Source organism: Boleophthalmus pectinirostris, unplaced genomic scaffold (assembly GCF_026225935.1).
Source record: "Boleophthalmus pectinirostris isolate CB_2022bp ecotype Guang Dong unplaced genomic scaffold, ASM2622593v1 HiC_scaffold_8, whole genome shotgun sequence".
NCBI classification, from domain to species: Eukaryota; Metazoa; Chordata; class Actinopteri; order Gobiiformes; family Gobiidae; genus Boleophthalmus; species Boleophthalmus pectinirostris.
This window is the reverse complement of record NW_026571515.1, coordinates 16,435,541-16,487,577: the sequence shown is the minus strand read 5'-3', so window position 1 is coordinate 16,487,577 and position 52,037 is coordinate 16,435,541. Positions and strand designations below refer to the sequence as shown.

The 52,037-nt window shown below is 38.9% G+C and overlaps 1 protein-coding gene across 1 annotated transcript; it reads right to left on the bottom strand.

Moving 5' to 3' along the window:
- Positions 1-374: 374 nt before the first annotated feature.
- On the bottom strand, positions 375-51,620 carry kcnd1 (potassium voltage-gated channel, Shal-related subfamily, member 1). The gene is made up of 10 exons (XM_055166127.1): positions 51,465-51,620; positions 50,842-51,087; positions 49,748-50,023; positions 45,693-45,938; positions 44,048-44,238; positions 9,586-9,748; positions 8,163-8,246; positions 4,938-5,033; positions 3,514-3,761; positions 375-582 (listed from the first exon to the last, which is right to left on the bottom strand). Exons 1-10 carry the CDS (start codon positions 51,618-51,620, stop codon positions 375-377), a joined length of 1,914 nt encoding a protein of 637 aa, XP_055022102.1.
- Positions 51,621-52,037: the final 417 nt, after the last annotated feature.

The following is a 52,037-nucleotide window of genomic DNA, read 5'->3' as shown; positions in this document are numbered from 1 at the left end:
AATGTAAAAATATTTTTTAAAAAGGTGTAATTCAAAATAAAAATTTCCCATGGGTCATTTTCAGAAAGACATGCTTCTTTTGGGGCTTTAAATACAACATTTTAATTGAATTTACTTTAAATCTATCTTTTTTTTTTTCTTTTCATGTACACCTAAGTTTGATTAGTGTATGATTTATCCAAAATCACTTCCACAAACCAATCTTCTCTGTGTTTGTCTTTTCTTCTTCTTCCACCTTTCTGATTTCCTGACCTGAAGCGTTCTGTCCCGTCTGACCTGCACTCAGACCTCCGTCTCCTCCTCAGTCTTGTGCCTCTTTTTTGCCTGTTTTTGTGCGACTAAAGGCCGGTCCAAAGGCAGGAGAGGGGGAGGCGTTATAAGGAGGAGATCTTGAAGGTGTCGTAGGTGCATGCAGTGGCCCTGGTGTTTCGGAGGATCCCGGGGATGGGGGCGGGGGACGGGGGCAGGCTCTCGTCCGGGGTGTTGGCGGGAGGGGTGGGGATGCTAATGATGGCGGCCGTGAAGTCCTGCTCCTCACAATTCAGCTTCAGGTCTGTGGGCTGAGCGTTCAGACTCGAGCGACTGAGAGAGGAAGGAGAGAGGAATGAGGAGAGAGGGAGGAGGAGAAAGAGGAGAGAGGGACAAGGAGAGACGGGAAGGAGAGAAAGAGGAGAGAGGGTAGAAAGGAAGGAGAGAGGAACAAGGAGAGAGGGAAGAGGAGAAAGAGGAGAGAGGGAGGAAGAGAAAGAGGAGAGAGGGATGAGGAGAGAGGGAAACAGGAGTAAGAGGAGAGAGCAAGAGGAGAGAAGGATGAGGAGAAAGAGGAGAGAGTGGAGAAGGAGAGAGCAAGAGGAGAGAGGGACCAGGAGAAAGAGGAGAGAGGGGAGAAAGGAAGGAGAGAGGAACAAGGAGAGAGGGGAAGAGGAGTAAGACGGGAGAGCAGGATGAGAGAGCAGGAGGAGGGAAGGACAGAGGTGAGAGGGGAGGAGGAGAGAGGAGAGAGGATAGAGGGGAAGAGGAGTAGGATAGGGAGGAGGAGAGAGCAAGGAGAGATGGGAGGAAAGAGGGGAAAAGGAAAAAGAGGAGAGAGCAGGAGGAGAGAGGGTAGAAGATAGAGGGGAAGAGGAGTAAAAGGAGAGAAGGGAGGAGGAGGAAGATAGGAGGAGAGAGGGAAGGAGAAAAGGGAGAAGAGAGGGGAGAGGAGAACAGAGTGAAGGGGAAGAGAGAGGGAGAAGAGTAAGGATGAGAAACTTTTGTGATTGACAGCAAACATTCTTACACAGTTTAACTCAGGTGGTGAAGTTTTTCAGTTCAAACTCCATCCCCATATTAAGTGCATATTATTTTTGTGTCCTTCAGCAATACACTTTTCCCTTCTTGCCTGTCCTATCTGTTATTCTGGAGTATAGATGTGCAGTATGTGTAGTGGGCATGTGGTCTCTCAGAGTCTATTAGTGGTTTCTCAGGGTCATGGTGAGTGCCCAGCGGATGTAGAAAAACCATCTAATTGACATTTAACTTAATATATGAGAAGAAATGTTATTGTTAGTGAGTGTTTTATTAAAGACTCTACATAAATCTAAATAATTCTGATATTGATGCTGGTCCATAATTCTTTCTACTACTACACCTACTTGAGAACTATTTAAAGTGGGTAATATGTCATAATTTTTATTTAATCAGGCAGAATTCATGCTTTCTTAGTGTCTTCTACACCATCTTTAGGAGGAAACTAAAGCTATCTGTTGTCTCTAAAGGTTTGCCCTTCTCTGTGATCGGTTAAATCCACCTGTCACTCACTCTGAACAAGATGGAGGCTAAAAAATAGGAGGAGTGGGTGGGGCAAAGTGAAAAACTGAAATACCCTGCAACTCTCTTCTTCTCTTAAATGTAATTGTACCTTTAATTTGTTTTCTGTTTTACAAGAAATCAACAATCTGTGTATCATTCGTTCATTTGTTTTTCAAAATAAAACCAAAAATAAGAAAATGAAAAAACTACATTTTTTTTTCATTATTTGTCTCCAAACCAAAATGAAAAAAAAAAAAAAAAACAGATAATGATTAGTTTTTTCAGTTTTCGATTTTGTGTTTAAATGAAATAATGGAAAAAACGGATAATGGTTTCTGTTACGGCCCCAGGCCTTGGTTCCAAATTGTTTGTGTGATTTTTGCCAAATTCTCCTAATTCCTGCTGCAGGAGCCCTGGTCCTGTGATTGGTGGGGCAGGTCGACGCCCACCTCACCTGCAGCCACCGCCCCCTATTTAAGGAGATTGCCAGCACCTGTTCGGGGCTGCTGGCCTTGGTGGCCAGTCTGCCATTTTGTGTTTGTTTGTGTGCTTAGTTTAGTTTAGTTCTGTTTTGTGCCTTTTTGATTTGGTCACTCGATTCTGTTTGTGGGTTTATGTGGTTTAATTTGGGGAACTTGTGTTTTTTGTGACACAAAACTGTTTATTCTGTTGTTCTGTTTCTTAGTTTAGGTTGCTTTCTGTATATTTTTAGTGTTTTGTTAATTCACCTTTACATTCCTGTTAATTAAACATTATTTATTATTTATTCCATTTTACATCTTGGTTTTATTTTTGTTACTTCCCTCACCCCAAACGAGCTGGGTGTCTTAAAATGCAATACCAGACTTTTGCGCCACATACGGTCTGAACCAGAACTAAACCAGGACTGAACCAGGACTGAACCAGGACTGAACCAGGATTGAAGGGTGTTTACAACTGAGACCGGTGCCAGACTGGGACTGAGACCAGGACTGAGACTGGTTCAGTCCTGATTCAGTCTTGGTTCAGTCCTGGTTTAGTCCTGGTTCAGTCTTGGTTCAGTCTTGGTTTAGACCTGGTTTAGACCTGGTTTAGTCCTGGTTCAGTCCTGCTTTAGTCCTGGTTTAGTCCTGGTTTAATCCTGGTTCAGTCCATATGCGGTGCAGAAGTCCGGCATTGCAGTTTAAGTCACGGAAATGGGAAACGCCCATTATCCGTTTTTTCCATTATTTATTTAAACACAGAATCGAAAACTGAAAAAATTAATCGTTATCCCTGGTTATCGTTACAAATATTGAAGAAAATAGTTGTTTTTCATTTTCTTATTTTTGGCTTTTATTTTGAAAAACGAATGAACGAATGATACACGGATTATCAACCCCCAGTTTTCTTTCTGTTGACATTTTGTACTTGCCAAATGTTATCATTTCTTGAGTTAAAAAAGTATCTTCTTATGGCATGTACAAATTATATTTCATTTAATTTCTTACGTTAATTATATGATGACTCCTTTTGTTGAAACAAAAAAAGCAGGGAATCATGATATGTCGATTTTACCACCACAGCAGATTCTCACAAGATTGAGATCACAATTAGATTTTTGTCTCCAGATTGCCCGCACCTATGAGTATTACTGGGCAGTTTGACTAGTCAGGATATTCAGGTCCTTTAAACTGATGTGATGTATTTGTTTCGCGTGTTGTAGTAGCCGTGAGTGCCCCCTGCTGGCTTCAGGCCTCTTACGTTTGTGGCGTGATGGTGGTGGTCTTTGAGTGCAGAGTGTCTAACTCCTGGATGCTGCCTCGGCTCACAGACACAGTGGAGTTGGCCAGTCTCATGGCAGCTCTCCTTCTGGCCCTGCGCGGACAGCAGCCTGTGGAGTTGTTGTGCGCCCCCTGCTGGCTGGACAGGGAGGTGCTGCGGCTGGTCCTGAAGGCAGACTCCGTCATGCACAGCTCACTGTAGGTCATCTCATCTGTGAACTCGTGATTCTGTGGAAAACACGACACATGAGGGATGAGGAGGAACAGTGAATGCAAAATCTACTTTCTGGAGCTTTCTGCCATGTTATAACATTGTTCCCTCATTAAAAACACCCCTGAAGAAGTTTTATATGTCATCCACCATGCATGTCTGAGTAATCTAGTGATCTCTCGCGGGCCCCATTCAAACACTTTCTACAGTAAACAGAATAATCCTTTTCTAGCTCCTTAAAGTGCGTATGACAAGTTCAGATGATTCTCAAATTTTAATTTAATTTGGTAGAATAATACCTGTTGTAAATATAAACTCTAGTTTTACACCAACCAAGAAGCAATTTGTGAAAAAAAAGTTGAAAAACATGCTGAAAATTACAGGAAGTAGAGAGTTCTATTTTAGAGATATTCCATATTTAAGACATTACCCGAGGGAGAATTATGTCCAAACGTTCGGCATAATTTATACTTTAATACACTTTTTTACTTTTAAACTTTATTTCAACTAAATAAAGGTGTTTTCTTATATTTTTATTTGTCACATAATAATAGAGGAGGTTTGGCCAAGTGTACAATATTGTTGCTAGTTTACAGTTATGAAAAATTCCCTAATAGTGTGTAATATCATGATTTTCAACCAGGAAGTCAAATTTTCAACCTAAAAAATGGCCAAATTGGAAAAATAAAAATAAAATCTTTAGTAAAATCTTAAACATAATGATCTTAACTGTGTTATAGTGAAATTTATTGTCCAACCTGTTATAGGCAATTTATTTATTTTTCAACAACAAATTTAGATTTTATTTGGCAACCACTACTTGCCTTGATTTTTATTTTTTTCATAAAATGTTTTGCCTATATACAAACAAATCATTTTAAACATACATAAATATGTTTTTCCAATGTGGCGTTTAAATACAAATGGCAAATAAATTAAAGTTAAAAAAAAACAAAACTTTACACTACAACATCCCAAACCTGAATTTTGTGAAGTTGTTATGAGTTAATATTTAATATCGCCTCTTTAAGTTAATGCTGCAAAAAACATGAGACCTAGAGGAGGAAGACTTGAAATATGAAGGAAGATGCACAGAAAAAGGGATGTTTAGCAGTCTGTAGTACTATTGTTTGTAGTACTTAGTGTGGTTTTACAGTTTGTAGTATCTAGTAGTACTTAGTCAGAGTACTTACAGTAGTTTTTTCGAGGCAGTGCAGCAGGTGGTGGTGTTGATGCTCAAATGCAGATCTGTTCTTCACACACATAGTTGTACTGTCATTGTCACGGTCCTAAAACACACAAGTACAGAAGAATAGTACATTATCCAAACACTTTAATACACTGGTGTCGCTTATTCAGGCCGAAAATAGTCAACCTTACGTCACTTATATCAGTATTGTGATATTGTATTGTCAAATTTCTCACAATAATATCATGGACCATCATAATATATCGAATTGCAAGTCTCTTTGCTTAAATTAAGAGCTATGGTGCAGCAAGAGCTAAAAAGACAGAGAACTACATAGACCAGGATCCTTTGCTCCATTTCAGTGCAGAGTACAAGAAGAAATAACAGTTCTAAACACTTTTAAGTCTTAGTTCTTTGGATTAAGTCTTGTCAAGGCATTTTAAGAGGAAAAAGTCGCATATTCACAGTTTTGTTAGTAAGCCTCCACAAAATATCGCAATAAATATCGTACCGTGAGATGTATATCCTGAAAATATTGAGAAATTTGGATAGTATTTGGATAGTGAGCTTTCCCATGATATCGCAATAAATATCGTGCCGTGAGGTTCACACCGTGACAATATTGTATCGTGAGACTTGGATATCGTTACACCTCTATCATGTGGTAAAGAAGTGCTCCACTGTGTTTTTAAACTCCATACACATTCACTAGAAACATTTGGATACTTTCAGACCTGGAACTGCCCATCTCTACTGAACAAAAGGTAAAAATGTGGTTGTTAACTTGAAAACTATAGAGCATTTTGATCTTTCGTGACTACTGTGATAATAAAGGATTGTTCAGACATGTGTGAATGAAACAAAACACAACTCCAGGTAATTTTTGGAGGAGGTAGCAACATTTTAACATGACTAAAAGCTCACAAGAGTCAATTTTGTGTAATACAGGACCTTTAAACATAATATTTGTAAGTGTAAATACTGTATGAGTCTATATTTCTGAATAAACAAAAACACCGCCCAGTCACTCATTCACTCTCACATCCTCTGTAGTGAGAATACTGAAGCTATATTAAAGTCCTAAGTGATGTAGGTCCTATCTTGTATTACCAATCTCTCCTCTCCTCCTTCTTTCCTCCTCTCTTCTCTCCTCTGTAGCGTGCAGATTGAAGGTAGTCTAAATTAAAGTCCTAAGTGCTGTGATGTTCGCTCTGGTTCAGTTCCAGAAGCTGACTCAGCCTCTCTCCATCTTTGTCTCTCATCTGGGCCATAGACTGGAGTTTGGACAATCCATAACGATAACACTTACAACATAATACGCAATTATCGTGTGGTTCTAGCAGAAAGAATCTACAGAAAAACACACATGATTTTACTCAAGAATTAAATTCATTTTCGTTTCATTCGCACATGTTTGAGTAATCCTTTATTATTAGTCTGTCTAGATCTCCAAAGATAAAAATGCCTAAATATGACTTGGTTTGTGTGTTAAACGTGTGAATATAACAAAAAAAAACAACTCCAGATTTGTCTGTGATGAGGAAACATACGTAGAACAACGTAGATCAGAAAACAGTGTAATATCTTCATAATATAATTAAAAATTGTATATAATGTGGCAGTAATGTGAATTTTAGATTTCTGGTCCCCAAGTTAATAGAAACATTTACTTAACTCATCCACTAGAGGGCGATTTATAGTTACAAAATCACTTACATGTTCAAGCACTTTCCTTTCATCCAGTCTAGGTTGAAATAATTGACCTAATTAAGTAAATATTAAATAAACTAGTCAGAACATTTTTTGTGGGGGCTATAAACTGCTCTCTGACACACACCTCAGTAGCATTCATAATATTTGTGTCCTTAAAAGGAGGTCTCTTAAGGGTGAAATATGTGTATCACTCTTGAACTGGACAGCGGCCCACTTGAGCGCATCCATAACCTGAGTGCGTCTTGGCAAAAAGAAGGGGTTATTTTTACTGTTTAAAGGGCACAGATCCATGTTATAATGTTGTTTCCTCATCAAAAACAGACCTGGAGTTGTGTTTTGTTTCATTCACACATGTTTAACACACAAAGCCTGCACATTTAGGCTGAGCTTTTCTCTCAAAATTAAAACACTGTGACTGTGTTTTTCAACTCAACACACCTTCACTAGAATCATTTGGATAATTTCAGAAGTAGAATTGCCAATCTCTACTGAACAAAAGGTAAAAGAAGCTGTTAACTTAAAGGGAAAGTTTGGAATTTTGGACATAGGACCTCCTTTCTTAGTGAGCCAGTGTTGGAGACGTGTGGAGACACTTTTTAAAATATTCCATCCAGTCCTTGTATTTGCAGAGGTTGCTGGTTCTAGGCTAGTGCATGTCAATGGCCATAGTTAGCCTGACACTAAAAACAGTCTTACCCACTCCACAAAACACCCGAAGCAAAACTATTATTACACCAGACTGTTGGTGTAAATGTCTGTGTTGATAGAATAATGTTTGAAATAAAACTAACCTTGCATCGCATGAATCGTCACATGTTGAGGGACTATTTTCTCATATATCAGTCCGCTGCTGCCGAGCTTTCTATCAGGAAGTACAACTCACTGCTGCTGCTCAGACATAAATTCTTCAAATGCAAAGTTGGTTTTACTTCTAAAATTATTCTGTCTAGTGTAATAATAGTTTTGCTTCAGGTGTGTTCTGGAGTGGGTAAGACTGTTTATAGTGGCAGGATAACTTTGGCCATTGAAGTAGTAGTAGTAGTTGATGTAGCAGTAGCAGTAGTAGTAGCTGTATTAGTAGCAGTATTAGTAGTAGTAGCAGCAGTAGTAGCAGTAGTAGTAGTAGTACTAGTAACAGTAGTAGTAGCAGTAGTAGTAACAGTAGTAGTAGCAGTAGTAGTAGTAATAGTAATAACAGTAGTAGCAGTAGTAGTAGTAGTAGTAGTAGCAGTAGTAGTTGTAGTAGCATTAGTAGTTGTAGTAACAGTAGTAGTAGCAGTAGTAGTTGTAGTAACAGTAGTAGTAGCAGTAGTAGTAGTAGTTTGTAGTAGTTGTAATAGTAGTAGCAGTAGTAATAGTAATAGTAGTAGTAGTAGTAGTAGTAGTAGTAGCAACAGTAGTAGCAGCAGTAGTTGTAGTAGTTGTAATAGTAGTAGTAGTAGTAGTAGTAGTAGTAGTAGCAGTTGCAGTAGTAGTCGTAGTAGTTGTAGTTGTAGTAGAAGTAGCGGTGTTGTACCCCTATTCCTCGATCTTCCTTGTACTGCAGGAAGGCGTTGGCTGTTCCTTTCTTTGCCATCCGGATCCGGGCCAGACGCACTTTCTACAAAACAAAAACACAATAAACGTAATTTAACAATTTATTTATTTATTTTTACTTTGAAGAGAAACAGAAAAGGCATTGCTCCATATGACTTATATTTTGAGGCCTTTAATTCTAGTATCAGACTTCGAGATGGAACAGATGAGACAATTTTACAATGTAAAGTCAATAGATGCATCACGAATTTTGGACTTCCGGTCATTGCGCAATGTATACTGGGAAGGATTTTCCGAAAAAGTGAGCATCAAACCGCCATGTGTTTTCCCAGTGGGATGTGTCTGTTGACAAAGCCAGTCTTTTCTAGTCTTTTGAATCATATTGTCTTTGTTTCTGGTTCTGATATTGTCATATTTTAGTTTTGGGATTCAGACATCGTAATTCTGTGGTTGTTGGATGGCCTAACACTCTCGAGAAATGGGCTTCGGACGTTTGCGAACTTCATAAATGCAAAAGGGAATCAGATCTGTGTGAATCTATATGAAACCTCTGTTCAAACTGTTTTCATTCCCAATGGAATTGAAAAATAATGAAAGGCGAATACGATGAGCAGAATAGATACACAGGAAGGACGAAAAAGGAAACCTTTGGCTGCCTAAATCACCCCAAGTTTGGGACTGAGCTGCACTTTCTTGTTCTTGTGGTTTTACAGCAACATCACGTCTTGGTCTCTTTGCAGTGGAAGATGTTTCTTGGTGAACAGCTGGTGCTTTTCGCTTTGGTGTTGACTTTTTAAATTCGTAACCAAGGTGGAGGGCTCCACATACAAAAAAAATGTTCACTGCAATCTCGGGATGATTTCTTAAACAGCCAAAGGTTTCCTTTTTGGTCCTTCCTGTGGATCAATCCAGCCCATCGCTTTCTCCTTTCACTAATTTTCAATTCCGCTGAGAAGGGAAACAGTTTGAACAGTTCTGGTTTGCAATCACACAGATCTGATTCCCTTTTGCAGGTATGGAGTTCGCAAACTTTCCGAAGCACATCTCTCGAGCCGTTTTCCACTGTTAGGACATCCAACATCCACACAATTACAATGTCCAAATCCCAAAACTAAAATATGACAATATCAGAACCAGAAACAAAAGACTAGAAAAGCTCGGCTTTGTCAACAGACACATCCCACTGGGAAAACAAACATGTCGGTTTGATGCTCACTTTTTCAGAATATCCTTCCCAGTATGCATTGCGCAATGACCAGAAGTCCGAAATTCGTGATGCATCTATTGGAAACAGCAGAGATGGAGCCGGAAGTGGCCCCATGATCACTTCCTATTTGGAACACGGCGACTCGCGGGTTAGATATGTTAGACATTGATATAAACAGTGTGTCTGTATGACCGACCTGCTGGGCCCTCATCTTGTCGGCTCTCTGGTTCTGGTGGTAGATTCGGCTGAAGTTTGACACGATGACGGGGACGGGCAGAGCTATGACCAGGACTCCACTCAGAGAACAGATGGAACCAAAGATCTTCCCAGCGATGGTGTTCGGAACCATGTCTCCATATCTGTACCAGAGAGAGAGGAGGGATGGAGAGAGGGAGGGGGGAAAGAGAGAGTGGAGACAGAGAAGAGAGAAAAAGAGAGAGAGACAGAAACAGAGAGAGAGAGAGAGAGAGAGAGAGAGAGAGAGAGAGAGAGAGAGAGAAGAAGAGAGAGAGAGAGAGAGAGAGAGAGAGAGAGAGAGTGGAGACAGGGATAAAGAGAAAGACAGAGGAGAGAGAGAGGGAAAGAGAGCGAGAGAGAGTGGAGACAGGGAGAGAGAGAAAGGCAGAAAGGAGAGAGAGGAGGAGAGAGAAGGAGAGAAAGAGAGAGAGAGATAAGAGAGAGAGAAAGGGAAAGACAATAGAGACAGGGAGAGAAAGAAAGACAGAGAGGAGAGCGAGAGGGAGAAAGAGAAAAAGAGAGAAAGAGAGAGGGAAAGAGAGAGTGGAGACAAGGAGAAAGAGAAAGACATAGAGGAGAGAGAGGGAAAGAGAGAGAAAGGCAGAGAGGAGAGAGAGAAGGAGAGAGAGATAAGAGAGAAAGAGAAAGAGAGTAGAGACAGGGACAGAAAGAAAGACAGAGAGGAGCGAGAAAGAGGGAAAGAGAGAAACAGAGAGAGAGAGAGAGGAGAGAGAGGGAGAGAGGAGAGGGAGAGAGAGAGAGAGAGAGAGGGGAGAGAGAAAGGAGAGAGAGGAAGAGAGAGAGAGAGGAAGAGAGAGGAGAAGGGAGAGAGAGAGAAGAGAAGAGGGAGGAGAGAGAGGGAGAAAGAGAGAGGATGAAGAGAGAGAGAGAGAGAGAGAGAGGAGAGAAGAGGGGAGAGAGAAGAAGAGAGAGAGAGAAGACAAGAGAGAGGAGAAGAGAGAGAGAGAGAGAGGAGAGAGGAGAGAAGAGAGAGAAGAAGAGAAGAGAGAGAGAGAGAGAAGAGAAAGGAGAGAGAGAGAGAGACAGAGAGAGAGAGAGTAGTGACAGGGAGAAAGAGAAAGAGAGAGGAGAGAGAGGAAAAGAGAGAGTGGTGACAGGGAAAAAGAGAAAAACAGAGAGGAGATAGAGAGTGAGAGAGAGTGAGAGAGAGAAAGAGAGGTAGAGAGATAAAGAGAAGGGGGGGCAGACAGACAGAAAAACAGAGAGGAGAAAGAGAAAGAGGAGAGTGGAGAGAGACAGACAGAGAGAGAGAGAAAGAGAGACCATGAAGAGACACAGACAGGGAGAGAAAGAGTGAACAGAGAGAGAGGGAGGGAGAAAGAGAAAGAGAAACAGACAGACAGAGAGAGAGAGAAGAGACAGACAGAGAGGAAAGAGAGAGGTCAGTTACGCAAAACATCTGTGAGAGTGACAAGATGAGTTAAATTGACACAAAAATAAAAAAAAAGTATTGATGGAGGGTCGGCCACATTCTAGTTTCTATGGAGACGTAATTACTTTGTGTGGAATGTTCCAGAGTATGGCATTAGACTCATCTGTCCTCTTTGAGAAAAGCAGGAGACGCCACCAAGTCAAGCCATTTAAAAGTGAAGAAAATGCACAGCACACTCAGATGGCTGATGTCCAAAACTTTTTTTATTTTTATTTTTAGAAAAAGTTTGGGCAAAAAGCCTTCGTCAGATCATTTCTTTTGCTTTGAACCACAAACTCTAAACTGTTTAAGTGGCAAGAAGAGATAAAAGAAGAAGTTGCTGTTCTTGCATTTGTATCTATAGAAGAACTTTGACGTGCATTTTCTGTTTCATTTGGACAAAGTTAAGTCAGATTTGTGGGGAGGCAACTAAGGGCACAGTAAGAATGTATGTTTTTCACGGTACTTCTACGGGAATAACAACACTTGTGATTAAATACATTTACTGGCAGATCCTTCACAAGAAAAGTTAAATAGTGCACCTTAAACTTTGGTTGTTTCTTTCATTCATAATTAGCCTCCAGAAAAACATTTCATAACCACATTTTGAAAAGAAAATAAGAAAACGAAGATGATATGATGATATTTGACCCTCACGTCTGCACACACCTCTGCCTGTGGACTCAAAAACAGGACAGTCATGTTTGAAATGTTGCTTAACTGTGAACTTTATGTTGAAGTTTAAAAGATTCAGGTCCAAAGTCATTAATCACTCACAACAAGTCCCCCTCAGACCCACTTAGCTGTTCTACTTCTACAACCACTTGCTACTGCGATCGCTGTACTACTACCAGTGGTGGAAGAAGTACTCCTTTTGTTAAAAACACAACTTTGTTTAAAAATGTACTTAAATTTTCAAACCTGTCACAAATTAGCTGCTAACATGTAGTCGAACATCTGCGTCACACCTGTGAGAAACACCAAACTTTTTTCTACACACTTTACAGAATGCTTTCATTTCTTCGCTTTGGGTTTTGGCAATCCACGGGTGCTTCCACACCCACTCCTCCCAGTACCTGCACTGACGCTTTTGCTTTTTAGCGGCGTCTTGGGGTTCTGGTACATCACCCACGTTGAATGAATGAGAATTAGCTTATCGTCAGTGCATAATTGTAGAACGTCAAAAAGGAAACAAAATAGATTGTTGCCAGGGCTGCATGCAACCACTTAGAAGCTGTCAGGGGCTGTGTGCAGTCTACTCAACCTCTCTATGGACAGTTTTTAATGTTAATCAGAAAATAACTACTCAGTATTCTGTTTGAGTGTAATTTTGGGGACACTAGGGCCAGATTCGGGATTTGGGACAATAGTTTTGAGTTTGGGACCCTAGTACTAGTAATAGTAGCAGTAGTAATAGTAGTAATGTTGCAGCAGTGGAGGGCCGTCAGGGCCTGCAAGGCCTTCTCTGCTGGCCTAAAAAAATATCTGAATCGCAGACTGATGTTAATTATATCATTATTAAATAATTCCAAATGGTCTGTCTGCTTCCTTTCAGAGTGTTTCCGATGGTTGTGCTGCTTCCAGACATGGATTTTCATATTAAAGCATTTAACCAATCACATTTCAGCCATCATTTGTTGCCAGGCAGAGTCAAAGTCAAAGAAGTCTGTGGCCTTCCATTCTGCAGGCCCTCAAACACAAAATAAATGTCCATGAAACTGTTGCTTCAACCAATTAGATTTTGAGTTGGCGTCACCAGGGCAGGCGTATGGCAACATCACCGGATTCAGACCCACTGATTGGACAGTCAGAGAGCAAACCAGCCAAAGCAGCAAACCAGGACTAAACCAGGTCTAAACCAGGACTACACCAGGTCTAAACCGGGTCTAAATCAGGACTAAACCAGGACTAATCTTGAACTTGAGAGAGAGCAAGAGAGTGAGAGAGAGAACCCCGTGCCCGCGGACCAGGGTGTCCGCAAAGTGCGATTGGATGACAGCTGCACTGAGCCCTGTGTGGTCCTGTGCAGTGCGGAGCCCCGGCACGGTCCTTTCGTCTGCGGCCACCCGACAGTCTAGGCGGCGCATCTTCAGGCCAGTCCTGACAAACAGTCCTGGTTTAGTCCTAGTTTAGCACCCCAGCGCTCCTCACTTCTTCTCAGTGCACCGCGCGCCCCCCTCTCCTCACTTCTACGTACACAGAATTTCCACGGCTCTTTATACTGTGTTTCTGTAGAATAAGATGCTTTTATAACCATAAAATAGTTAGTGAGGAATGGATTTTTTCAGACGGAGCACTATTGAAGGCCTAAGTGTGAAATGCACGGTCCGCCACTGTGTTGCAGTAGTATTATTAATAGTAGTATTATTAGTATTAATAGTAGTAGTAGTAGTAGTAGCAGCTAGAATAAGAATAAATAATAGTAGTCTGAGAGTTGAAGAGGCATGACACTGGAGTTCTCACATAAGAGAAATGTATTTACAGGACCCAGAGACACTGTTATTACTGGTATTATTGGTATTACTGGTATCGGTGCTGATCCACTATATGAAACTATTTACGAGCTGTAGACCTAGAACATGTAATAATATTTGAACTTTAATTCATACCAAGGGTATAAATACCATACTGCTACTACCACCGCCTGAACAGAGCATTTTGAGCTTGGATTACTTAAACGTGTGTGGAACAAAACACAACTTCAGGTATGTTTTTGAGTTAACAACATTATAACATGACTTAAAGCTCATAAGAGTCAATTTAGTGTAATATAGGACCTTTAAATTAAAGACCAAAAGATTATGATAGCATAATCTATTTCTGAAATGTATAAACAAAACATTTATAAATACATCTAGCCATATTTTACCATTTCAATTTAGTTTGGTCCTCCATTGTCAATATTATCTTGATATAGTCACAGTTACCATATATTTATATTTGATTTGAGTTGAATGGAAATTGTACTTTCACAGTTGCTCTATGAACAGAACAATAGAACTATAACTGTCTCAATGTAAATAAGTTTAATGCGTGTCTATCTCTCTCCCATCAGCACCTCCTCTAATGCACTGCTCATATATCTGTCCAACACAGCATTACTAACGCGATTACTGCATCACTGAAGTACAGCTCAGTACAGTACAAGGCACGGCACGGGCCTAATGTAAGTATAGACCAGACAGTTTAGATCCGGTTCAATGGACATCACGCCTCGGCTTCAAAACAACTGAAAATATAATGTAACAAGTGATAAGAAAGAACTGTTTTCATCTATTTTAATAAGAAAGGAAGGGCTGGAGAGAATAGGTACCGGGGTCATGTTGTGAGGGTTAAGAAGGTTTTGTTTTATATTAAGAATGGGACAATTGAACAGTGTGTTTTTTGTTTATTTTTGATATTAAACAAATGTATTTTAACTTTTTTCTCTCAAATTTTCTGAATGTAATTTTCCCCCAATTTTTCAAAAATATAATTTTATAAACTCAGCCACACTCCTCCCCTCTCTTCACACCCCAAATACTCACAAAAGTACGGACAGACACAAAAATAATCACCTAAAGTCCAATCTTGTCCAATCTTGTTTGAAGTATTTTCCCTAAATCTTAACCATCTTTTCTTTTCCAGGACAACGCGCACAGCCCACTCACAGTTTCCATTCATTTAATAGATTTTTTTTTTTTTGCACGTTCTACCACTCTAAAGTCCATTAAGTTACACATGAACACTACAACAATAGTGCTATTGTGTAACTTTAATGTATTTAAATAATAAGAAACAGACCTGGAGTTGTGTTTTGTTTCATTCACACATGTTTAACACACAAACTCTGCATACCTAGAATCATTTGGATCATTTCTACCCTCAAATTGCCAGTCTCTACTGAACAAAATGTAAAAGGAGCTCTTAACTTGAAAACTACCACTACATGACATCTCAAGGTGGAACAAAGCATTTTGAGCTTGGGAGATGTAAGCTATGTTTACACATAGCCGGGTATGTTGAGAAATTAATATTTCCCTCCCTCCATTTTCCAAAATAACATTGTGCACATAACAGCGCCATCATAATGACGCCAAACCTCTGGACGGCAGTAGATTCAAAACTGTAGCATTTATTTCATTACAGTTGTAAGTATTACTCAAAAATACCTTGACCATTACTGAGCGGGTTCGCCTCTCCACAGATCTGTTAAAGAAATGTCAAAGTCACTGACCTCTGAGCCTCATTCGACTCTGGTCATGGATATGGTACATCAGCTGTGTGTGCAAATGCAAACACATGAAAAGTGTTTGCACCAGAAGAAATGTGACTGCTCCTCTGAATGCTCCATGATCATCATCAGAGCAAAAGGGAAACACGTTGGCACGTCATCTGCAGAAAACTCAGTTTATCTCACTTTACATGCAAATGCAAAACCGTAGTTTTCCAGAATCGCCACTCTAGCTGGAGTTTTTAGAAGTGAATTCACTGTTTGCATGTTAAAGATGAGTACAAACGAAGGGAAAAGTCTCCATTTAAAAAAAAAAAACATGTACATGTAAACGGGACCGTAGACCGACTAATAATGCAGGATTACATGTGGGAATGAAACAAAACACAACTCCAGGTTTGTGTTTGATGAGGTAACAACATTATAACATGTCTAAAAGTTCACACAGTTGTTGAGTCAGTTGTTCTGTGTAAGAAAGCACCTTTAAGTAATACATTTAATACACTTCTGTTGGATTAATATTATTATCTGTATTACATAATCGCCTGAACCATTATCAAAATACTGCTAAAGGAAGATCAAGATACTCATTTTGTCAATATGGCCCACCCCAGTCCCGTTCTGTATATCTTACAAAGTGTCTAATACAATAGACTGTTCCCTTGCGTTACATAAGCCTTTACTCTAATCTGAATGACTTCCATAGAGACGTTATATCTGCCCTATATTTCCATGTGCACAGAGCCAGGGGCCACAGAGATGGGTGAAGTTGAACCATCATTAGAGAGAGAGCTTTGCCTTTGAGCCTTGGGGGCTTCCATACATCCATTTGACCTCTGACCTGTGTTTACGCTCTGGCTGCCATTTTAGAAAGTACAATAAAAGAAATCTATATTTAACTGTGAAGAATAAAAGAAGTGATGGAACTCGGAGGAAATATGACTACGCTAAAAAAAAGGTTGTTACAGATCTAAAGCTGGATGGACTTTACTTGGAGGGATCTAACCCACAACCTCGCAACTGAGAGGCAGGAAATAAGATAACAACTTTAACTTCAACTTCAACTCCTTTATTACAAGTTTACAGCCAATAAAACATTGCTTTCCAAAGACCAAGAGATTTTTTTGGGTTGCCTTGTCACGATCTGCATGTAGGTCTGCAATATACTGTTCTGACACATGAGATTTTCGTGCTCAGAAAAATTAAGACAAAGCACAGAAACAGACTGAATGTTGTGCCTGTTATGCGTGTCGTTCTCCTCCTGCACCCGAACTGGAAAGCGCTACAAAAACTCAAACAGGCCCACCTATCTGATTAGAAAATTTGAAATGTTTTGCATAATTTCTAATCTTTAGCAGATTAGATTACTTTATTGACTATTTTGATTCAGTATTGCTGGTTCAATTGAAAGTTGAAAAGAAAAAGAAATGGGCTGCATTTAATGTCCAAATAGGCGACTTATGGATCCCGTTTTTTGCTGATTCAATTATTGTTTTTCATTGTTTAAACTTGAGCAATACTTCTTGTTCAGAGAGACACGATCACTCAGTCAACAATAAAATATCCTCATTAATGTTCAATAATGGTTAAATCCATCTTTATTTTGTGATTTACGAATGTCTATTGGCATGGGTCACGAAGGTTTGTTACTTTTAAAATATGGGTCCCCAGAAAAAAAGTTTGGGAAACACTGCAGTAAAACATGTCAAGAATCATTTCTATCCAAACTAGGATTGTCAAAATGATCAAAAATCAGATATAAATCAATACTAAAACTATTATCCAAACTAGATAATCATTTGAGCAGGTATCGATACTGAAAAAGTCACATTCACAGGACAGAAATGAACCTTTCCTGAATAGTTTTAGAATGATCTTGAGATGTATCAGAAGAAATATAAGAGCACACAGACTAGTATACGCCCACGGACCACTGAGGGATTGCACAGATATAAGGATTTAATGTTGAAAATCACATTCTATTGTCTAAATAAAGATTGTTTTTATACTCATTTAGGTATCGGTATTGAGTATCGAGTCTATTCCTGAGTATCGCAATCAAGTTTGACATTTTAGTATCATGACAACACTAATTCAAAGAAAAAATCACTCCCATTTCACAAAAGTAAGATTAAGAGAGTAAGAGAGGAAATAGTGATATTTCAGGTTCATAAATCAGCTTATGCTAATCAGACGTGTGATCATGTGACCCCCTCGTTTGCATACAGGACGGGAAGACTTCAGATCCGACCAATCACAGAGCAGGATCCAGGATTAAGACACATCCTAATCAGGCTTAATAGACCTCAGTATTACTTTTACTAAATTTAGATGCTCGTAAATCCATTATTAACAAATGTAAGCATGTGCAAATGTATTATATTTTAAACATATATTGAAACTGTACTTTTAAATTAAGATTCAGAGCACAGAGCACATTATATTTCTATTAATTAAAAAAAAAAATTGCAATAAGTGAAATTGTGATTCTTTTTGCCACTTCATAATCAACTTATTTTTTTTTTTATCTTTCTATCATGTTATAACGTAATGCCCTCATCAAAAACATGCCTGAAGGTTTTAGGTCTTAGATGTCATCCATGCATGTTTGAGTAATTTAGTGATCTCTCCAGGGCTCTTTTCAAACCTTTCTTATGGTTAGCTGTAAGATTATGTGCAATTCTCCGCCCACAAGCCTGTGTTACCCATCCTCCCACATGACAATTCTCCACAAATATACAAAAACAGGATACAAAACTGTACACAACAACTTAACAAACATGATACAATGTGCAGTAGTTTAATAAGCTGTACATATGCTGAATGTAATATAATGTGATAGTGCTCTGAAGGGGGAGTGACTTAACTCAGGGAGCTCAAAATAACTCAAAATAAAAAGGAAACATATAAAACATGTTAATATATTGTTTTCATATATAAATACTGTCAGACCAGACTTTGTTTGACCATTTACTTCGTTTTTTTTGCAGTTGGTTGTAATTATTATTAATTATTATTATTTTCTTTTTAATTAATTCATCCTTCATAAGCATCAAAGACACACCCACATGCTGTATTATATTTGTCTTTTTCATACCACTTTAAAAAAAAAAGTAAAAGAAAGAATTACAAAAAATATATATATTGTTTTCAGCAAATATAGCATTTTCAAAACAATAAAATTTAACATGGTGATCAAAGTAAAGTAAGTAAAATACCTCTGCTTTAAGTTCAATGATCAGCACTTTGGTTAACTGTGGTTGCTTTTTTGTATATTTATTATTATTATTATTGTTTTTTTTTATTATTATTTTAACATTTAACAAAACAAACAAAATAAAAATGAGAGATGAATTAAGATAAAACTCTCTCATATCCCACCCCTCGCTCCACACGCTCACTGTGGTTGCTTTTACAAATGCTATGCAAATTTGACTTGACACGAAAGGTTTTACCTTTATATTTATCTGTTTTTACACCAGATGCCCTTCCGTTTAGAACAAGCCGCATACTAAGACTGCAGGGGCACTGGTGAAGGAGTTTTCAAATGGAGTAGTATTTCTGATTCTGTCTCATTTCAGAGGCCATTATTATCTCATCACTTCTTCCAGAGCCGGACAGGAGAAAGACAGGAACAAGAGGAGGAGGACAAGAACTGAAACTGAGCCAAAAAAGCAGAGGATGAACAGACGAGAGACAGGAAGTGGAGGAGAGAAGGGAGAGGAGTGAGTCTGCAAAAAAATAGATAACATGAGATCTAAACCAGAGCTGGACAAAAACACTGAAATCAATAAAAACAAAATTAGTCATAAAAATGCGTTGAAATCAGGATAGAAATGAACTGTAGCCAACTGTGTTTTTGTGTAAAGAACCGCTGCACTGAACTGTACTCTGAATATTATTATCATATATATATATATTTAATTTTTCTCTGTGCTATCCAAGTTGTTGTTTGCTGACAGCTGTATTCTTGGCATTGGCATTTGGAAACAGGGTTAGGCATTCATAAGTGATTTCAGACTAAACCTATTTGGTTATAGTTTTATGTGAAATGTTTGTAACAGTCTATTAAGTATCATTTAATGTGATGATACAGTATCGGTATCGTGGGCTGCTGTATCGATATATCACCAAGAGTATTATTTTGTCACGGCGCTACATTTTTTTTTGATGATTTTGATGAGTAAAATGTTTGTGTTTCATATGAACTTTGCACAAGAAGTGATTTAACAAAGATTTTTGGTATCACATCCATGATTTAGCCTTTATTTTTTATTAAACTGTATCGAATCGATTTGAAATATATCGTATCAAATCGAAAGTGCACTGTATCGAGGTATGTATCGTATCGGCAACTTCTTAATGATACCCAGCCCTAATGATTAAGTACATGACTGAAGATAATAAACTACTACTACTAAATGAGTAACTAGCTATGCTATTTTAAAGGTGCATTGTGTAACTTTTCTGATGGAGGGTCCATTACCTGCTTATTTCTATGGATATGTCATTGATCTGACTGGAATGCTCCGCAGTATGACATTAAACAGTTCTACCTTACATTTATTAAATTACAGGTGGTTTTATAGCTCAGAAATACCTATATAAAAACAGGCATTCTGACTGTGAGCAGGGTAACTTAGTCTGATTTAGTCTCCATGGAGATAGAAAGGTTTAATACCATACTGTGAAACATTCAAGACAAAGCAATAACATCTCCATGAAGAAAAGCATTTGGTGTGGACCAGAACACACAGAACTTCCAGAAAAGTTACACAATGCACCTTTAAACTGATGTAAGAATAACCCAGGATTAATTAGAAGTAAAAATTGCCACAACTAGGATGAAACAGTTCTAAACCTACACTATTACCAGTGATGGAACAAAGTAAAAGTAGTTAAGTACTGTACTTAAAGGTGCACTTCATAACGTTTCTGGTGGAGTGTTCAAAGTATGGTATTAAACATTTCTATCATCATGGAGACCAAACCAGAGCAAGTGACAGGTCAGGGGCCTCATTTGTAAAGCTCGCTTACGCACAAATCCTTGCGTATGCACTCTTTACGCCAACCGCAGGATTTATGAAACTTGTCCTATGCATGACGTTTTGCTTATTTCTACGCCAAATAGGGACCTCCTGTAAGCTCTACACAAAGTCTGGAGACACAGGGAAAAGGCGACACTCGTGGAGAGAAGAAGAAGTGGAAAGTTTGATCAGGAATTCATCAGAAAATCCACGTATATAAAAGAATTACCATCAGATTTGTGCATTTTAAGTGTTTGGTTAGCCAAAACACGGAGAAGGGCTGTTTATTCCACTCATTATTCTCAACAATATTATTATATACATTTGAAACTCATGCACGAGCGCGGCTATGTTCCCGGTGCAGTGCAGGGTCTCCCACAGTCAGCAACCATACACTTCATTTAGGGAAATCTCATTCACCAGTCACTTTACATGCTCCTTTTATGGTGAGGTGGAAGTGTGGAAAGGGCGTGCCGTGACGTGGGTTTACGTGCACAATTTCTAGCTGCAGCAAAGATTACGTGGTTTAGTGCAGGCGGTGGCCTTAGAAAGAAACAGGTGATGGAACCCAACCAGAAAGTTACACAGTGCACCTTTAAGTAACAAAACTGGGTACTTCTTCTGCCATTGACCAGTACTAAACCAGGACTAAACCAGGACTAAACCAGGACTAAACATGTCGAATCTCTGAGGGAAACTCCCGTCTGCGTGAGTTTAAATAAAGAACGGTCACATGACTCACATCGTCTTTATTAAATTTTCATGTGAACATTATGTCACTGCAGCAGCTCGAGGAGGACTCCACAAACTCCCCCAGTCCACTCACTTCTTATCTGTACAGTCCACATCACAACAGCAGAGGACTGAGATGGGACAAGATGAAGATAACCAGGAAAACTCAACAATTTAACAATGAAAGAAGCATGTGGACCAGCCCAGCTGTCCACTGCCCTGCTTTGAACCTGCCATGGGACAGATCAAATATACAACAAAGAGACAAAGGGAAATCCATAAAAAGGGCTGGTACCACTCAGTACTTTGTAGGCCTGTCACGATAACAAATTCTGAAACACGATATATCGCTAAAGATATACTGTGATAAAAGATACAGTAATATTGAAACTACTTTATGCCACTGATAAAATAATAATTAGGTCTGAGTATCATGCAAAAGTTGCTGATATGATACACAACTCGATACATAAGCCAAGATACAATACATACATATCTTGATAGAGTGATCTTAGGATTTGATACGATTCAATATTATATATTTCAAATCGATTCACTATGGTTCAATAAAAAATAAAGGCTAAATCATGGCTGTAATACTCAAAGTCTTTGTTAAACCAAAAGTCCATTCTAGGATGTCAAGAGTATCAAAAATCTGATTCTAATTGATACTAAAACTAGTATCAAAACTAGATACTGATTGGAGCATGTATCAATATTTAAAAAATTGAAATTGACTTTGACATTTTAGTATTTCTATCTAGTATATGGGAGGGTCCTAACCTGATTCATCAGCCAGTTTCACTTTGTGGAAACAGTCTGACCTCGCAGTGTTAGGATTCGTTCACTCGACGGTAGGCAGGTACTTTTTTTATTTAACCAATCACTGCTATTTGGTCATGACGTATGTAATGCACCAAATTCCGTAGAAAGAAGGGCAATAACGTTGTTTCCCTTGATAAAATTCACCAAACATTCTCTTTTTTCCGGCTTTAAATCCTCAAGCTCAGGAATCGTTGTCAACACAGAATGTATGGTTTCGTCTACGTCCATCTCGACTACTTTGTTTACTGTTGTGCTGTACCACAAAAGGGACACAGACAGGCGCTTGAGTTTGACGTCATGGCTTCACAGCTCTTCACTGATTGGCCGGTACGTGGTCTACAACCTCCAGGGTTCTTGCAAACTGTCGAGTGTATTCTGATTCCTGACCTAGTCGCTGGAGAGAACTGAAATTGAGTGGAGGCACTAGGTGACGCCAGCCGGGCTCGAAGGGTCCTTTTAGGACATTGGAACATTGAAATCTAGATCAAATACAAAGGAAAAAAACACCAAATGTCAAGACTAAGAGTTCATTTATTTCCTTTGATCAGGATTCTGGCTCAGATTTGGTCTAGTCTCCCCAAAACTCATTTATTGACATTTTTAGTAAAACTGAGAATGGAGGTGGGTGGGGTGAACGGTAGATAAAACCTGACGTGATTGGAGAAGACAGGATACCATTAGTGAGTGCTCAGCCAATCGAATCAACCGATCTGTGTCTGCCTTGGGGAACTCGGCCAATCACAAACGCACAGAGGATAATGGACTTCAGGATCAGATAGGACCCAAGGACGAGAGGAGAGGGGAAAGAAACATGAGGAGAAGAGGCAGAGAGAGGAGAGTAGGACAACAGGGAAAGAGAGGGAGACAAGGAAATAAGCCAGGGAGAAGACAAAAAGAGAGAAAAGGAGGGAATGATTTAGGGGGAAGAAGAGAGGAGAGGGAGGTGACGAAATAAGTGAGGGAGAAGATGAGGAGCAAAGGGAGACCAGGAAACAAGAGAACACAAGAAGGTCTGTCACGATAACAAATTCTGCAGTGTGACATATTGCTGAAGTATAGCCAAAAAATTAAAAAATACATAAATCTCCAATAACTATTGTTCCAGCTTTCATATATTGAACAGTAAGTTGATATATTATTGTGACAATCCTAAAGACAAGGAGAGAAGAGACAAGACAATGAGATGGAGGAAGGAGGGAGGGCACGCAGAAAATGTGAAGTACAGATGCAGAAGGCCTGGAACTCCAACCTTTTTCCTCCTGAGCTCCTTTACAAAACAAAAATGCCATTTTAACGGCAGCAAGAAATTGAAACAGTTATAAGAAATAGGTGAGCCTTTGGGTACAGATAGATGCCTATACAACATAAACCACTGTCCATTTATTAGTGCATAAAGATGGGCTTCAAAATGATATATTTACAAAGGTCAATTTAATTTCTCTCCAGGGATTAGGTCAGTAATGGGAATACACTAGATGGTGTGCAAGAACCCCAGAAGTTGTAGACAGCCCACCAGCCAATCAGTGAAGAGCTGTGAAGCCATGACGTCAAACTCAATTGCCTGTCTGGGTCACTTTTGTGGTACAGCACAACAATAAATAAAGCGGTTGAGATGGATGTAGATGAAGACAGACATTCTGTGTTGGCAACGACTCCCAAGATCGAGGATTTAAAGCCGGAACAAAGAGAATGTTTGGTGAATTTTATCAAGGGGAAAGATGTTTTGGCCATTTTTCCTATGGGATTTGGCGTATTACATACGACACAACCAAATAGCAGCGACTGGTTAAATAAAAAAGTACCCGCCAACCGTTGAGTGAACAAATCCTAATGTTGCAAGGTCAGACGGTTTCCACAAAGTGAAACCGGCTGATGAATCAGGCCAGTAAAAAGCATGTAATTAACAAAATTTTTCTTATTCAGCACAATGGTATAATTCTGAAATCCTTTGGTGATCTACTTGGAAGGGGGTGGAGAGCTACTGGTAGCTTCCGAGCTACAGGTTGGAGACCCCTGTCCTAAACCATTTCCCATGGTACACTCATCATTGGCTTTGTGCACTATACAATAAGATAGTAAAGGCGGTACACTTCTTTAATCCCTTGTGAGGGAAATTCTTTCTCCCATCCTTCAAAACCTTTGGAACAACGAAGAGTAGCAGTGGGCGCTGGCGATCCCTCTCCAGATGTTGAGCTAGGCTTAGTCAGGATCACTTTAGCTGGATGATTTATTGTGCACATTTTGGGTAAATGGGATAAATTACACATAGAAAGGCCTCAGCAGCCCAGGAGCTAGAACTGCAAACTTCTTCTTGTGAAGTCTCAGAAGTAGGGACTCAGCCGCCAGGTGATTTACTCTTCTGTGTTATAAGTTCTGCTGTGATTTTGAACCATACAGGAACATGGCTGAGTCTGAACTCTTAGCTCCATTCAGTGACCCCTTCCTCACTGTGATGTTGAACCGTCACAGAAACAGTTGCTTCCAAATTGTAAGTAGTACAACAAACTGTTTTTACACCTCATTGGATGGAGTAAAGGGTGTTTTAAAGACGTAAAAGAAAATACAGTCAGGTAAAGTGTTAAAGTCCATTATCTGTTTTGTGTTGCTGTTGGCTGTGTCTGTTGCACTTAACTTTCCACTAAACACCAGCCACACTTCAGACCGTGGACAGTGAGGGGACAGATATAAAAATATGACAGTTTGAGCCCAGATCCTGAGCTCTGTGTGAAACCAGACCCAGCGTATCGTCCAAATATAGCCACTGTAACGGGAGTCACTTCTGTTTTTACAGTCCCCCACAAATCTCCACACAAACCCAGATCACATGACTCAGGATCTGTTTTAGAACCTGGGGTAGTTTGATCAGGCTTAATCAAAACCGGGTATAAACCAGGATCAAACCAGGACTAAATTTATAAAACGTCAAAAGGCGGTAGGAGTTCAGGTTAAGTCCAGAGTAAAAACATGGAAGAGCCATTTCCCTTTTGCAAATTTCAACGACTTTTCATCAATAAAACATGAGGAGCAGAAGCGAGGGGGAGGAGCTGAGGGGCAGTGTCGTAGGAGGAAGGAGACGAGGAAGGAGGAGAAGAGGACAGAGGAAAGGAAGAGAGAGAAAAGGAGGATGAAGGAGATAAGTAGGTAGGAGATGAGGAGGGAGGAGGGGAGAAGAGAAGGAGAGGAGGAAGGATTAGACAATGAAGAGAAGATGAGGAGGAAGGAGATGAATTGGAAGGCGGCAAGGACAGAGGAGAGGAGGAGAGAGCAGAAGAAAAGGGAGGAGAGGAGAAGGGAGGAGACAAGGCAGGAGGAGATGAGGAGAGAGGAGAGGAGGAGGGAGGAGATGAGGTGGAAAGAGTTGAAGAGGGAGGAGATGAGGAGGATGGAAGCAGGGAAGAGAAGACGAGGAGGAACGAGACAAGGAAGGAGAGGAGGAGGCAGGAGATGAGGAAGGGAAGACGAGGAGGAAGAAAACCAGGAAGGAAGAGATAAGGAAGGAGCAAAACAAATATACAATCTGAAAAATAGATAAAAATACAACAAAAGAGATCGAATGTTAGAGACAAAATAAAACTGCTGAGTGGACAAAACCAAAAGTGTGAAGGAGACGTGGAAGACGAGTAGGAAAGGAGAGAAGTGAGGAGTAAGGAGAAAGAAGAGGAAGAGAGTTTCAACCTGAAAAGAAGACGAGAGGAGACAGGAGATACAAGAGGAAGAGTGAAGGTTGTAGTGTAGTGACCCGTAGACCTTCCTGGGGCACAGAGAATACAAACAAACTCAGTCGATCGTCCTTCACCAGAACAAAATGTCTCTTCTCTCTCCAACTCTCACATTGTACTACAAAGTACACTGGATCCATTGAACTGAACTTTATTTCTACAAACTCTAACTGTACACAGGTTCATTCAAACAGAAAACATGGGGCAAAGTATGAGAAAATCTAATAACCTTGATCTGCAATTTTAGGACTTGCTTACCAGGCTGCAACCCTTAAAATTATATAAAATAGTTAAATATAAAATAAATATTCCTTATCTGTTATTTTGAATTTGTTTTGATGATATGCAAATTTAGAAGATAAGTCAATTGGCTATCATAAAACAAAAAATAAATAAATAAATAAATAGAAGAAAAAAATGTAAGAAACACGCAGCTACACTAATTGCAACAAGTCAATAATATATATATATATATATATATATATATATATATATATATATATATATATATATATATATATATATATATATATATATATATATATGAATCGTATTTTAATTAGGGATGCACCAGTTCGATGCTTATATCAGATATCAGAGCCAATACTGAAAATTGGCTGGATCGGCTTCCAAATATCGGTTCAGTCGATATCCTGGTTGCACGTGTAAATTAATGTCATAGGACTATTTACTGGTCGTAGTCGGCCCAGAAAGACTCACATTTTTCATTTCTATTTGCACAAAGTTGTTCTGTGATTACCTGAAGGATAAATAACAGTTACATAACAGATTTGGATGAGTTTTTATTCTCTTTATTCTTTTAATTTATTTTATACTCATTTTATTTTTGTTTAAAGGAAATAAATGCTGTTTCCAGCCTCTGTACTGATTGATATTGGGTGTCAGTAGATACTTAAAGCTATAGTATTGAAATCAGTATCAGAACTGAAAAAGGTGGTTAATTCTACAATCTATTCAAATAAAACCTAAGCTCAGACATTATTTTATCACATCGATGGACTGCAATCATATATCTGATATCTGATAAATGTTAACAGGATTTGTTATTGTACTGTCCACCACTAAAATGGACTTTATAGATCAAAACTGGGGAATGTTTTCTCTATATTTGGACGCATCCTTTAATGTGTCTGGCTGCACCTGTCGGGAGCAGAGGTCCAGACCAGATCCTGATCCAGACCATAGACTGAAGTAGTAGAAGGTAGAAGACAGTGTCAATGATACTATGTCCCTGTCTCTGTCCCTGTTATAGGAGAGAGCAGGACCCAAGTGGTATTTGTGTCCAACATTAGCCCTGTCTCCTGTTTCTGATCGATCTGAGTATTTTTACCTCTCATTCTGGAGGTCAGAAGACTGGATTACACCTCAGTACACACATGATAATACACACAGATATTACACAGTACAACGTGTCCACCAAGGCACAGAGCACATGTACACACTGTACTTCTATTAAAAACCCTGTCACACCCTCCACCTCTGCACGTGACCACTGTAGGGATGCTGCGATACAATACTGGGGGCTGATACTGAAAATTTTGATGGATTGGATATCGGTTCCAAGATATCGGTTCAGTCAATATCCAATTTAAGTCTAGAAATTGGTGTAATAAAACAATAAACTGGAAATTGTACGCATAAAACATCTCGTAATATAATATAAAGTTGTTCTGTAGTTACATTAAAATTATTAATTACAGTTACAAAGCACATCTTTATATATTTTTTACCTTATACTGTGCATTATGTAACATTTCTATGGAGATGTCAGTGGTCTGCTTAAAATGTTCCACAGTATGACATTAAAAAATACCTTAAAAAACACGCATTCTGACTGTGAGTGGCGTTGCACACAGATCTGACCTGTAACTTGGTCTGGTTTGGTCTTCATGAAGATTAGGGGTGTGCAAAAATATCAAAATATCAATATAAATTATATATCAAAATATCATATCGTTTAATGTAATGATACAGTATTGATATCATGGGCTGCTGTATCGATATATCGCCAAGAGTATTTTGGTATATTTTACAAAATTATTTTGTTACAGTAATACAGTTTTGTTGCTTGTTTATTGGAAGGAAACTTGTTTACATATTTGCTATTTTCACTGTTCTGAGGATTAATTATTATTATTTTTTTTTTTCATATTAATTTTGCACAACAAGTGGTTTAACAAAGACTTTTGGTATCACAGCCATGATTTATCCATGATTTTTTATTGAACCACCGAAACGAATCGAAATTATATCATATTGAATCATTAGTTCACTGTATCACCTCACACATCTGCGTGTGTGTGCTCACTTCCTGTCCCACCTGAGTTCACTCTTTTTATTAATCCTGTGAATATTTCCCAGAAGAATAGGCACAAGTTTATGACAGCGTTTTATGAGAAAGAGTCCAGACTCCGTCGAGATCAGCGCCGTAATGACTTTTATCAGCTGTGCACAACATTATGTTCCACTCGGATTAAACCAAAACAAATCAGGATTTCTAATTATTGCTTTGGTCCATAAATGCTGGAATGTTGCTGATAATCTGCAGCTGTCGATTTCAAAATAAAAGCCTTTCAGATGTGAGTGAACTGTTAGAAGTTTTATGTTGAAAGACTTATTTAAATCTTTACTGAAAGGATTTGTAACTTTTTCTCAGTAGGGTTTTCAAATGGATTTCATATTAGTTGTAATAATCATAACAACAACAACAACAACAACAACAGTATAACTAACCACAATTATTGACCACCAATAAGTTTAAAGGTCCTGTATTAAAACTGATTCTTGTGAGCTTTAAGTCATGTTAGAATGTAGGAAAACCTGGAGCTGTGTTTTGTTTCATTCACACATGTTTGAGTAAACCTTTATTATTAGTCTGTCCACATCTCCAAAGCTCAAAATGCTCTGTTCCACTTTGTGAAGGATGTAGGAGCTAGTGAAATATGTAGTGAAGAATGTAGAGCTACTGAAGGTGCTAGTGAAGGATCTAAGAGCTAGTGAAGAATGTAGGCGCTAGTAAAGGATGTAGGAGCAATGAAGGATGTAGTGAAGATGTAGGAGCTAGTAAGGATGTAGGAGCAATGATATAGTGAAGGATGTAGGAGCTAGTGAAGGGTGTAGTGAAGGATGTAGGAGCTAGTGAAGGGTGTAGTGAAGGATGTAGGAGCTAGTGAAGGTTGTGTGAAGGATGGAGCTAGTGAAGGTGTAGTAGTAGGAGCTAGTGAAGGTTGTAGTGAAGGATGTAGGAGCTAGTGAAGGGTGTAGTGAAGGATGCAGGAGCTAGTGAAGGTTGTAATGAAGGATGTAGGAGCTAGTGAAGGGTGTAGTGAAGAATGTAGGAGCTACTGAAGGTGCTAGTGAAGGATCTAAGAGCTAGTGAAGAATGTAGGAGCTAGTAAAGGATATAGGAGCAAATGAAGGATGTAGTGAAGAATGTAGGAGCTAGTAAAGGATGTAGCTAGTGAAGGATGTAGGAGCTGTGAAGGTAGTGAAGGATGTAGGAGCTAGTGAAGGGTGTAGTGAAGGATGCAGGAGCTAGTGAAGGTTGTAGTGAAGGATGTAGGAGGTAGTGAAGGGTGTAGTGAAGGATGTAGGAGCTAGTGAAGGTTGTAGTGAAGGATGTAGGAGCTAGTGAAGGGTGTAGTGAAAGATGTAGGAGCTAGAGAAGGATGTAGTGAAGGATGTAGGAGCTACTGAAAGATGTAGGCACTAGACAAGGATGTAGTGAATGATTTTGGAGCTAGTGAAGGTTGAAGGCTCTAAAGAAGGATGTAGGCAGTAGAGAAGAATGTAGTGAAGGATGCAGGAGCTAGAGAAGGGTGTAGTGAGGGACGTAGGAGCTAGAATGTAGAAGCTACTGAAGGTGCTAGTGAAGGATCTAAGAGCTAGTAAAGGATGTAGGAGCAAATGAAGGATGTAGTGAAGAATGTAGGAGCTAGTAAAGGATGTAGGAGCAAATGAAGGATATAGTGAAGGATGTAGGAGCTAGTGAAGGGTGTAGTGAAGGATGTAGGAGCTAGTGAAGGGTGTAGTGAAGGATGTAGGAGCTAGTGAAGGTTGTAGTGAAGGATGTAGGAGCTAGTGAAGGTTGTAGTGAAGGATGTAGGAGCTAGTGAAGGTTGTAGTGAAGGATGTAGGAGCTAGTGAAGGTTGTAGTGAAGGATGTAGGAGCTAGTGAAGGGTGTAGTGAAGGTAGGAGCTAGTGAAGGTGTAGTGAAGGATGTAGAGCTAGTGAAGGGTGTAGTGAAGGATGTAGGAGCTAGTGAAGGTTGTAGTGAAGGATGTAGGAGCTAGTGAAGGTTGTAGTGAAGGATGTAGGAGCTAGTGAAGGGTGTAGTGAAGGATGCAGGAGCTAGTGAAGGTTGTAGTGAAGGATGTAGGAGCTAGTGAAGGGTGTAGTGAAGGATGTAGGAGCTACTGAAGGTTGTAGTGAAGGATGTAGGAGCTAGTGAAGGTGGTAGTGAAGGATGTAGGAGCTAGTGAGGGGTGTAGTGAAAGATGTAGGAGCTAGAGAAGAATGTAGCAGCTAGAGAAGGATGTAGTGAAGGAAGTAGGAGCTACTGAAAGATGTAGGCTCTAGACAAGGATGTAGTGAATGATTTTGGAGCTAGTGAAGGTTGAAGGCTCTAAAGAAGGATGTAGGCAGTAGAGAAGAATGTAGTGAAGGATGCAGGAGCTAGAGAAGGGTGTAGTGAGGGACGTAGGAGCTAGCAAAGGCTGTAGTGAAGGATGTAAGCACTTGAGAAGGATGTAATGAAGGATGTAGGAGCTAGAGAAGGCTGTAGGAGCTAGAGAAGGATGTAGTGAAGGATGTAGGAGCTGGAGAAGGCTGTAGGAGCTAGAGAAGGATGTAGTGAAGGATGTAGGAGCTGGAGAAGGCTGTAGGAGCTAGTGAGGGATGCAGGGAACAGTTTGTAGGGGTAGGTCCCAGAGCAGGAGTAGTGAGTCTGCAGTGAGTGAATAATAGATGCAGTTTGTGTCTCCTTCAGTGAGCACAGAGTTCAGCTACACCACGACTCACTCAGGACACAGGGGGGCGGGGCCACTGAGGGGGCGGGGCTGCGCTCCACAACACTTTAAAACATGGATCTAAACCATGAAACAAACCAGCGCCTGAGGGTAGTCTGACAATGAACTACATTACCCATAGTGCCACTCTGATTTAGAGTCTTTGACATATCATGACAGCTTAAAGGGCCAATATTGTGCTATTTTCTGATCTATTTTATAATGTTGCTTCCTCTTCAAAAACCTAAATGGTGTTGTGATTTTTTTTTTTTATTCACACAGATTTAACACACAAATCCTGTACGTAGGCTGAGTTCTTTTCTCAAACAGGAAACACTCTTGTGAGGTCATGTGGTAATAAAGGAAGTGCTCCACTGTGTTTTTAAACTCCATAAACCTTCACTAGAATAATTTCATACATAATTTCAGACCTGGAATTGCCAATCTGTACTGAATTAAAAGTCAAATGTAGCTGTTGACTTTAAAACTATCAGAACATGACATCACAAGGTGGAACAGAACATTTTGAGCTTTGAAGAAGTAGACAGACTAATAATAAAGGATTACCGTAATTTCCGGACTATAAAACGCTACTATTTGTCACACAGTTTGAGCTGTGCAGATTAAACAATAATGCCGCTAATATACGGATGGATTATTTGTATCTCAACACAGCAGATGCCCACACAGCTTGAGTGCAGAAAGCGCCGCTGTTGTCATCGCACTAAAACAGTTTGTCATGTGATAAAATAAGTTATGGTGCTAAATTAACATTACTGAGGGGGATATGTTTACCCGTATGCATAAATGACAAGAAGAAACGTCTCAAACTTCAGTAGTCAGGCATCCATTCATATCTGATCGACACAACTAGCCTTGCCACCAGGAGAGCCTGCGATCTGCTGAATCCTTCAAGATACTAACATGCCAGACAGGACAGTGGCTCTTTCTGCAGGAGACATGCACAGAGTGATGTAGTCTCATAATCCCTCATAGATTTTTACGGGCTAAGGCCTCCAGGGGGCGAGACAGACAGGTGGAAGAGATGATACGCCGTGTACCATCTTTCTGTGTAACTATCTCAAGTTATATATAAACAAATGTGGCCTATATATGTATACTTTTTTTCTTTTCAAATTTAGTTGATGCTGCTTATATTCATGTGCGCTCAACGGTCTGGAATTTACAGTACTGAAATCAGGTATGTTTTTGATGAGGTAACAATATTCTAACATGACTTAAAGCTCACAAGAGTTAAATTTGCGTAATATATATGACCTTTAATGTCGTATTATGGAACATTCCAGGCAAAGCAATAACATTTCCCTGCATGGAGATAAGCAGACTCCCGGGTAAAGTGACATGATGCAGCTGTAAACGTTTAACAGTATTTAGCTACACAAGCCTTTTAGCTGGGGTGAGAATCACAGAGCAGTTTATCACTATTTTTACAACAGTGGGCTATTTGTACCTGCTCAAGCTGTTTGAGTGAATACATCAACTGTATTACATAATCAAGTTTCACCAGCGCTGAAACACTTAAGTGCTGTGAAATATATAAAAAAAAATTCATCCCGATATATGACAGAGCAGCCTGTGATATCCATTGATATTTCACTGTGACCTCACGTTGGGGTGCTCTACATGTATCCGTATGGTGGCATGTTCAGAGTTGCCATGGCGACACATTAGTAAACACTGCTACTAAAATTTTAAGAAAAAGCACAAAATTGATTTAAACTAACCCTGGGATGAATACGAGTGTTCATAGTCTTGTTTAGATGTTTGATTTTCAACAAAAAGTCGAGAGTTATTTACTGAAAAACTGTAGGCTCACGCTGCGACGGCAACTTTATTTATAATGCACTTTAAAAACCAAAGAGCTACAAAACAATTAAATAAGAAACAATAAAAACAATAAAACAACATATGACTAAAAACAGAATCTAATAAAAACAACAAAACATCATATGAATAAAAACAGAAACTAATAAAAAATAAAATAATGAAAATAATTATGTAAATAAATATAATAATGCTAACTAGATTATAGGGATGTAACAATATCCAAATCTCATGGTACGATATTTTCACGATATGCATCTCATGGTACGACATTTATTGCGATATTTTGAGGAGGCTGGTATAATTCTAGATGGGACACTTTTTTGCTTTTAAAATACCTTGACAAGATTTTGGTGTGAATTATTTACCTCATAACCCCAAGAATTCAAGTAAAAAAACAGATCTCTTCATGTTGTTTGCACTGAAATGAATCATGGGATATGTAGTTTCTGACATTCATAAGCTGTTGCTAAGCAAAGGAACTTATAATTTGATATATACTGTGACAGCCCACGATATTATTGTGAGACTTTTAACAATACAATATCACAATATTTCGGTTATTATGACAGATTATGACTGTAATTTTATGCGTGAGAAACTTGTTTAAGAGCACAATTCATCTCACCTGTAGTTCCAACTCTTCTGCTCTTTCTGGTCAGATTGTTTTAAAATAAAGCTCAGATTAAAGTCTAACAAGCTTTAGATAAAGCAGTGCCTGCAGTTAACATCACACCCCCAGGAGATCTTGATGATGTCAGCTGCAAAGTATCAATCCTGTATCACCAAAAAGTCACAAAATATAGGTATTTCATGATTTTCTCACTGTTCTATGGTTAGCTCTGTAAACTCTGTAACCTTTGACCTCATTTCTATTCAACTGACCACAAATTTCCTTTTTTCTTTGATATGACAATCATAAGCGATCTGGGTTAATCTGCTTTAGACCTGGTTTAGACCTGGTTTAGACCTGGTTTAGACCTGGTTTAATCCTGGTTTAGTCCTGGTTTAGCCTTGGATAAGTCCTGGTTCAGACTTGGTTCTCAGGTCAGACTCCTCTAACACAAAGATAACAATAGATGTGAAGACTAAAGGAGGAAGTGTTGTCCCAAAAGCATTAAAATGGGACACAGCAGCAGCAGGTACAGGTTTGACTGTTCTGGACCATGTCTGCAGCTCACCAGGACTAAACCAGGTCTAAAACAGGTGTGGAACAGGTCTAAACCAGGGCTAAACCAGGACTAAAACAGGTCTGAAACGGTATTAAACCAAAAATAAATCAGGACTGAAACAGGGCTACAATATGGCTGAAACAGGATTAAACAAGGACAGAAACAGGACTAATCCAAGACTGAAACAAGACTGAAACAGGACTGAACCAGGACTAAACCAGGGCTGAACCATGGCTACAATATGGCTGAAACAGGACTAAACAAGGATAGAAATAGGACTAAACTAAGACTGAAACAAGACTGAAACAGGACTAAACCAGAATTATAACAGGACTTAAACAAAAAAGGACTAAACCAGGACTATATCAGGACTGAAAGGTCTGAAACAGGTCTAACCCAAGACCGAACGAGAACTGAAACAGGGCTGACACAGGACTAAACCAGGATTGAAATGAGACTGAAACAGGACAAAACCAGAACTATAACAGGACTAAAACAGGAATAAACCAGCACTAAATCAAGACTAAATCAGGGCTCCCAGGGCAACCAGGACTGACCCAGGACTGACCCAGGACTAAACCAGCACTGCACCAGTACTGAGACAAGGCTCATTTCCATAAGCTCTTACTCCTAAATATCAAACTGACCAGTTACATAACTCTGGACTCCGTTTCCCATCATGCCCAGGGACTGACTCAAAATGTTAATCCAAAAATTAAACTGGTGCAGCAGATTCATATTTCAAACATTCAAAGTTTGTGAAATAAACAAATGTGGTTAGAATGTTATTTTTATCTCAACTTTTTATCTGAACTCTGTGTAAAATTTAAGTTTAATGACATCAGTGAACTTTAATTATTTCTTGTCTATAAGTCTAAATAAACAATTTTGGGGCTTTAAGGGCCCAAATTACGTTATTTTCTAATCTATTTTATAATGTTTTTTCCTCTTCACAAACATACCTGGAGTTGTGTTTTGTTTCATTCATTGACTAAAAGCTCACAATTTTACAGAATAAATGAGTTTTAAAGGAACTGTATGCAGCCTGCCCTCTGTTTTAAAAGAGGTACTACAATCACAAGTGAAGCTGGGTTGCCCATACTTAAACCTGCAGATTTTTTCCAGAATTCCTTCATTGAGCTGCAGAAGTTGCACTAGCACTGACTAATGCTTGTCTGTAGGTGCTGGGTTTAGTGAGTAAGGACTCAGACCAGTATTGTGAAATTGTAAAAATAAGCTTTGAGATGGTATAACATGCTTTTACAGAGTGACCAAAAATGAAAAGGTCTAAATAAAGGTCTGACACAGCCTAGAAGCTCGCACCTTTTGGAAGACGTCCAAAAACATGAAGAATTATATATGCTCCACTGCCCGTTTACTGGAACAGATTTCAATGAACACAGTGAGCTTTTTTGGAGGTTAAAGGTCCTATATTACACAAAATTCACTCTTGTGAGCTTTAAGCCATGTTATAATGTTTTTACCTCATCAAAAACATACATGGAGTTGTGTTTTGTTTCATTCACACACTGAGTAATCCTGCATTATTAGTCTATAGGAATGTAACGATAGCCAAATCTCTAGGTATGATATTTTCACGATATACATCTCACGGTACGATATTTATTGCGATATTTTGTGGAGCCTAACAAAACTGTGAATATGCTCCTTTTTTTCTTAAAATACCTTGTCAAAGACTTAATTCAAAGTACTAAGATTTAATAGTGCTTAGAACTGTTATTTCTTCATGTAGTTTGCACCAAAACAGAGCAAAGGATCATGGTCTATGTAGTTCCCTCTGTTTTTTTTGGCTATTGCTGCTCCAAAACAATGAATTTAAGCAAAGAAACTTGTGATTTGATATACTGAGAGACTTTTGACGATACGATATCACGATATTTTGGTTATTGTTACACCACTATTAGTCTCTCTACATCTCCAAAGTACAAAATGATCTGTTCCACCTTGTGATGTCACCAACCGGTAATTTCCAAGTTAAGTGCTCCTTTTACCTTCATTTCCAGGTCTGAAAGTAACCAAAGGACTGTAGTGAAGGTGTACGGAGTTTGAAACATGGTGGAGGACTTCCTGTATTACCACATGAGTGTTTTCTGTTTAAAAGAAGAATTCAGCCTAAATATTTGTATGTATGAATGCAACAAAACTCAACTCCAGTTTTTTGTTTGTGATGAGGAAACAACATTATAACAGGTCAGAAAACAACGTAGTATAGAGCGCTGAAAAAAAACATCTCTTCATATCTTTAGTTGTAACATTTTAACAACATAAAACATGTAAAGCATATATTTTTGTTTAAAGTAATGAAGTAGTGAAACTGTAAATGTAAAATCAGCGTGCCAGTTCTGCTGCTGGCTGTGATGTGACCTGCGTTTCATCTGCTCTGTTATTGCTCTGTGCTCTGTAGTGTTTGTGTAAATACTCTCTCAGACTAATAAAGAGCCCCGGATAAGACGGGAGCAGCTCACGACGCCTTTTATCTCCACACAGTCATCATTAGTCACATTCAAATCAGGGGCTTAAAGCTTCGTTTAGCTCTGTTTCAGCTAATTCCGATGATTACTTGGGAGAAGCTTCAAAGTGGATGTAGTTTTATTTTCTATTCATTTTGGCAACAGTTAGGATTCAGTGAGCATTCATAATTTAAGGATATCAATGGTGTGTAAAAGGAGGGGCGCAATTTTGTTATAATGTGCAAAAAATGCAAAAAATAAATCTATTACTGCCCCCTTGAGGGAGTCTGTCTTATCTCACAATGGGACAGGATCTTTCTTTCACACATCAAGAGCTAACACCTGTACAATGTCCTGAAAATGTCATTAAAGTTTAAAACCCAATCACTCATTTTTAACTAGGACTGTGCACTGGATCTTATCTCTCAGGTAATTAGTTTTGTAGAAAGAAACTGAAATAATTTATAAAAAGAAATTCCACCGTACTGGTCCACTGCCTGACACAGATTTAAAGAGGCACTTTTCTGGTGTAGGGTCCGCCACCTGCGTTCTACAAATTCCACATGAGAGCTTTAATTCTGAATAAAATAATTTAAATCTGAATAAAAATGAATTCCGATTTAAAAAGACCATATAAACACTTAATTCCTAATGAAAATGATTACCATATTTTTCGGACTATAAGTTGCACCGGAGTATAAGTTGCACCAGCCAAAAAATGCGTAATGAAGAAGAAAAAACGCATATATAAGTCGCACCGGATTATAAGTCGCACTTTTTGGGGGAAAATTATTTTATATTCTTCATCCTCGGTGTCACTTCTGAGCAATTCCCATAGAACTATAATAAATTAATACAGATTGATGATATTTCCACGACCTCCGGAGGTAAACGGAGTGCCGCTTCCTCTTCTGCGTAGCTGTCATCACACTCATCAGTTCCAGTTAGAATTATTCCGGCCTTTATGAATCCCAGCAGGATGGTTTTGGTTGTCAGTGACGTCCAGGCTTTATCGATCCATTGATTTTAAGTAAAGTTGCATGGCACACCCGCCCAGTTACCGTGAAGCTGTGTTCTCCAACCCTGCTTTCCGCCAGTGCCTCACAAGTTTCGCTCTAAATTTTCTTTCTGCTGCTCGATAACCATTATCGGCTGAATATTTCACTACTTGCAGCAGGACAACGGCTTTTTCTGCAGGAGACGTGTGCAGTAGAGTGAAGTGACAGTGGTATAGGAGGAATAGGAGTAGCAGATACTGACACACAAACCTAGAGCATTGTCTCACGGCTGTCAATGTGAAAACTTTAATATATAAATCACACCGGAGTATAAGTCGCAGGACCCAAACCATGAAAAAAGTGCAACTTAGAGTCCGAAAAATACAGTATGTAAGTGGATGCAATTATCGTCAGAAAGACTGTGAAAAAAGTTTGTATCATGTTTGTGTCCGTGGTATAATGACAAACCAAGATGACACAAAAGCCGGTAGCAGCTGAAGTGTGTTTTCTTCTGGTCGACGTAAGTACGTTTGTGCGCTCTCTGTCCAATCAGAACCGTTCCCGACCTTGCTTTGTATGTCTAGTACATGTGAAGAAATTGACAGTACAGCTAACTTTGAACTTAACCCGCTCTACATGATCCTGGTGAATTTATTTTGCTATTTTGTCCGTAAATAAATTCTTATTCCTAAAATGGACCTGGCTCTAAATTCGTTTCTCAAACCACTATCCTCGTGAGCTTCGTTTGACGTCACACTCCCTTATGCCGGACATACACTGTGAGATATTTTCAATTGTTTCACTCAGCACCAGCTCAAACTGTACGAACAAATCACAGAGTTTTAAAGTTCATCACTCATGATTCATGTTCTCACACTATACAAACTACTTCAACACTTCTTGCGACCTATGATTGCCGATCGGGAGCTGGTCGGGAGGTATTAATCGGTTCTTGTTACCCCATGTTTACTACACGAAGCACGACGCACGATTAAGTGAAAACTCGGCCTGATCCCAAAACCAGTTGCACGAATAAAAAAACGGCACAGAAAGGGCCAAAAATCACACAGTGTACTCCCAGCTTTAGTCTGCTTCTTTATGCAGTCTATGATCTGAACCAACACTAATTTTAGCGAGGCCTCTATACCCATCTGTATTAAATAATATAGAGTCTACAGAATGCTGTGATGTCATCTGAAACCCAGCTATAGCCTCGGTCCTGCCCTGAGCACAGACTGAGAGCTACAGAACACTTCAGCTCCTCATTATTTATAAAGAGCAGCCATTTCCTCTTCCTCTTCGACAGAGACACCGGGACTGACACAGGCTGGTGGAGTGCGCTTTAAAAAAAACGACAAGAACATAATTATTATAATGCATTCGTTTTATAAAGTTGGGTTGCTTCTTAGTCCTGTCACGATTAGGGATCCAGCTTTCTCTGTCTCTCTTTCTGTTACTGATTTCGACACTTTGGCTTCAAGTATCTCAAATTATTTTTTTTATTTCCTATTTCCTGGTCGACAATTTATCACAAAGTAACCACAAAACATCTTTATAAAAACACAAGTTCAATATTATGTGGAGTTTTGGGCCAACATTGCCCAGTAAATCCACCAATTTATAGACCAAAATTAGATCAACTGAAGCTCGACTGAGATCGACTGAACCAATATTTTGGAATTTGGATCAATCAAAATTTTCAATATCGCAGCCAATATCCAATACCATAGTTTCATATCAGTTTATCCTTCATCATAAGGTAACAAACTTTGAAGTATATTGTGGTCCAAAGTGAGAAAAATTATCTGATGAAGGCTTTTTTGCCGGAAAAAAAAAAAGCTTTTGGACACTGGCCATCTGAGTGTGCTATGCATTTTTTACTTTTATAATACATTTTGAAGTACCATATATTGTTGAAGAAAATACACTAAAAACGCTAAAACTAATTTATGCCACTGACACAATAACTACAGCAGGGTTATCCCCAAAAAACTATTCTAAATGTTAAATATAGAATATAGTTAAAGGAGCAAGTTTTCTGCTGGAGGGTCTGCCACCTGCTTGTCTCCATGCAGATGTTTTCACTTTGCCATGAATGTTCCATGGTACATTAAACACATCTACTGTATCTTGTGTTTATTCATTACAGGTGTTTCTATTGTTTAAAAAGACAATAACAGCGTTGCCTCTCCACAGATCTGACCAGTGATGTAGCCTGTACACTATTGGTCAAAAGTTTTAGAACACCCAAATTTTTCCAGTTTTTAATTGAAATTCAAGTCGTGTAAGTCCAATGAAGAGCTTGAATTGGTACAAAGATAAGAACTGAAGAGTCAGAGGTAAAAAAAAAGATAACAAAACACAAGTCCACGCTCTGCCAAAATTACCTCAGGAAAAAAGAACAAGATGGTAAAGCTTGAAGACATGGAGTGTCCAGCACAGTGTCCAGACTTAAACCCCATCGAGCTGGTTTGGGATGAAGTGGACAGAAGAGTGAAGCAACCTACAAGTGCCACACATTTATGGGAACTTCTGCAACAGACTTGGGAAGAACTTTCTGAAGAATTTTTTTATTTCTGTTGTAAAATGCCACGAGTGTGTTCAGCTGTTTAATCTGCAAAAGGTAGACACTTTCATGAATCAAAAGTTTAGAATTGATCAACAGTAAACAGTAAAAAAAATGTGTGGTGATTTAAAACTTTTCACCAGTAGTGTCGTCTCGCTCGAGATAAATAGGTTTAATCTCTACCGTGGAACATTCTGGACAAAGCAACAACATCTCCATGGAAACAAGCAGGTGACGGACCCTCGATCAGAAACCAAACCAAGTTACAGGTCGGATCTGTGGAGAGGCAACCCCGCTCACAGTCAGTATACAAGTATTTTTGACCTATAAAACCACCTGCAATTGGATAAATGTAAGGTAGAGCTGTTTAATGTCATACTGTGGAACATTCCAGGCAGAGCAATGCCATCTCCATAGAAACAAGCAGGTGAAGAAAAGTTACAAAATGCACCTTTACATCTGATCATAATACTGAAAAAATACCAAAAAGTTCATTGCTAGCACAAAGAAAAAGTACTATAATAATCCATGTATCATTCGTTCATTTGTTTTTCAATATAAAACCAAAAATACAAAAATGTAAAAACAGCTGTTTTCTTCATTATTTCTCTCCAAAACCAAAATGAAAAAAAAACAAAAAAAAAACAGATGATGATTAATTGTTTCAGTTTTTGATTTTGTGTTTAAATGAATAATGGATATGGAATGGTTTTCCGTTTCCATGACTTAAACTACGATGCCGGACTTTTATGCCGCATACGGACTGAACCAGGTCCAGGACCAAACCAGAACCAGACCAGGACTGAGACCAGGACTTAGACCAGGACCAGGACTGAGATGGGGACTGTGGCCGGGACCAGACCAGGACCAGACCGTGATTGAGACCGGAACCAGACCAAGACTGAAAACGGTTTAGTCCTGGTTTAATCCTGGTTTAATCCTGGTCTAGTCCTAGTGAAATTCTGGTTTAGACCTGGTTTAGTCCTGTTTTAGGCCTGGTTCAGTCCGTATGCAGCACAAAAGTCCAGCATCGCAGTTTAAGTCACAGAAACAGGAAACAGCCGTTATTAGTTTTTTCCATTATTAATTTAAACACAAAATCAAAAAATTTAAAACGAATCATTATCCGTTTTTTTCATTTTGGTTTTGGAGACAAATAATGAAGAAAATAGTTGTTTTTTCTTTTTCTTATTTTTGATATTATATTGGAAAACAAATGAACGATACATGGATTTATGATTTATGAACACTGACATCCAAAATGCATTGTTCTAGCTGACATATATTGAAGGATAAATCAATATAGTAATTATAATTTTCTTTCTTCAGTACTGTATGATATCCTGGTAAACCCACGCGTTTTATTTTAGTCCAACAAGTTCAAAACAAAACAAATGAACAGCTCCACTCATTCATAGTAAACGCCCAAGGACTTGACAACAGGACGCGTTGCCAATAATGGGAACTGAACCACAAACCTTCTGCCCACTGGGATAATCGACAACAGCAGACGCTCAGAGCCGAACTAGTCACAGTAACAGTCTGTGACCTCGAATTTGCAGTTTTGGTGGCAAACAGAAGATGGGGGAGATGTTACAGGAACGTTATCAGAAATAATGATGGTGGGGAATATTGAGTGTAATGATCTGATGCGCGTAGGCGTTCGAAGCGTGTGAAAAACATGATAAAAACGGCACAAAGACACAGCTGTTTCCATGACGACGGCTAACAGCTCCAAAAGCACATGGCCCGACTGCAACGCATTACATATACTCTTAACTAGTCACAGTTTAATGGTGATATTGTTTAGTGGTAATATTCATTTCTTGTCCTATATTACACAAAACTGACTCAAAATTGAGCTTTAAGACACGTATAATTTTGTTACTAGGGATGTATCGATATCCAAATCTCTCGCTACGATATTTTCACGATATACATCTCACGGTACGATATTTATTAGGGATGTAACAGTAACGGAAACATTGTGATATCGTATCGTCAGAGTTCTCACAATAATATCGTGGACCATCACAATATATCAAATTACAAGTCTCTTTGCTTAAATTAAGAGTTATGGCGCGGCAATAAGCTAAAAAAAAGACAGAGGGAACTACATAGACCATGATCCTTTGCTCCATTTCAGTGTAGACTACAAGAAGAAATAACAGTTCTAAGCACTTTTAAGTCTTGTTCTTTGGATTAAGTCTTGTCAAGGCATTTTAAGAGGAAAAAGAAGCATATTAACAGTTTTGCCTCCACAAAATATCACAATAAATATCGTACCAAGAGATTTGGATATTGTTACATCCCTAATCGTGAGACTCCCCACCATATTGTGAGCTTTCCCACGATATCGCAATAAATGTGAGATTCATACGTAACGATATCGTATTGCAGGTACACTAACAAAACTGTGAATACAGTAAGTTATTTCCTTTTAAAATGCCTTGATAAGACTTATCATAATCCAAACAATTAAGATTTAAAAGTGCTTATAAAAGTTATTTCTTCATGTATTTGGCACTGAAATGAAAGCAAAGAATCATGGTCTATGTAGTTCCCCTCTGTTTTTGTAGCTGTATTGCTGCACTATAACTTAAGAAACTTGTAATTTGATATTTGTGTAGGTCCCTAGTTATTACCTCCTTAAAAACAGACCTGGAGTTGTGTTTTTTTTCATCCTCACATGTTTGAGTAATCCTTAGTCTGTCTAGATCTCCAAAGCTTAAAATGCTCCACCTTGTGATGTCATGAAGCTGTAGTTTTCAAGTTAACAGCTCCTTTTACCTTTTACCTTCAGTAGAAATGGCCAATTCAAGTCTGCTAGTGAAGTGGATATCTGACTCCTGAAACTCAATGGCAGCAGATGGTTCTTGGTTTTATTTCTCTCGATCACCTGATGTGTCGGCTTCATCATAAAGACAATATTTTTAAGAAGACTTGGGAACCTTTTTTGATGTATACTGGCCTTGAGATTTCAACTATTATGAATAGGGTATTTACATTTTGAAACGGGTGTATCTGTGTCTAATATATGAATGGGCCAATGTTTGTTTTGTTTGTATTGTTATTATTTTGTTGATTATTTTGTTTAAATTAAAAGGCAATAAATATATATGCAAAAAAAAAAAAAAAACAAAAAAAAAAAAGAAAGAAATGGGCAATTCTGGGACTGAAATCATCCAAATGACTGTAGTGAAGGTGTGTGGAGTTCTTCCTGTATTACCAAATGACATCACAAGGTGGAACAGAGTGTTTTCTGTTTAAGAGAAGAACTCAGCCTAAATAAGCAGGATTTGTGTGTTAATTAAAGATGTGTGAATGAAACAAAACACAACTCCAGGTGTGTCTGTGATGAAGAAACAATATTATAACATAGATCAGAAAATAACGTAATATGGGCCCTTTAAACCAAGTCCAAATAACATAATATAGCATCCTGGAAATTTGCTGGTATCAGAATTTTAAAAAGCACACTGACAAATGAAAAGTTTTAGAAGTACCAGCTCACAACTTTCAGAAAAAGTAGAAAAATTTAGCTAAATTACGTGGGATTGGATTCTGTTATACTTCATTGTTGATTCATAGTTTCTTGTGTTTCAAATGCAACAGTCGCATCAGATATCAACAAATCAATCCTCCAAGAGAATAACGTTTCTTTCTATCTCCACGATCTACAAGACAAATCACAATGTAATTCAAATAGTAGTTTGAATGGACGCGATCAACAAATCTCAAAGTCTGAAATTTTAGTACCATTATCACAAATAATAATAAAAAATCTTGCATAAAAACGTCTAACTGTCTAGTTTAGATCTGTACAATGTTCTGAAATGTGATTCTTGTATTAGTTTATCAGTTCATATTTCGGAGTTTGGTCAATTCTTCTGGACTGGTCTTTAAAATGTGAACTTTGAAACAAACATCGCAAAGCAAATCACGATCACAATGTTTGTCAGAATCGGATCTTTTTCCCAAATCGTGCAGCAATATATTTGATCTTAAAGGTACATTGTGTAACTTTTCTGGAGGTCTGTCAAATGCTTTTATACCTTTCTATCTTCATGGAGACCAAACCAGAAGTTACAGGTCAGATCTGTGGAGAGGCAGTCCTGCTCATGCCTGTTTTTCTAGGTATTTTTGAGCTATAAAATCACCTGTAATTTAATAAATATAAGGTAGAGCAGTTTTTAATGTCACACTGTGGAACATTTCCAGGCAGGCCAATGACATCTCCATAGAAACAAGCAAGTGACGAACCCACAACCAAAAAGTTACACAGTGCACCTTTAAAAAAATAAAATAAAAAGAAAAACGTAAAATAAAAAGTACTGGGAGTTTCAAAAATATGTTACACCGACATTGTAAATCTAAATTGAGGGGTACTGACCCGAGCGTTGTCATGGTGACGATGGTGTACCAGAAGGAAGCAGGGATGGAGGTGAAGTCCGAGCCCTTGGTGCCCTTCTCGGCGTAGAACATGACGGTGGCGAAGATGATGATGGCCATGGTGAGGGAGAAGAGGAGGAAACCCAGCTCAGATGCACAACTCTTCAGGGTGTATCCCAGAATCCTCAGGCCCTGTCAGGAGAGAAAAACGTCATCAACAACATCATTAACTTAAAGGTGCACTCTGTAACGTTTTGGTTGGGAGTCTGTCATCTGCTTGGTTCAATGGCTATTTCATTGCTCTGCTTAGAATGTTCCACAGTATGGCTTTAAACAGCTCTACCTTACATTTGTTCAGTTATAGGTGGTTTTATGGGCCAAAAATACCTAGAAAAACAGGAATTCTGACTGTGAGCAGGGTTGCCTCTCCATAGATCAGGCCAGTAACTTGGTCTGGTTTGGTCTCCAGGAAGATAGAAAGTTTAAAGTTTAATTCCATACTGTGAAACATTCCAAACAAAGCAATAACATTCATGGAGAAAAGCCTCTGACAGACCCTCCACCAGAAAAGTTACACAATGCACCTTTAAAGAGAGTAGGGTGCTATTTCAGTTTGGTCTGAGGGGTTAGGGATGTAATGACTTTGGTAATTTTGTGATACTGCATTAAGTAGTTTGATATTTGAATCATCCAGGGTCTTTACTTCTGTGTAAAAAGATGTATTTTGTAAGCTTCAGACAAACTGGCAACAAACTATTTGCTAACAACTGATTAATTATTTGGCACCACAATTTGTTAGACATTCAATATTTACTACTTACTATATCTTCACTGAGGGATGGTGAAGTTGGGGCTATCCGTCTAACTTTCTAATCCTGAATATAAAAAGGACTTCAATCCACAGAGTGTAGATTTTGACATCTTGATTGTTTGGATGAGATAAGAGTTAGTTGTTAAGAAAAGACAACACATTTCTTTGTAATTAACTTAAAATAGGGCTGTAAGATTCAGCACAATTAGCAAATTGTAGAACTAGGGATGGGACAAGCTCTCATCCCACGTTGTTGTGCACACACGACGAAAATTATTGTCTAAATTGTCAACGTTGCATCTCCTCAGAAGCTGTAGTTCCAAGAGCCATTCAATAAAGAATGGTGAGGCCAAAACGTGTCAACTGAATACCACAATTTATTCAAATAATATCAAAATCTAAAGTTTTTAATGTCCGTTTCTATTCTCATGGTCCCAATCTTGTCTTGTCTCGTCTTGTGAAGATTATGTCTTGCCCCAAGTAAAGACGGCAACTATTTAAGTAACTTTATTTCCTCTGTAAACAACCAAATATCCTGTGTTATGCTGTATAAAACCAGCCGATTAGACTTCTACAAACATGTTCAGAAGTGCCTTATTTTAGCAGTTCATATTTCTTCTGTCAAATGTTACCACAGGGTGTATCATAACTTTTCAGGATGAGCAAAAAGTTACATATTGCACCTCTAAAATGTAAACTTTAACATTTAAATCATGAAAACTTTAAATCTATTTGTAATTGCAATGCTTGTCAGAACCATTTCATATGACCCAGCAGTCCCTCTTGGTAGTTCATCACACAGCACAATGAGATGATGTTTTGCACACCGTCCTACCTGTGAATGCCGCGAGAACTTAAATATCCGGAACACTCTGAAGACCCTGAGAGTGACGAAGGCGCCGCTCACGTCCTCGTTCTCCGGCATCACCAGCCCGATGTAGTACGGCATGATGGCCACCACGTCGATCACGGACATCACCGAACGCATGAACTTACAGCGGCTCGGGGCGGCGAAGAGACGCATCAGGTACTCGAAGGTGAAGATCAGAACGCAGGCGGTGTCCATGCAGAAGAAGGCCAACTGGTACATACAAGATACATGGTTATTTATTTATACTGCAGTGTTGCATTCATTTAAGCCCATAGCACTGATCTGGTTCAACAAAGGGCTGTGCAAATAAAAACATTTAAAGGGTCTATACAGCGCTATTTTATGATCTGTGTTATAATATGTTATACCTGGAGTTGTGTTTTGTTTCATTCACTCATGTTTAACACACAAACCCTGCATATTTAGACTAAGTTAGGCCGTGTAAACACTCTGTTCCACCTTGTGAAGTCATGTGGTAATACACTGCTGTGTTTTTCAGGGTATCCCCAGTTTTGACTACCCCAAATTAAAGATTTGTTTAAAGACCTTTTTAAGACCACTTAAATGAACATTAAGACCAACACCACACCCATTATAATAATAATAATGACCAACCAACTACTAAATCTAGAATCTAAAAGCCACTGTGGATTAAACCCACACTTCCCCATGATCCATCCAACATCTTCCTCCACAGTACTGATTGTTTACTCATTGCTGCCGGCACCAGAAACCGAAGTATTGTTTACGCATACTCCAAATTAGATGTTCATTCATGTTATGAGATTTCATGTTGTTTGTCGGTTGAGTATACGAAAAAATAGGCTGAAATTGAAGACCTTTGTGAAAAAAATAAGACTTGGACAAAGTAATTTAAGACTTTTAAGGCCTTAATTTAGGAACATGAAATTTAAGACCTGTTTTTAGAGTCATACCTCTTTACTAGAATGTTTTGGATCATTTCAGCCCAAGAATTGCCTATCTCTAGTTCAACTAAAGCAAAAAGGAGCTGTTAACTTGAAAACTACCACTTCATGACATCATAAGGTGTGAATGAAAACTCTTAAAGGAGCACTATGTAGCTTTTCTGGGCGAAGGTCTGCTATAGATGTTATTGCTTTTCCTGGAACGTTCTACAGTTTTGTATTAAACTAATCTATCTCCATAAAGACAAGCAGGTAATATCAGCAGGCCAAGTTACTGCAGGGTCATAACTATAGAGAGGAGATACTGCTCACAGTAAGAATGCATGGTATTTTTAAGCAATATAAACACATGGACCACACACCCGACAAGTTACAGACTGCACCTTCATTCATTATTTTGTCGTATCACCAGACCTGTCACGATACTTACTATATCGACTTAGTACAAGTTAGACGGAGCAGTACTTTTTGGGTGTCAATATTTATTGTGTGTACTTTTTCTTTGTAGTAGTGGTGAACTTTTTCATATTTTATGGTACTACGATAAAATATGAAAGGTAGAGGGTTGAATACTAACAACTAAAGTGTTTCATTCTGTTATTTATCTGTTGCAACTCTTGTTTTTAGAATAGTTTTTTGGGGCTAATCCTTAGATTTAGACGAACTTTATTGATCCACAAGGGAAATTATTTGGACACAGTAGATCATCACAATAAATATAATAACAAAGAGCAAACAAAATATATATGTAAGTCTAGTCTAGTCTAATCCTGCTTTAAGATAACTGTGTCAGTGGTATAAATTAATTTCAGTATTATCGTTTATAAGCTATATTTTCTTATTTTAAAGTTCCATATTCTGACAGGTTTACATATCGCCGAGTTCAATATTTGTACATTTTGCTTGAGGGTAATTCTCATGAAAATACCACATATAATCTTTACAAAAACACTGACTGCTCCCATTCACGATGAAGCTATCAGCACTTTCTATAATTTGAAAACAAGCAATGGCTCTTTTCTTCTTCTACTGAGCACTTAAAGCACTTTACACCAAGGAACCATTCTCCCTTTACTCTCACATGCACTCACTCATACACAGGCACTGGAGGCATGGACGGTCTCAATAACACATTGTAAGTGCTATAGATTGCTGAAGATATTCTCTACACAGCTGCTGCCGTTTTGTCCTTGGGCAAGACACGTAACCCACCTCGTCCCTAGTGTCTGCGTACACTGGTGTATGAATGTGTGTTTGTGAATAGGTGAATAACTTCTTGTTGTAAAGCTCTTTGAGTGTTTTAAAGGGGGAAAAGTGCTGTATAAAAATATGACCTTTTACCGCTATTGTTAAAAAGCATAGGCTGTAAAGGCAAAATAAAGTTTGTATCTATAATGAGTCGTAGAAGTTGTTTATTCACCCCAAATATTACACAGAAAAAGTATTTGTGATAAAGACTGACCCCCAAAAATAACTACTGCTCCGAAGGTTGCCGGTTCACATCGCTCTCGACATAAACATAATTGGTTGAGCGGTCAAATCCACTGACCCACAGGTTGACAAGTGTGATTCCAGCTCCCACAGATGAATGCTGTCATTGTGTCCTTGGGCAAGACACTTAACCTACCTCGCCCCCAGTGTCTGCGCACACTGGTGTATGAATGTGTGTGTGAATGGGTGAGTGGTTCCTTGTTGTAAAGTGTTTTGAGTGCCTTGAAAGTGGAAAAACGCTATATAAAAGTGTGACCATTACCATCTACAATGAGTCATAGAAGTTGTTTATTCACCCCAAATATTACAAAGAAAAAGTCCTTGCAATAAAGGTTGACCCCCAAAAAGAACTGTATAAAAATGGGACTAAACACAAACTCCTCCCACAAAAACATTTCAAACAGAGTTGTTAAACTGGGCAGTACCCGGAGGACTAAAGAAAAGGGTGAGGAGGGAGGAGAGGCGGGGTGTAGACATATGCACCCTAAAAAGTAATATCTAGGCAAGTTAAAATGACTTAAAATGAGGACATTTTACTTTATTTGAGTCAATTCAACTTGACAAGTAAAATTATCTACCAATGGATTAAGTGTTTTTTTTTCTTCATTCAAGGAACATTTGATTTTTGTTTCTTATTTTAAGTGCAGAGAGTTGTTGTTTTTCTTATTTTAAGTGTAGCAAGATGTATTTTCGTATTTTATGTACAAAAAGTCTTGTTCCACTGGTAGATAATTTTAGCCAGGCTGGCACCACCTAGTGCCTACTCCACTCAATTTAATTTCTCTCTAGCGACTAGGTCAGGAATCAGAATACACTAGACAATTTGCAAAAACCTCGGAAGTGCGAGTTCTGGCACCAGCCAATCATCGAAGAGCCATACATTCTGAGTTGGCAACGATTCCCAAGATCGAGGATTTAAAGCCGGAACATAGAGAATGTTTTGTGAATTTTATTAAGAGGAGAGACGTTATTGTCCTTCTTCCTACGGGATTTGGGAAAAGCTTAATATACCAGTTAGCCCCGTTAGAGGCACATTACATACATCATGACCAAATAGCAGCAATTGGTTAAATGCAAAAAGTACCCGCCTACGGTCGAGCGAACAAATCCTAATGCTGCGAGGTTAGACGGTTTCCACAAAGTGAAACCATCTGGTGAATCAGGCTATTTTACTTGTCAGTGAAATCATCTTTACCTTTTAACTTTCTTAATTCAAGTCATCTGAACTTGGTTAGATTTTACTTAACTCTAAACACTTCAAACTCCACTCCTGTTTGGTGTCACGTAACAGGCTGCTTGAAATTGCAAATTGAGTCCACAGAAGGCACAAACCTACATAGTAAATCTAGTCTAATAATCACAGTGTTAGGCCAATAGACTGTATACAAGTAAATACGTGGATTAATGGAGTGTGACGACCTATAGCGTTCAACTCCAGTCAAATGAAGTTTATGAGAGAGAGAATTTGGAGCAGAGTGCCATATTAGGAATAGGAATGCTTGGCCTAATGGTTTTTAAAGTGCACTAACCCACTTTGCATTGCCAGTAGTGGGGATCGAACCTCCAACTTTTTAGTTAGTCTGAACTTCTAACTAGCTTTACCTGGTACTTTTCTCCACACGGCAGCTCCTTCACGCTTCCTTTGGGCGGTCGGCAGGGCACAGTCTCCACAATGTTGGCGATGACGGACACGGCGATGAAGAAGCCGGTGACGTAGTAGAAGACCAGAGCCATGGTGGAGGTGTGTGGGTTCTCGAAGGCCCTCCAGAGGCGCTCTCGTTGGGTGCTGTCGGGGGGCAGGGGGGCGTCAGCTCCCTCTGTCGCCTCCGTGTCCTCCGCCAGACGCTCCTGGTTCTCCTTCTTACGGTCACGGTATTCCTGCAGGCACACAGGAAGGATCAGTAGTGCAGACAAATCAATTTAATTAGACAAAAGTAAATAAGTAGGCACAGTATGGCCGAGTGATATGACAATATAAAACTGAGTTGTGATGAGTCTGTAATCTGTCTTTAAATGCTCTCTATGGGTTTCAGAATGATGAGAAATAAACTATAGATATACTTTATAAGCAGGTCTTGAGGTCAAAATATGCCCACTGTCTGCTGTCTGTGTCTAAATATAACAGTTTATTATCTAAGAACCAGAAAGTGTGACTGCAGGATGTGGAAAATGCTGTCTACCTTAGTTATGCTCTGAGTGAGTAACAGCCAATCACAGTAAGGTGTGAACATTAGAATGAGCATTAGTTATTATCTCCTACAGGCAACATAATCAATATTAACAATCTGGAACAGCTCTCGTTGAAAGCGTTTAGAAAATGCCAATATTTGAATCTGATTGGTCAAAGTGTCACAACAGAGGGACAAGCTGAAAACTATCTAACTTTTGTAACATCCAGTTGAGAGAAAAGCAAATCTTTCCTGTCAACAAAACACTTCCTCTGCACGTTTTTCACAGCCAAAATAGTCGGTATTGACACTAAAATAGGCGGAAGTACGTTTGCACACCTTTGGCTTCTGCACAAACCTCAGTGCTGCTCTGTGATTGGTTGCCATCCACCTGTCTGGTCCTATCGCACCAGCGGGGGTCAAGATGGATTTTCATGAGTTCGTGAACTCACAAATATCGTGAGAATATATCTTGCTGTGCAGGATTATCTGAAAACCAACAGTTAAACCAAATAATCTCACACGTACCTCCATGCAGCAGTCCCCAATGATCTCTGGGACGATCCCGTAGAAGGCCAGCTCCTCGTCGAAGGCCTGGATGCACTCGTGACGCGGATAGTGCAGTTTTCCAGTTCGGTAAAAGTTTAGAATGTGCCGGAACATCTCAGGATCCCGGTCAAAAAAATACTCCTGAGTTTCCTCATTAAAAAAGAACTCCTTTTCCGACGAGCCCAACAGAGTGTCAGGATACCGGTCCAGAGTGTTCTTCCAGGTCTGAGGAGAGAGACCTGGGTTAGTCCTGGTTAAAGTGTGGATGTGATCTGGTTAGGTTTTGGTTTAGAACAAGGTTAAACTGATTTTGTCCCAGTTTAGTCCAGGTTTGGTCCAAATGGTCACAGTAACACTGTTTCTTGTTTATTTAGACTTGAGTTAGACCTGGTTTAGTCCAGTCTAGTCCTAGTTTAGTTCTACTTTACTCCATAGTCTGTAACACAAAAATAACTTGAGATGATCTGAATTATTGATGACTGTTAGGTAACGTCTCTGAGACAAACAGAGCGTTTAGTAGCATGTGAGCAAGTCTCGTGGAAAATATTGACTTCAAACTAAACACAAAATCACTTTTAAAATCATTTTGGAATCTTTTTTACCTGGAAACGCACTCCGCTGACGTTGACGTACAGGATCTCGTCAGACTTGGAGGAGTTGTCCACGGGAGGTTTGGGCATGGACTTCTTGGCTAGAGGCAGCCAGCCCACAGCAGCCGCCCGGGCAAAGGGCAACCAGGTGGCTACTCCTGCCGCCATCACTGCTCCAGAGGTGAGGGGCAGAGGACTGAGACCAGAGCAGGGGAAGGGGTCAGAGAGAAGGGGTGAGGAGGGGGATTAGGAGCTGGGACTGGACATGTCTGAAAACACATCAGAGTAGAAATATAACACAAATCAAAATGGATTCTTGTGAGCCTTAATACATGTTATAACATACATGGAGTTGTGTTTTTGCTTCATTCACACATGTTTGAGTAGCTCTTTATTATCAGTCTGTCTACAAAATGCTCGCTTCCACCTTATGATGTCATGTAGTGGTAAATTCCAAGTTAACAGCTATATTTTACCTTTAGTTCAGTAGAGATTGGCTATTCCAGGGCTGAAATTATCCAAATTATTTTACTGAAGTTGTATGGAGATTAAAAATACAGTGACTCTTTTATGCCAACATGAAAA

Bases quoted from the DNA above. Each gene is read 5' to 3' on its own strand.
- kcnd1 (XM_055166127.1), bottom strand. From the start codon at position 51,620: ATGGCGGCAGGAGTAGCCACCTGGTTGCCCTTTGCCCGGGCGGCTGCT. The intron at 50,024-50,841 runs GTACGTGTGAGA...GTGTGCCTGCAG, and splicing joins TTGGGGACTGCTGCATGGAG to GAATACCGTGACCGTAAGAA. The intron at 45,939-49,747 runs GTAAAGCTAGTT...TGTATGTACCAG, and splicing joins CGTGTGGAGAAAAGTACCAG to TTGGCCTTCTTCTGCATGGA.